The sequence below is a fragment of the Rutidosis leptorrhynchoides genome, chromosome 4, assembly GCF_046630445.1.
Source record: "Rutidosis leptorrhynchoides isolate AG116_Rl617_1_P2 chromosome 4, CSIRO_AGI_Rlap_v1, whole genome shotgun sequence".
NCBI classification, from domain to species: Eukaryota; Viridiplantae; Streptophyta; class Magnoliopsida; order Asterales; family Asteraceae; genus Rutidosis; species Rutidosis leptorrhynchoides.
In genome coordinates, this window is record NC_092336.1 from 450076933 (window position 1) to 450149021 (window position 72089).

Below are 72089 nucleotides of genomic sequence, written 5' to 3' on the forward strand. Positions count from 1 at the left end.
AATGATCTAGCTTCAAAGGATCTTGGATGGCTTGAAAGTTCTTGAAGTAGGATCATTACACAAAAACAAGTTCAAGTAAGATTTTTACTCCAATTAAGATAGTTTATAGTTATAGAAATTGAATCAAAGTTTGAATATGAATATTACCTTGAATAAGAAAGATAACCTACTGTATATAACAAAGGTTTCTTGATCTTAGATGATTACTTGGAATGGATTAGAAAGCTTGGAAGTAAATTAGTAAACTTAAAGGGATTTTTGAAGTGTTCTTGAAGTGTTCTTCCTATGATGATTATAGCTTGATTCTTGAAGTGATTTTTGATGAAGATGATGATTAACTACTGGAAAAATATGTTCATAATAGTGTGTGTGTGTGTGTTGAGAGAGAATTAGAAAGAGAATTGGAAGTGAAATGGAGTGAATGATGAGTGGTAATTGGTGAGTGGTGAGTGGGGTTAAAAGGAGTTCTAGTTAGTTGACTAGCTCATGGTAGAAGTTAAAATTGATTAGTCATAAATGACATAATCAAGAGTGGAATCCCATGCTAGTTCCTATTGGTATATACCCATAGTAAGTACGTTTTGAAGCTGTGTATAATACGGGTAAGAATACGACTAGAATTCTTGATGAAAGAAAAGAATGGGAAAGTAACTGTAATCATTTTCGTTAAGTATGAGTGTTTTGATATATGTCTTGAAGTCTTCCAAAAGTATTTTAATACATCTAAATACACTACATGTATATACATTTTAACTGAGTCGTTAAGTCATCGTTAGTCGTTACATGTAAGTGTTGTTTTGAAACCTTTAAGTTAACGATCTCAATTAATGTTGTTAACCCATTGTTTATTATATCTAATGAGATGTTAAATTATTATATTATCATGATATTATGATATATTAATATATCTTAATATGATATATATACATTTAAATGTCGTTACAACGATAATCGTTACATATATGTCTCGTTTCGAAATCCTTAAGTTAGTAGTCTTGTTTATATGTATATAACTCATTGTTAATATACTTATGGAGATACTTACTTATCATAATCTCATGTTAACCATATGTATATCCATATATATATATCGTCATGTCGTTTTTACAAGTTTTAACGTTCGTGAATCGCCGGTCAACTTGGGTGGTCAATTGTCTATATGAAACATATTTCAATTAATCAAGTCTTAACAAGTTTGATTGCTTAACATGTTGGAAATATTTAATCATGTAAATATCAATCTCAATTAATATATATAAACATGGAAAAGTTTGGGTCACTACAGTTCTACCCGTTAAATAAATTTCGTCCCGAAATTTTAAGCTGTTGAAGGTGTTGACGAATCTTCTGGAAATAGATGCGGGTATTTCTTCTTCATCTGATCTTCACGCTCCCAGGTGAACTCGGGTCCTCTACGAGCATTCCATCGAACCTTAACAATTGGTATCTTGTTTTGCTTAAGTCTTTTAACCTCACGATCCATTATTTCGACGGGTTCTTCGATGAATTGGAGTTTTTCGTTGATTTGGATTTCATCTAACGGAATAGTTAGATCTTCTTTAGCAAAAAATTTCTTCAAATTCGAGACATGGAAAGTGTTATGTGCAGCCGCGAGTTGTTGAGGTAACTCAAGTCGGTAAGCTACTAGTCCGACACGATCAATAATCTTGAATGGTCCAATATACCTTGGATTTAGTTTCCCTCATTTACCAAATCGAACAACGCCCTTCCAAGGTGCAACTTTAAGCATGACCATCTCTCCAATTTCAAATTCTATATCTTTTCTTTTAATGTCAGCGTAGCTCTTTTGTCGACTTTGGGCGGTTTTCAACCGTTTTTGAATTTGGATGATCTTCTCGGTAGTTTCTTGTATAATTTCCGGACCCATAATTTGTCTATCCCCCAATTCACTCCAACAAATCGGAGACCTGCACTTTCTACCATAAAGTGCTTCAAACGGCGCCATCTCAATGCTTGAATGGTAGCTGTTGTTGTAGGAAAATTCTGCTAACGGTAGATGTCAATCCCAACTGTTTCCGAAATCAATAACACATGCTCGTAGCATGTCTTCAAGCGTTTGTATCGTCCTTTCGCTCTGCCCATCAGTTTGTGGATGATAGGCAGTACTCATGTCTAGACGAGTTCCTAATGCTTGCTGTAATGTCTGCCAGAATCTTGAAATAAATCTGCCATCCCTATCAGAGATAATAGAGATTGGTATTCCATGTCTGGAGACGACTTCCTTCAAATACAGTCGTGCTAACTTCTCCATCTTGTCATCTTCTCTTATTGGCAGGAAGTGTGCTGATTTGGTGAGACGATCAACTATTACCCAAATAGTATCAAAACCACTTGCAGTCCTTGGCAATTTAGTGATGAAATCCATGGTAATATTTCCCATTTCCATTCTGGGATTTCGGGTTGTTGAAGTAGACCTGATGGTTTCTGATGCTCAGCTTTGACCTTAGAACACGTCAAACATTCTCCTACGTATTTAGCAACATCGGATTTCATACCCAGCCACCAAAAATATTTCTTGAGATCCTTGTACATCTTCCCCGTTCCAGGATGTATTGAGTATCTGGTTTTATGAGCTTCTCTAAGTACCATTTCTCTCATATCTCCAAATTTTGGTACCCAAATCCTTTCAGCCCTATACCGGGTTCCGTCATCCCGAATATTAAGATGCTGCTCCGATCCTTTGGGTATTTCATTATTTAAATTTCCTTCTTTTAAAACTCCTTGTTGCGCCTCCTTTATTTGAGTAGTAAGGTTATTATGAATCATTATATTCATAGATTTTACTCGAATGGGTTCTCTGTCCTTCCTGCTCAAGGCATCGGCTACCACATTTGCCTTCCCCGGGTGGTAACGAATCTCAAAGTCGTAATCATTCAACAATTCAATCCACCTACGCTGCCTCATATTCAGTTGTTTCTGATTAAATATGTGTTGAAGACTTTTGTGGTCGGTATATATAATACTTTTGACCCCATATAAGTAGTGCCTCCAAGTCTTTAATGCAAAAACAACCGCGCCTAATTCCAAATCATGCGTCGTATAATTTTGCTCGTGAATCTTCAATTGTCTAGACGCATAAGCAATCACCTTCGTTCGTTGCATTAATACACAACTGAGACCTTGCTTTGATGCATCACAATAAATCACAAAATCATCATTCCCTTCAGGCAATGACAATATAGGTGCCGTAGTTAGCTTTTTCTTCAATAACTGAAACGCTTTCTCTTGTTCATCCTTCCATTCAAATTTCTTCCCTTTATGCGTTAATGCAGTCAAGGTTTTTGCTATTCTGGAAAAGTCTTGGATGAACCTTCTGTAGTAACCAGCTAGTCCTAAAAACTGGCGTATGTGTTTCGGAGTTTTCGGGGTTTCCCACTTTTCAACAGTTTCTATCTTTGCCGGATCCACCTTAATACCTTTTTTGTTCACTATGTGACCGAGGAATTGAACTTCTTCTAACCAAAATGCACACTTTGAAAATTTAGCGTACAATTCTTCCTTCCTCAATACTTCTAACACCTTTCTCAAATGTTCACCGTGTTCTTGGTCATTCTTTGAGTAAATAAGTATGTCATCAATGAAAACAATGACAAACTTGTCAAGGTATGGTCCACACACTCGGTTCATAAGGTCCATGAACACAGCTGGTGCATTAGTTAAACCAAATGGCATGACCATAAACTCGTAATCACCGTAACGTGTTCTGAAAGCAGTCTTTGGAATATCATCTTCTTTCACCCGCTTTGATGATACCCGGAACGTAAGTCAATCTTTGAATAAACAGACGAGCCTTGTAGTTGATCAAATAAGTCGTCGATTCTCGGTAGTGGGTAGCGGTTCTTGATGGTAAGTTTGTTCAACTCTCGGTAGTCGATACACAACCTGAATGTACCATCTTTCTTCTTGACAAACAAAACAGGAGCTCCCCACGGTGATGTGCTTGGTCGAATGAAACCATGCTCTAAAAGTTCTTGTAATTGGCTTTGCAGTTCTTTCATCTCGCTGGGTGCGAGTCTGTAAGGAGCACCAGCTATTGGTGCAGCTCCTGGTACAAGATCTATTTGAAATTCAACGGATCGATGTGGGGGTAATCCCGGTAATTCTTTCGGAAATACATCGGGAAATTCTTTTGCGACGAGAACATCATTGATGCTCTTTTCTTCAGTTTGTACTTTCTCGACGTGTGCTAGAATAGCATAGCAACCTTTTCTTATTAGTTTTTGTGCCTTCAAATTACTAATAAGATGTAGCTTCGTGTTGCCCTTTTCTCCGTACACCATTAAGGGTTTTCCTTTTTCTCGTATAATGCGAATTGCATTTTTGTAACAAACGATCTCTGCTTTCACTTCTTTCAACCAGTCCATACCGATTATCACATCAAAACTCCCTAACTCTACTGGTATCAAGTCAATCTTAAATGTTTCGCTAACCAGTTTAATTTCTCGATTCCGACATATATTATCTGCTGAAATTAATTTACCATTTGCTAATTCGAGTAAAAATTTACTATCCAAAGGCGTCAATGGACAACTTAATTTAGCACAAAAATCTCTACTCATATAGCTTCTATCCGCACCCGAATCAAATAAAACGTAAGCAGATTTATTGTCAATAAGAAACGTACCCGTAATAAGCTCCGAGTCTTCCTGTGCCTCTGCCGCATTAATATTGAAAACTCTTCCGCGGCCTTGTCCATTCGTGTTCTCCTGGTTCGGGCAATTTCTAATAATGTGGACCGGTTTTCCACATTTATAACAAACTACATTGGCATAACTTGCTCTGACACTACTTGCTCCGCCATTACTCGTTCCGACATCATTTGTTCCTTTCGTTCTATTAACCCCTGGTCCGTAGACCTCACACTTCGTCATGCTATGACCATTTCTTTTACACTTGTTGCAAAATTTAGTGCAGAACCCCGAGTGATACTTTTCACACCTTTGGTATAGCTGCTTCTGATTGTTGTTGTTGTTGCGGTTATTATTGTTGTTGGGATGATTGTTGTAGTTGCTGTTGTTGTTGTTGTTGTTGTTGTTGTTGTTGTTGTTGTTGTTGTTGTTGCTGTTGGGCCGTTTGTTGTAGTTGCGATTGATGTTGCGATTGTTGGGATAATTGTTGCGATTATTGTTGTAATTGCTGTTGTTGTTGTATTGGTGATTCTTATCACCGTTTTCCTCCCACTTTCTTTTGACTTGCTTCACATTGGCCTCTTCAGCAGTCTGTTCTTTAATTCTTTCTTCAATATGGTTCACTAGTTTGTGAGCCATTCTACATGCCTGTTGTATGGAGGCGGGCTCGTGTGAACTTATATCTTCTTGGATTCTTTCCGGTAATCCTTTCACAAACGCGTCGATCTTCTCTTCCTCATCTTCGAATGCTCCCGGACACAATAGGCACAATTCTGTGAATCATCTTTCGTACGTGGTAATATCAAATCCTTGGGTTCGTAACCCTCTAAGTTCTGTCATGAGCTTATTGACCTCGGTTCTGGGACGGTACTTCTCGTTCATCAAGTGCTTGAATGCTGAACACGGTAGTGCGTACGCATCGTCTTGTCCCACTTGCTCTAGATAGGTATTCCACCATGTTAACGCAGAACCTGTGAAGGTATGCGTAGCGTACTTTACTTTGTCCTCTTCAGTACACTTACTTATGGCAAACACCGATTCGACCTTCTCGGTCCACCGTTTCAATCCGATCGGTCCTTCGGTTCCATCAAATTCCAAAGGTTTGCAGGCAGTGAATTCTTTGTAGGTGCATCCTACACGATTTCCTGTACTACTAGATCCAAGGTTATTGTTGGTATGTAGCGCAGCCTGTACTGCGGCTATGTTTGAAGCTAGAAAAGTACGGAATTCCTCTTCATTCATATTCACGGTGTGTCGAGTAGTCAGTGCCATTTCCTTCAAAATAGTCAAATGGAACAAGTTAATCATACAGAATATTAAGAGTAGTTAATAGTATTTCGTAGCATAATATGAACTCATTTATAAAAGCTTTTTCTTCATATTAGCGTTTTATAAGTTTAAATTCGGGTAGTACCTACCCGTTAAGTTCATACTTAGTAGCTAATATACAATTCAACTACTACAATTCTATATGAAAAACTGATTATAATAATATTTCGCGTTCAAACTTTTATACAATATTTTACAAACTTACAATACCGCTTATTTTACATAAAGCATGAAATATAGCACACAATAACTTTGATACAAGATAGTTGTGAAGATAATTCTAGCTAGTACACAAGTCGTTCAGCAAAGGCAATAAAGACACGTAATTCATACGTCCAGAAACAAGTCATGCATTCTGGTTTTACTAGGACTACTTCCCATCCTTGGTCTTGTGGAACATAACCGTTATGGCCGTTGATAAGACAGCGTGTTGTAACGTCGTCAAAGGGACGAGGGTTACGTAATGTCCAACAGTCCCGTAACAATCTAAAAACCTCATTTCTTACCCCAATTACCGACTCCGTCACTTGTGGGAACGTTTTGTTTAATAGTTGTAGGCCGATGTTCTTGTTCTCACTTTGGTGAGAAGCGAACATTACTAATCCGTAAGCATAACATGCTTCTTTATGTTGCATGTTAGCCGCTTTTTCTAAATCACGAAGTCCAATATTCGGATATATTGAGTCAAAATAATTTCTTAACCCATTGCGTAAAATAGCATTTGGGTTCCCCGTAATATATGCGTCAAAGTAAACACATCGTAACTTATGGATTTCCCAATGTGATATCCCCCATCTTTCGAACGAAAGCCTTTTATAAACCAAGGCATTCTTGGAACGTTCTTCGAATGTCTTACAAACTGATCTCGCCTTAAATAGTTGTGCCGAAGAATTCTGACCGACTCTAGACAAGATTTCATCAATCATGTCTCCGGGTAGGTCTCTTAAAATATTGGGTTGTCTATCCATTTTGTGTTTTTATACTGTAAAATAGACAAGAGTTAGATTCATAAATAAAATACTTATTAATACAAGCAATTTTTACATATATCATAAAGCATAAGCACACTATATTACATATATTACACCACACGAATACAACTATCTTATTCCGACTCGCTTATTTCTTCTTCTTCGGTTTTGGTTCGTTTTGCCAAGTTTCTAGGGATATATGTTGTTCCCCTAATACGAGCCGTCGTTTTCCACATTGGTTTAGAAAAACCTGGTGGTTTAGAGGTTCCCGGGTATTGTTACAACTTAAGGACTTCGGGGGTTGACGATACATATAAAGTTCATCGGGGTTGGAATTAGATTTCTCTATTTTTATGCCCTTTCCCTTATTATTTTATTTTGCCTTTTTAAATTCAGTTGGGGTAATTTCTATAACATCATCGGAATTCTCGTCAGAATCCGATTCATCGGAGAATTGGTAATCCTCCCAATATTTTGCTTCCTTAGCGGAAACACCATTGAACATAATTAACCTTGGTCGGTTGGTTGAGGATTTTCTTTTACTTAACCGTTTTATTATTTCCCCCACCGGTTCTATTTCTTCATCCGGTTCCGATTCTTCTTCCGGTTCCGATTCTTCTTCTAGTTCCGACTCTTCTTCCGGTTCCTCTTCGGGAACTTGTGAATCAGTCCACGAATCATTCCAATTTACATTTAACTCTTCATTATTATTAGGTGAGTCAATGGGACTTGTTCTAGAGGTAGACATCTATCACATAATATCAAACGCGTTAAGAGATTAATATATCACATAATATTCACATGTTAAAAATATATAGTTTCCAACAAAATTTGTTAAGCAATCATTTTTCAAGTAAACACGGTCGAAGTCCAGACTCACTAATGCATCCTAACAAACTCGATAAGACACACGAATGCAAAATTCTGGTTCTCTAAGACCAACGCTCGGATACCAACTGAAATGTCCCGTTCTTATTGATTAAAAATGTTCCATATTAATTAATTTCGTTGCGAGGTTTTGACCTCTATATGAGACGTTTTTCAAAGACTGCATTCATTTTTAAAACAAACCATAACCTTTATTTCATAAATAAAGGTTTAAAAGCTTTACGTAGATTATCAAATAATGATAATCTAAAATATCCTGTTTACACACGACCATTACATAATGGTTTACAATACAAATATGTTACATCGAAATCAGTTTCTTGAATGCAGTTTTTACACAATATCATACAAACATGGACTCCAAATCTTGTCCTTATTTTAGTATGCAACAGCGGAAGCTCTTAATATTCACCTGAGAATAAACATGCTTTAAACGTCAACAAAAATGTTGGTGAGTTATAGGTTTAACCTATATATATCAAATCGTAACAATAGACCACAAGATTTCATATTTCAATACACATCCCATACATAGAGATAAAAATCATTCATATGGTGAACACCTGTTAACCGACATTAACAAGATGCATATTTAAGAATATCCCCATCATTCCGGGACACCCTTCGGATATGATATAAATTTCGAAGTACTAAAGCATCCGGTACTTTGGATGAGGTTTGTTAGGCCCAATAGATCTATCTTTAGGATTCGCGTCAATTAGGGTGTCTGTTCCCTAATTCTTAGATTACCAGACTTAATAAAAAGGGGCATATTCGATTTCGATAATTCAACCATAGAATGTAGTTTCACGTACTTGTGTCTATTTTGTAAATCATTTATAAAACCTGCATGTATTCTCATCCCAAAAATATTAGATTTTAAAAGTGGGACTATAACTCACTTTCACAGATTTTTACTTCGTCGGGTAGTAAGACTTGGCCACTGGTTGATTCACGAACCTATAACAATATATACATATATATCAAAGTATGTTCAAAATATATTTACAACACTTTTAATATATTTTGATGTTTTAAGTTTATTAAGTCAGCTGTCCTCGTTAGTAACCTACAACTAGTTGTCCACAGTTAGATGTACAGAAATAAATCGATAAATATTATCTTGAATCAATCCACGACCCAGTGTATACGTATCTCAGTATTGATCACAACTCAAACTATATATATTTTGGAATCAACCTCAACCCTGTATAGCTAACTCCAACATTCACATATAGAGTGTCTATGGTTGTTCCGAAATATATATAGATGTGTCGACATGATAGGTCGAAACACTGTATACGTGTCTATGGTATCTCAAGATTACATAATATACAATACAAGTTGATTAAGTTATGGTTGGAATAGATTTGTTACCAATTTTCACGTAGCTAAAATGAGAAAAATTATCCAATCTTGTTTTACCCATAACTTCTTCATTTTAAATCCGTTTTGAGTGAATCAAATTGCTATGGTTTCATATTGAACTCTATTTTATGAATCTAAACATAAAAAGTATAGGTTTATAGTCGGAAAAATAAGTTACAAGTCGTTTTTGTAAAGGTAGTCATTTCAGTCGAAAGAACGACGTCTAGATGACCATTTTAGAAAACATACTTCCACTATGAGTTTAACCATAATTTTTGGATATAGTTTCATGTTCATAATAAAAATCATTTTCTCAGAATAACAACTTTTAAATCAAAGTTTATCATAGTTTTTAATTAACTAACCCAAAACAGCCCGCGGTGTTACTACGACGGCGTAAATCCGGTTTTACGGTGTTTTTCGTGTTTCCAGGTTTTAAATCATTAAGTTAGCATATCATATAGATATATAACATGTGTTTAGTTAATTTTAAAAGTCAAGTTAGAAGGATTAACTTTTGTTTGCGAACAAGTTTAGAATTAACTAAACTATGTTCTAGTGATTACGAGTTTAAACCTTCGAATAAGATAGTTTTATATATATGAATCGAATGATGTTATGAACATCATTACTACCTCAAGTTTAGTAGGTAAACCTACTGGAAGTGACAAGAAATAATCTAGCTTCAAAGGATCTTGGATGGCTTGAAAGTTCTTGAAGTAGGATCATGACACAAAAACAAGTTCAAGTAAGATTTTTACTCGAATTAAGATAGTTTATAGTTATAGAAATTGAATCAAAGTTTGAATATGAATATTACCTTGAATAAGAAAGATAACCTACTATATATAATAAAGGCTTCTTGATCTTAGATGATTACTTAGAAGGGATTAGAAAGCTTGGAAGTAAATTAGTAAACTTGAAGGGATTTTTGAAGTGTTCTTGAAGTGTTCTTCCTATGATGATTATAGCTTGATTCTTGAAGTGATTTTTGATGAAGATGATGATTAACTACTGAAAAAATACGTTCATAATAGTGTGTGTGTGTTGAGAGAGAATTAGAAAAAGAATTGGAAGTGAAATGGAGTGAATGATGAGTGGTAATTGGTGAGTGGTGAGTGGGGTTAAAAGGAGTTCTAGTTAGTTGACTAGCTCATGGTAGAAGTTAAAATTGATTAGTCATACATGACATAATCAAGAGTGGAATCTCATGCTAGTTCCTATTGGTATATACCCATAGTAAGTACGTTTTGAAGCTGTGTATAATACGGGTAAGAATACGACTAGAATTCTTGATGAAAGAAAAGAATGGGAAAGTAACTGTAATCATTTTCGTTAAGTATGAGTGTTTTGATATATGTCTTGAAGTCTTCCAAAAGTATTTTAATACATCTAAATACACTACATGTATATACATTTTAACTGAGTCGTTAAGTCATCGTTAGTCGTTACATGTAAGTGTTGTTTTGAAACCTTTAAGTTAACGATCTCAATTAATGTTGTTAACCCATTGTTTATTATATCTAATGAGATGTTAAATTATTATATTATCATGATATTATGATATATTAATATATCTTAATATGATATATATACATTTAAATGTCGTTACAACGATAATCGTTACATATATGTCTCGTTTCGAAATCCTTAAGTTAGTAGTCTTGTTTATATGTATATAACTCATTGTTAATATACTTATGGAGATACTTACTTATCATAATCTCATGTTAACCATATGTATATCCATATATATATCGTAATGTATTTTTTACAAGTTTTAACGTTCGTGAATCGCCGGTCAAATTGGGTGGTCAATTGTCTATATGAAACATATTTCAATTAATCAAGTCTTAACAAGTTTGATTACTTAACATGTTGGAAACATTTAATCATGTAAATATCAATCTCAATTAATATATATAAACATGGAAAAGTTCGGGTCACTACATATTTTACACATGATACTCTCTTCATCACAAATTTATTGTTTCTAGACAAAAAATACATAATTTAAGAAAAAATGACTGTCACATCTACTTTTTATTAATTTTCTTGTTTTACCCATCTTTTTTTCTTACATGCATAAAGTAGAAGTATAAAATGACTTTACAACATTATTCTTATTTATTTTTAGACGTAGATAATTTATTTGAGATATTCAAAAAAATAATTATTGACTATGGATTTTGAACGGATGGAGTACTTAACTATGTTAACATTAAAAGTACATAAGTCGGTGTGTATAAAGTTTTTCTTTAAGGCAAAAAGGATTATATTAATAACTAGGAATCGAGTCTACATTCACTTTCAAGGCAAAAGAGGGCGGATCTTGAATCGTTTAATGTTTATTTTTTGGTTTGGTTTAGGTTGTGTCATGTTTAGGTGGTGGTCTTTTCTTTGTTTTGGTTTGGGTTAAAGACAAAAATAGGCTACAAACTTACAAAAGTGTACCGGTGTCGCCCACAAATTCATTTTCGTCCTACTGTCGCCTACAAACTTTGAAAAATGTGCTAATATCAACATTTTGGCGTTTTGACCTGTTACATACTAATTTTGACCTAATAATTTTTTTTTTTAAGAATTAAGATCTAATCCACGAACGACACGTGTTAATTTTGACCAGTTTAGCCGGTAGCAAGTCATTTTTGTTTACATTGGTACACTTTTTGAAAGTTTTTGTTTACATTGGTACACTTTTTGAAAGTTTGTAGGCGATAGTAGGACGAAAATGGGTTTGTGGGCGACATCGGTACATTTGTGTAAGTTTGTAGCCTATTTTTGGCTTTAACCCTTTTGGTTTTGCCCACAGTTAGGCTCGTTTTTATTTAGCGTTTCGGTTAGGTTGTTTTCTATTTTCGAGCCTTTTCTTGTGGCGTTCCCTTTTGTATCTCGGTTTCCTTGTCTCCTGTAAGGACCCAGAAAATTTCATATTAATAAATTAATTACAGGATTAAATGTTTCCGACACGATAAGTGAACCTATTATGCTGAATCTTAAAACTTTATTTTTATAATGTAAGTTTTTTTTTTAAATTTATTAGAAGAAACGCAAATAAATCAAAGATGTACAAGTAAAACACTATTTGCTACAGTGAAAACGACTTTGCTACAATAAAACACTATTTGCTACAGTGAAAAACGACTTTGCTACAGTGAAACATTATTTGCTACAGTAAAACACTAGTTGCTGCTGTGGATAATATGTCGACAAACTAGCAAACAAAAGGCCAGACTAGCCATGCGATCGTATGGCAGATACACCAAAAGCCCTAAATATTATGTCGATGAACTAGCAAATAAAACAAAATGAGCTGTCCAGCCTAGCCATGCGATCACATGGCAAAAGCACTGAAAACCCATGCGATCGCATGGGGACCAAATTCAGGAAATACGCCTATAAAAGGCAGTTTGCTCGAAGAATTTATATACACATACTTTCTTTTCTTTTACTGTGTTCTATATTTATATTTATAATTATAATTATAATTTTAAATTTAAGTGTAATAATAATAAGGTATATACGAGGGTGTTTTTAATTCGGGTTTCAAACCGTTTTAAACTAAGGAAATATTGGGTATTGTTCGGGGTATTGTTCTTGAATCCAAGGCCAACCATACAGTCGTCTACCATCATTACGTCTACGCAATTTGACTACAATATTGAATCTCAATATTGAACAGTGAGTTTATAGATCCCTTTTTAAATACTTTAAATATTTTTGGGCTGAGAATACATGTAATTTATTTTTAACGCAATGGATACAAGTACATACTTAATTCTACACTGAGTTAAACTGAAAATCCTTTAACTTTGATAACTAGTAGCTACCAGTACATAGGATATGGACTGGTGGGCGCGAATAATTGTATATGGATCCATAGGGCTTGACATCCCCGTCCGAGCTAGAGCGCTAGCCTTTTAACAGACGTATGTTATTTGAGTTTATGACACGTTGGTTTGCATGTATTAAAACGAATAGGGAAATTATCATTATAGCGTTAAGTTTAGTTACCAAGGTGCTCTGTTATGTAGAATCTATTGATAAACTTTTGATGAAATCTTGTAGTCCATCTTTATATATATTTATGACTCGAGCAATTAAACCTATAACTTACCAACATTCGTGTTGACTTTTTAGCATGTTTTATTCTCAGGTCCATAGACTGCTTCCGCTGTGATGTGCTTGTTGCCTGCATGGAGTCTCTCATGCTTTCTATAAAGTTTATTGCATTCGAAACAAAACTACGTTGTGTAATAAATAATTTGACTGTGATGTCAACCTGTAAAATAAAGACTTATGTATTTTGGGGATTTGCTTATACTTAAGCACTCACCCACATGCTTATAACTTTCTATGTTTAGAAAGTCACTTATTTTAATGAATGCAATATTTTATCAAAACGTATCATATAGAGGTCAAAGCCTCAATGTGGAATCAATGATTAACGTGCCGCGTCAATAGCGATTTTGACGGGTCGTTACAGTTGGTATCCGAGCTTGAGGTTATAGGGAACCAGAATTTGCATTAATGTATTTAACTGGTAATTGTTAGGATGCATTAGTGAGTCTGGACTAAGACCATATCTGTTTTTACCAATTTTTGCTTATCATCTTGTCAAAAACACTATATATGATATATTTATATGCTAACGTAATTGTTGTTTCAATTATGTGATAGATGACTTTTTCTAATCCTATCATTTTGTACGACTCGAAATCGGACACTGAATCTATTCTCTCCACAACTAAAAAGGACGTTCCAATACCTATTAAAGAAGAAATTGTGTTAGCTGAGGAATCTCAACTCCAGGTAAACCCAGAGGAGGTCCCAGCTCCACCCATCCCTAGTTTTTCGGAGCCACAGTATCATTTCGATGGTACTGTGATCCCTGAAATAAACGAGGATCGTCCATTTCTAAACGAACATGGACATTGGGCTAGATACACTGCCGACGGGCGGGTTGTACCGATTACGCCTGGCAGATATCGGTTCATGACCACCGGTACATATTATCCTACACATGACTCAGACAGTTCATTAGGTGAGATCAGTGAGGAGGAGGAGGAGGAGGAGGAAGTAAAGGAGATTACTGAAAAAGAAGTTAACAAAGGAAAGGAACATGTAGTCACCAACCCAGAATTGCCGAATCCAAAAATTAATAAAGCAATTGTTGCTCCTAATATTGCTACCCCTAGTCACCCTTCTCTTACCAACTCTATTGAGGTATCAAGTACTTCAGAACCCCAACAAAAATATAAACCTACTGCTCAAAAAAGCGATATTCCAGTACCTGATAACAAGAAGCCTCGCCACTTTTAAAAACCATTTCCGCTACGACATCACTTCACGCAGTGTATAATATTAATTAGTGTGCTTTACTTTATCTTACATATGTTTTATGTAAAATAAACTTATGTGAAATAGTGGTATTGTATTGTTGTACGATAATGCATTGAAGAATAAAGCGTGAAATGAAAATGCATTAGTTTTTCATAATAGAATATTATTTGAACGGTAGTAGTTAATTGTTGTATTAAGCTATTAAGTATGAACTTTAACGGGTAGCTAATACCCTAAGAAATAATTATAAGACGCTAATAAGAAGAAAAGACTTTTATAATAATTGGTTCATATTATTAATATGCCACGATGTACCATGTCTCAAATTATCTTATATGTTTATTGAAGAAACATGTCTCAAATGTCGGATGCTGAGTTTGAGGAACTAGTCGAGAAATGTGTGAATGAAAGAATTTCTGCAGCCGAGGCAGCAAAAGCAGCAACTGAAGCAGCAGCCAAAGCAGCAACCGTGAACAGAAACTCACGAAACGGATGCTCATACAAAACTTTTCAAAGATGCAAACCACAGACGTTTAGTGGGACTGAGGGACCAGTCGGTCTAACCCAATGGTTTGAAAAGATGGAGTCCGTTTTCAAAATCAGTAATTGTGCGGACGGAGACAAGTCAAAGTATGCTTCGTGCACGTTGCAAGACGGTGCACTTACTTGGTGGAACAATTATGCTAAAGCAGAAGGAGTAGATACGGCATATGATATCTCTTGGGAAGAACTGAAAAAGATGCTAATCGAGGAGTACTGTCCTCGAAACGAGATCAAAAAAATGGAATCTGAGTTACGTAATCTGAAGGTTTTCGGCGCGAATCTCAATAACTATGAAAAGCGTTTCATGGAACTAGCCTTGTTGTGTCCCGAATTGGTGCCAAACGAGAAACGAAAGATAGAAATGTATATTGACGGTTTATCAATCAATATCAAAGGAAATGTTACATCGTCCAAACCGAATACGATGCAGGAATCCATGACAATGGCACACCAACTCATGGACCAGATCACAGAGAGTTCGATTAAGGCACTAATTACCGAAGTCAAGACAACTGAAGGAAAGAAGAAATGGGAAGACTATAAGGGCAAAAGTACTCACCTGAAGAAGAGAGAAACTTTTAAAGGTAAACAAGATGGGGCAACTGCTAGTCCAAACTATAAGGGACCCCATCCGTTCTGCAAAAGATGTTACACACATCATGCAGGTTATTGCCAAGTGGTCTGTGATAAGTGCAACAAGAAAGGACATGTGGCGAAAGATTGTTATGCCACCGTTTCTGAAGTAAAGACAAAATCGACCGATGTCAAGAAATGTTTTTGATACGGGAAGCCTGGTCACTTTATAAATCAATGCCCTGATAAGGAGAAGAACAAAGAACCCGCACGTGGGAGGGCATTTAATGTTAGTGCCAGTGAAGCACGTGAGGATCCTGATCTTGTCACGGGTACGTTTACCGTTAATAATCAACTAGCTTCTATTATGATTGATATGGGTGCTGATAGAAGTTATATGTGTAAAGACTTTAGTTCTAAACTAAAATGTGCATCATTGCCTCTAGACGATAAATATACTATTGAATTAGCTAATGGTAAACTGATAAAAGCCGATAAAATTTGCCATGGTTGCGAAATAAATCTCGCTGGTGAAACCTTCAAAATCGATTTAATACTCATAGAATTAGGAAGTTTTGACGTAATCGTTGGCATGGACTGGATGTCCGAAACAAGAGCGGAAATTGTTTGCGCTGAGAAAGCAATCCGCATCCTTCGTAAGGATGAAACGTCATTAATGATTTATGGGGAGAAAAACAACTCGAAGCTAAATCTTATCAGCTGTATGAAGGCCCAGAAACTTATAAGAAAAGGTTGTTATGCTATTCTGGCACACGTAAAGAAGATCGATACTGAAGAAAGAAGCATTGATGACATGCCAGTTGTAAGAGAATATCCCGGAGCATTTCCAGAAGAATTAGCGGGGCTACCTCCACACAGATGTGTAGAATTCCAGATTGATCTCGTACCAGGAGCTGCACCTGTAGCCCGATCCCCATATAGACTTGCACCTTCAGAAATGCAAGAATTACAAAACCAGTTGCAAGAATTATCAGACCGTAGATTTATTCGTCCCAGTTTTTCACCTTGGGGTGCTCCTATTCTGTTCGTCAAGAAGAAGGATGGATCTATGAGAATGTGCATAGATTACCGAGAATTAAACAAATTAACGATCAAGAATCGGTACCCATTACCGAGGATTGATGATTTGTTTGATCAATTGCAAGGATCAAGTGTTTATTCTAAGATTGATCTACGCTCCGGATATCATCAACTGAGAGTGAAGGAAAAAGATGTTCCTAAAATCGCGTTCAGAACCCGTTACAGTCACTATGAGTTTCTAGTCATGCCTTTTGGATTGACTAATGCTCCAGCAGTATTCATGAATCTAATGAATCGCATCTGTAGACCATATTTAGACAAATTTGTCATTGTTTTTATCGACGACATATTGATTTACTCGAAGAACAAGGAAGAACATGAGCAACACTTAAGACTGTTACTAGAGGTACTAAAGAAAGAAGAATTGTACGCAAAATTTTCAAAATGTGATATCTGGTTACAAGAAGTACAGTTTTTGGGCCATGTTGTCAGTAAACATGGAATTAAAGTTGACCCTGCCAAGATCGAAGCCATTAGTAAATGGGAAACACCGAAGACTCCAACACAAATTCGCCAATTCTTAGGTCTTGCTGGTTACTACCGAAGATTCATTCAAGATTTCTCTAAAATCGCCAAACCCTAAACTGCATTGACTCAAAAGGGAAAGAAGTATGATTGGTCCACGGAACAGGAATCCTCATTCCAGTTATTAAAGAAGAAGTTAACGTCTGCACCCATTTTGTCATTACCAGAAGAAAATGATGATTTCGTAATCTATTGTGATGCTTCGCGCCAAGGTTTAGGATGTGTATTAATGCAATGCACAAAAGTTATCGCATATGCCTCACAACAACTAAAAATTCATGAAAAGAACTATACGACGCACGATTTGGAACTTGGAGCAGTAGTTTTTGCACTCAAAATATGGAGACACTATCTATATGGCACCAAGTGTACAGTGTATACCGACCATAAGAGTCTTCAGCATATTTTTGATCAAAAACAACTCAATATGAGGCAACGTCGCTGGGTAGAGTTGTTAAAGGATTACGATTGTGAAATTCGTTACCACCCCGGAAAGGCTAATGTTGTAGCTGATACCCTAAGTCGAAAAGAAAGAGTAAAACCTCTTAGGGTCTGAGCTTTGAACATTACAATTCGTACTGATCTCACAAAGCAAATTCAAGCAGCACAGTTAGAAGCTTTAAAAGAAGAAAATGAAAAAGGCGAAATGAGAAAAGGGTTAGAAAAACAGCTTGAAGTAAAAGCTGATGGAACCCTGTATTTTGCTGGTAGGATATAGGTACCAAAACATGGTAACCTAAGGCAACTAGTACTGGATGAAGCACACAAAACGAGGTACTCAATTCACCCAGGAAACGGGAAAATGTACCACGATCTCAAGAAGTTCTATTGGTGGCCTAATATGAAGACAGAAATTGCTACTTATGTAAGCAAATGTTTGACGTGTGCAAAGGTCAAAGCTGAGCACCAAAAGCCGTCAGGATTACTGCAACAACCAGAAATTCCGCAGTGGAAATGGGAAAGAATAACCATGGATTTCATTACGAAATTGCAAGGACTGCAAGTAGTCATGATACTATTTGGGTGATAGTTGATCGTCTAACTAAATCAGCTCACTTTCTACCAATAAAGGAGATAGACATTATGGAGAAATTAGCACGCCTATATTTGAAGGAAGTAGTTTCCAGGCATGGTGTACCTATCTCCATAATATCTGATCGCGACACCCGATTCACATCACGTTTTTGGCAGTCATTACAAAAGCAATGGGAACTCGATTAGATATGAGCACCGCTTATCATCCACAGACAAATGGTCAAAGTGAAGGAACAATACAAACATTGGAAGACATGTTACGGGCATGCGTGATTGACTTTGGAACCAGTTGGGATCGACACTTACCGTTGGCAGAATTTTCATACAATAACAAGTATCATACGAGCATCAACGCAGCGCCATTTAAAGCACTTTACGGTAGAAAGTGCAGATCTCCTATTTGTTGGAGTGAAGTAGGAGAAAGACAACTTACCGGATCAGAAATTATTCACGAAACCACCGAAAAGATCATTCAAATACGTCAGCGATTGAAAACAGCCATGAGTCGCCAAAAGAGTTATGCTAATGTAAGAAGAAAATCGCTAGAATTTCAAGTGGGCGACAAAGTCATGTTGAAAGTGTAACCCTGGAAAGGCGTTGTACGATTCGGTAAACGAGGAAAGCTAAGTCCTAGGTACGTAGGACCCTTTGAAATCACCGAAAGAATTGGAGCAGTTGCTTATCGATTAAAGCTACCGCAAGAACTTAGTAGTGTTCACGACACATTTCATGTCTCAAATTTAAAGAAATGTTTAGCTGAAGAGGATGTCGTAATTCCTCTAGACGAAATACGAATCAATGATAAACTCCATTTTATCGAAGAACCTGTTGAAATCATGGACCGTGAGGTCAAACAATTAAAACCAAGCAACTGATAGTTAGGGTTCGTTGGAACGCTAGACGAGGACCCGAGTTTACTTGGGAACGTGAAGATCAGATGAAGCAAAAGTATCCACAATTGTTCACTGCTATCACTTATAAAACAGGTACTACTCAAAAATTTCGGGACGAAATTTTCTTTAACGGGGAGGTACTGTAAAGACCCAGAAAATTTCATATTAATAAATTAATTACAGGATTAAATGTTTCCGACACGATAAGTGAACCTATTATGCTGAATCTTAAAATTCTATTTTTATAATGTAAGTTTTTTTCAATTTATAAGAAGAAACGCAAATAAATCAAAGATGTACAAGTAAAACACTATTTGCTATAGTAAAAACGACTTTGCTACAGTAAAACACTATTTACTAAAGTGAAAACGACTTTGATACAGTAAACACTCTTTGCTACAGTGAAAACGGCTTTGCTACAGTAAAATACTATTTGCTACTGTGGACACTATTTGCTACAGTAAACGATTTGCTACAATAAAACACTATTTGCTACAGTGAATAATATGTCGACAAACTAGCAAACAAAAGGCCAGACTAACCATGCGATCGCATGGCAGATACACCAAAAGCCCATGCGATCGCATGGGAACACTATACTAAAAATGAAGTATTGAATATTACTCTATATATCTAAATGATATATGGCAAATGAATAGTAAAATTCATTGCCTTTAAAAATTTACACCAAACTTTTTATTTTTTCACAATTCAACCTCACTCTACATGCTATTTACACTTTTACTTTTTCAAAACTTACCACAAAGCCCACAAATATTTTTTCCAAGGTGTTCTAGACCTTTCATCCTGTCTCAAAACCCAACATTTACTACATTTACTGACAATTGAGGAATCCTGTCTCAAAACCAAACTTTTTATTTTTGCACAATTCAACCTCACTCTACATGCTATTTACACTTTTACTTTTTCAAAACTTACCACAAAGCCCACAAATATTTTTTCCAAGGTGTTCTAGACCTTTCATCCCGTCTCAAAACCCAACATTTACTACATTTACTGACAATTGAGGATTCCAGATCCTTCTAACCCATTATCTTCTCCACCCTGATTTTCCTCCATCGCTATTTCAAATTATCTACAAACTCTATCTCTATTTGATCATCCCTAAAAATATTCACGTCCATATATGCTACCAGATTCTTCCATTCCACTACCTAACTTCCAGTTTCACCTCATTTGTGTCTCACAAATTAGGGTTCACTTGATTTTGTCTAATTTATGTTATCTTTCTTTATAGAATCATGAAAATAACGTGAACCGCTGAATCCCCGACGGCCAAATGAAATCTTCGAAGATCGAACGAAAATCACTATCGAAATATATTCATAGTTCGCCGGATCGTCGGATACTGTGCGGAATCGTCATTGTAATAGAAAAATCAACGATGTTTCGGCTCGCATCCACGGAGTTCCAGATCTGTTGTTTTGTAAGGTTTTTAAATTGTTGATTTTGGCTACAAAGAAAAATTCAGTTACCTACTTTATTTAGTACGATCTGATGGCGACATGCTTGCCCAATTTTTAATTTTTTTTTTTGGAAGGCAAATTTTATTAGAAAGATAAGATATGATAACTTTAGTTTGTTTATAATTATTTAGTTAGTATATATTTGATTGAATCTGTTTGAGGGCTTTTGCAAGTTGCAAGACACAATCACGCGTGCAATTTGATGGTTTGTGTAAATGGTTATGAGTAATGAATATTTGTTTGTAGGCTGTACAACCAAGCGAAGATATATTTTGAATTAACTTCTCACTGTCAGTGAAGATATATTTTAAAAAGTGTTGGCTTACCTTTTTTGGGTGACGTTCCTGTTCTTTCTGGTAAGCTATTTTATCAATTTTGATTTTCATTATGTTTGTCATTCGTCTCCATCTCTTCAGGTAACTCGCGATGTGTTTTTTGTTGACCGATAACTTTCTATGTGTCGTTGGCTTCTTTATTGGTTAGCTAAATTGTTGTATTTTTTATTTGTTTTTACTATTTAGATTTGTTCGTTTTCCCTCAATCGAATGTGAGTTCTTTTTCAGATTTTTGTCGAATAAAATCTCTTTACTATGAAGATCTTTTGTCTCATTGAGTGTAACTCATTTTTTGTTTAATTGTTACAAATTTTTTGCATATGAAAATTGTTTTCTAATTTATTTTGCGTTGTATGTACCTATTATTGGAGGTGTGATTTCTTCCCTGCTTCCTGCTGTTAATAGGTGATTGTTGCATCTCTTTTGATTTATCATATTTCATTTATTTCATCTTCGTTTCGCATGTTGTTGCTGATTGTGGGTTGTGTAATAGTTTATGCATTTGTGATTGTTAATTGTAGGTTACTGTGATAATGACTAATTACTTAAATACTTTTGCATTTTTAGTTTTAAGATTATTTTCTTGACTATATATGATGAGGTTTTTCTAGATTGTATTGAACGTAGATAGCATTATCAAAATAGTTTATGATTGAAACGTTTAACTGACCTATAAACGATTACCTGTTTTGTGTTCATAAGCTTAAATTTAACAAGGCTTTGATACCAAATGCCCAGCACGTTTGGTTTAAATAGTATCTTGAATCTTGATAGTTGTTATAATCTATTTTGAACGGTTCCAGTAATTGATGTCAAATTCAGTGTTGAGAAATGGTTATCTTTCATCTTTCATTAGTCCTTATTGGATATTGATAAAGGGTTTTGAAAAGTCGAACTCAAAGTCAAACAAAGTTGAAAACCTTTGTTATTAGTCAAATGTTGCACCCTTGATTCTTTCTTTTTAGCAAGGTAGGTAGTTGCAATACAAATATGTCAGTACCAAATCCTATTATTTAAGCTACAACACAACGTGATTCAAAAAACAAACTATCAACGATTTAAAACCTGTCGCAACGGAAGGGCCTTCCACTAGTTTAACCTAATATCTACAAATATTTTGATTATTTTTATTGTCATATCTTTTCTAAATCATAATAACTTTATTACGGAGTATTATTTTATTTTACCCATGATACTCTCTTCATCTCAAATTTATTGTTTCTAGACAAAAAATACATAATTTAAGAAAAAATGACTGTTACATGTACTTTTTGTTAATTTTCTTGTTTTACCCATCTTTTTTTCTTACATGCATAAAGTAGATGTATAAAATGACTTTACAACATTATTCTTATTTATTTTTAGACGTAGATAATTAATTTGAGATATTCAGAAAAATAATTATTGACTATGGATTTTGAACAGATGGAGTAATTAACTATGTTAACATTAAAAGTACATAAGTCGGTGTGTATAAAGAAAAACTAAGGCAAAAAGGATTATATTAATAACTAGGAATCAAGTCTACTTTCAATTTCAAGGCAAAAGAGGGCGGATCTTGAATCGTTTAATGTTTATTTTTTGGTTTGGTTTAGGTTGTGTCATGTTTAGGTGGTGGTCTTTTCTTTGTTTTGGTTTGGGTTAAAGCCAAAAATAGGCTACAAACTTACACAAGTGTACCGGTGTCGCCCACAAACTCATTTTCGTCCTACTGTCGCCTACAAACTTTGAAAAATGTGCTAATATCAACATTTTGGTGTTTTGACCTGTTACATACTAATTTTGACCTGATATTTTTTTTTTAAGAATTAAGATCGAATCCACGAACGAAACGTGTTAATTTTGACCAGTTTAGCCGGTAGCAAGTCATTTTTGTTTATATTGGTACACTTTTTGAAAGTTTTTGTTTACATTGGTACACTTTTTGAAAGTTTGTAGGCGACATTAGGACAAAAATGGGTTTGTGGGCGACATCGGTACATTTGTGTAAGTTTGTAGCCTATTTTTGGCTTTAACCCTTTTGGTTTTGCCCACGGTTAGGCTCGTTTTTATATAGCGTTTTGGTTAGGTTGTTTTCTATTTTCGAGCCTTTTCTTGTGGCGTTCCCTTTTGTATCTCGGTTTCCTTGTCTCCTGTAAAGACCTAGAAAATTTCATATTAACAAATTAATTACAGGATTAAATGTTTCCGACACGATAAGTGAACCTATTATGCTGAATCTTAAAACTTTATTTTTATAATGCAAGTTTTTTTTTTAAATTTATAAGAAGAAACGCAAATAAATCAAAGATGTACAAGTAAAACACTATTTGCTACAGTGAAAACGACTTTGCTACAGTAAAACACTATTTGCTACAGTGAATAATATGTCGACAAACTAGCAAACAAAAGGCCAGACTAGCCATGCGATCGCATGGCAGATACACCAAAAGCCCATGCGATCGCATGGGGACCAAAAACACTATTTTCTACAGTGAATATTATGTCGACGAACTAGCAAACAAAACAAAATGAGCTGTCCAGCCTAGCCACTGAAAACCCATGCGATCGCATGGGGATCAAATTCAGGAAATATGCCTATAAAAGGCAGTTTGCTCGACGAATTTATATACACATACTTTCTTTTCTTTTTCTGTGTTCTATATTTATATTTATAATTATAATTATAATTTTAAATTTAAGTGTAATAATAATAAGGTATATACGAGGGTGTTTTTAATTCGGGTTTCAAACCGTTTTAAACTAAGGAAATATTGGGTATTGTTCGGGGTATTGTTCTTGAATTCAAGGTAAACCATACAGTCGTCTACCATCATTACGTCTACGCAATTTGACTACAATATTGAATCTCAATATTGAACAGTGAGTTTATAGATCCCTTTTTAAATACTTTAAATATTTTTGGGCTGAGAATACATGTAATTTATTTTTAACGCAATGAATACAAGTACATACTTAATTCTACACTGAGTTAAACTGAAAATCCTTTAACTTTGGTAGCTAGTAGCTATCTTTAATATTCAAATCCATTAACTATTAATCCATCCCCGTGTCCGGTCAAATGAACAATTACTGGTATTTATAGATATCCCGCCCACCGTACCCGATTAAGCGTATTTGGTTATATATAGATACGTCAAATTGTAACCTTTATATTAAATTAACGAGGTATCGTTTAGTTAATATAAAGCCCATTAATAGCCCATAGTCTAATTTTCACAAGTGTCGTTCTTTTGTCCAAACCCCAATTATGGTCCAAAACCCAATAACCCCATCTTTAATATTTAGCCCAACATCACGATTACTTTGGCTTAAATAAGCATAATAATAATTTAGCTACGAGACATTAAAAAAGGTTGAACATAACTTACAATGAGTATTAATAGCGTAGCGTTACACGGACAGAGTTTCGACTTACAAACTTAAAACATTCGCTAACATAACCTTATTATTATTAAACTTAAATTAAAATTATAATTAAAATATAAATATAAATATATATTTGAGAGATAGAGAGTAGATAGTTGATATGGTGTACATAAACTCATCCGAAATTTGCATTTTATAGAACCTGACCAGCTACAGTACTCCATGTGATCGCATGGAGTTTCTTCTTCATGGCCATGCGATTGCATGGCCGCCTTGGACAACTCACATCTCTTGTTTTCTTGTTTGCTGACGGTTTATAAATAATATAATATAATATATATAATTTTATATAATTATATATATATATATATAGTTATATTATATTCATGTGCTTAGTTGACTTGTAATTTTTGGTCCGTTGCGTCGCGCGCTGATAGTTAGTTCATGTCCCGGTTTCAGATTTTCGAACGTCCTTGCGTATGATTTAATATCTTGTACTTTGCGTTTTGCAGCTTGTACTCTTGTAATTTTGAGACGTTTCTCATCAATAAATTGAACCACTTGGATTGTACTTTGTACTTTTTAGCTTTTTGGTCATTTGCGTCTTCAATTTGTCGAATCTGTCTTTTGTCTTCACCTTTTATTATTTAAACGAATATCACTTGTAAATAGAACAATAGCAACTAAAAGCTTGTCTTTCTTGAAGGATAATGCTATGAAATATATGTTCGTATTTAGCATTATCAAATATTCCCACACTTGAACGTTGCTTGTCCTCAAGCAATATAGAAATTGAATATAACTTTACAATAATCACTTCTTTATTCTTCACACTTTATACATCAGTGATTTTAATATGGCAGTATGAACAATGTTAGTAACGATGTGGTTTACAGTCCCACGTGACTATAAAAATTTAGATCCTTTAGGAAATTGAATCTTTATGAAAACATTTGATCTTTTGAAAATCCAATCTAGCTTTTACCCTAGATAAGTTTTCCGGAATAACCCTTCACCGGTGTTTGCAAATTGTTTTTGTGGGTTTTGTGGGTTTTGTGGGTTTCAGATTTGAAAATTTTAGCTCAAAACTTGCGGTTTTGTGTCACCCATTTGCTAACCTTGTATTGGGAAAGCAACACGTCCAGTTTACTTGCTCTGTATATTACCTTTCGGTAAACTACCGTCCGGTTGTAAAGGAAAGCGTTGAACAAGCAACTGTTGAGGCAATGTCCCGTGACATGCAGACAATTATGGTCTATATCGTGTCGGATGCAATTACTATCCTTTGTAGGAGCAATAGTAAAGATCACCCTATAGTTTTTCGGTCTGGCACAAGGTCCTGTCTTCGACCATGCTATGCAACCACTGTTCTTACGGTTGACACCCAATTTGGTTCAGGTGACCTAATGAATTCCAGGTGAATTCCTAGGATTTTACGTTCAATGGTAATGAACGCATTGAAAATGGGTATTCCGAAAACAAATTGGTTTGTAATTTGATCAAAATATTTTCTCGTTCAAGCTCGAGTTTAGATATCATCGAATTCCATGAGTTTGAATTCTCAATCTTTAAGGTCAATCTCAAGGATTGAGTAATATCAGGCTTAAAAGCTGATTTTTAATCTTTAAGGAGATTATCCTTTCCGGGGATCTGATTCATTAGTCTTATAAGCTAATTTGCATGGTGCCCCCATTGTACGAGTCAGATCCTCTCATGGTTAGGATAAGTCTGACCACTTGACGACCCTGTTTGATGCTGAGGTCCGTGGATTTCCAGCTGATTTTCGAGAAAATTTTTCAAGGTTTTTCGTAGACTCTACAACTGGTCTGGACGATAACTTCCTGACCTAAATCAAGAAGTGCGTGTCTTTTTTCTCGGAAGACTTTACTTCCTTATAAATTCTATTTATATTACAATAAACTGGGTAAAACTGATTAATATCGTCCAAAACAAAAGTATTTTCAATTATTTGTACAAAAATATGTGATATATGTTTTAAATAACTTGGTAAATTTTTTTCACACTTGGCTTTTATTTTTCTTTCTTTGCGTTTTTATTCTCCTCTATTCCATTTTAAATGAATTCAAGCATTTTGGGTTGTTTCTCAATTTATGTCCTTTCCGAGGTAACAATAATTTCGGTGTTAACACCTAGTTTTATTGTTCATAAATATGTATAAACATGATTTTGAATTCATTTATTTGAAATTTTTTAAAATTTTTACTAGAATTGGGTAGTCAGTATATAAGACTATGGTTGTTCTTTATTATCAGAGAGCACTAGATTCTAATACAACTACTGCGTTACTAGTATTTTTAATGGTAACCAAGTGTTTAAATTAAAATTTTAAAACTCGAAAGAATTTAACCCCTTCCCACACTTAAGATCTTGCAATGCCCTCATTTGCAAGAAATCAGTAGCAATTTAAATTATTGAGGATGATTAGCGTAGAAAAATGATTAAATTTTACCAAAGTTTTCAAACATATTGTTGTTTGTGTTGAATGATAAATGGTGCACATCATTTGTTCATTCCGTCTGTTGTTGCTTCACACTTGTTTTTCGTTTTGTCGTCAAAATTAATAGCTTTTGCTGAACTTAATGCCAGTCTTTGAAAATGCGATGTTTTACCCTGTTGTGTACATGAGATAAAATACATACAATACAAATATAAACATGTATGTTAATTTGAAATGAGACTTAATATCCCACTTTCAAATTACAAAAAATGAAATATTAGTACAAAATAATAAAAATATTAAACATTACATTAAAGTATCAAAATGTTAAATGTTTAGCATAAATAGATAAAAATAATAAAAGAGAAGACATCACCAATGGAACACTATTGATTTGGATAGGGGTTCCAGTTTATATCATCGCTCGGGTTCCATGGTTGGTGATAGGTGTTCTGGTATGCTTGATTGGGGTCGTACAGGTCATAGGGTGGTCGCATGTTGGGCTGATGTGGAGGATAAAAAGCAGGTCGAGTCGGGATGTAGTTATTTGGCTCATGATTTGGTGCTGATGAACTTGCCAGCTATCGTGTTGGCATCGCCTGGAAGTCTCATACTCATTCGCGGCTTGCCACTGCTCATACCGACGATGCCTAGCCTCGTTAGTCATTTCTACCTCATCTATACATTGGAAAACGTCAGTAGCACTATCCCTAATGACATCCCTAATGTCATCCGCTTCCTCCATCTCCTCATCCGAAACCCTCTCTACCTGTGGATGGCGGCCCTGATATGGTATTGCCGGATTGCGTCTCCTAGTCAATACCTTTGCACCTTGATATACTTGCAAACCTAAAGTCTCGTCCTGTTCCCTAACCACCATCATAGGACCCCCTTATTCCATATTTACACCTAAATACTCTCCAATGAGAGTAACAAAAATACCTTCTCCTATTATTCCCCCTTCCTGTATACCTTCTACCATTTTGGACAGATAAAAACCAACACAATAGGAGATATTAACAAAGCTTCTAGTGTCTCGAATGCACTTAAGGTAAAATAAATCGTGTAAGGTCATTTTCTCCTTGTTGTTACCTCTTTGTGTAATCGAGTTTGCTAAGAATCTATGTATTATACGAAGCTCGGATTTATTAATATCTAAATAGGAGTGTCTTCCTCCCCGCGTAAAAACATTATAATTTGACATACGCCTCCAGATGGCGTTAACGTCAAAATTTCTATCTACCCTCTCACCATGATAAATCAAATTTGTACAATCAGGTGATAGTAATTCAGCGGGAGTGTAAATCTGTAAAGCCCTGGCCAGCATGGACATCCTGTACATTCTACGGCCAAGTAAAAATCTAAGAAAACTCTTATCGTCTAACCTATCTACATCCTTATTAAAAGCTATAGTACTCATTAGCTCAACACACCACTCTTTATATACAGGCCTACGAGTGGTAAATAAACGTTCTCAATCGGAAAAAGAAGAGCTGCCATACCTTTGAATTAGATGCTGCCTAACTGGGTTAGCTAGGTGGACCCTTTCCAAAGGCTCCCAATCTATTACCCTTGGTACTTCTACATTTTTGGTCCAAAGCTTAAATTTGTTACTTTGGTACGTCGGGTAATCTCTTCAACTTCTATCAAATCTTAAATTGGGATGCAACTGTTCTTCATGAATTGTTGGGTGTTCTATATGGTGAACGGGAAAACTACGTAGGCAATAAAAATTGTGGTTCGGGTTCATAGTATGGCACGTGTTGATCATAATGTTGTTGTTGTTCAGGTTGTTGTTCCGGTTCGTGACATTGCATCTCTGGCTGTGGTTCCGGATCAGGTTGCCTAGACGATGATGCACCGTCTGTATCTGTATTTCTCTGCAAAACACATTAAACACAAAATTTGTGCATCCAAATATGCATTAGTGTTAGCAAAATAACAAATTAAAATAATTACAATAACATGTTTAATCCATATTAAACTTATACTCATTTTCATATTTTTATCAATTCTACACATTTTCAAATAATCATATATGAAAATGTTTACAAAGTTCATAAGCTTTTATCTCAAATAACATGTCAAAAGAATCATTACTAGCAATTAAACAAGTTTCAAATGGTATTTATATCAAAATAATCAAGTTCATGAATTTTAGACTTAAAAAGTCCACTTTAATTCTCAAAAATCATGTTTAAGATCAAAGTTTGGATCATTTAGCAACCTAAATATGTTACACTACTTAATTTAACAATAATTCATAGCAAAAATCGGTCATAACCTGTTTATATCAAAAATCCTCAAATTGCTCAAGAACACAAACCCTAGATTTCTAAAAATTTTGAAGTTTAAGGCTTCAAATCATGACAAATAGTATCAATCTAGGTTATACATGCATAATATACTAACAATTTAACTCTAATTACACTAGAAATTAACAAAATCAAATTAGGTAAAAATTAGCTCAAGAACACTAAAATTTGAAATTAAAGAGTTTTAGGGGTGAAATCTTTACCTTCCTGCCTCCCCATCTGAATATAGGCATGACTGTAACTGATTTTAGTGACAAATTTCATTGAATTTGGTGAAAACTTGATGAAATTTGAGAGGGTTTTGTGTGTGTTTTCGTGTATATGTGTGTGTGGTTGTGAGAGACAGAGAGCAGCTCGACTGCTTTTTTTTCTATCCAGTATTTTAGTGCCATGCGATCGCATGGCTATGTAGTGTAAACCCCATGCGATCGCATGGGGTCTGATCTCTCTCTCTCTTTTTTTTTAATAAAACCATTTAATTGTAAAACAAATAACTAATTTTAAAAATTTTGTTTTCTTTTAGAATGAGAGCGTTTCGGATTGTTGTCCTAGTTCGTCTCTCGACAAAATTTTAAAATTTGTCACTTTTAATCGTTGTTTTAAAAGCAAAGATTTTTGGGTTTTTTTTAATGTTTTTGCATACTTTAGATCAATGAGATTAAAAATAATGATAATAAAATTTCTCGTCCCTCCCTTGGGTAAAGCAATTTCGGTTCCATAACCTAGTCTTCAACTCACGACGAATTTTAGAAATCAATTTTTAACTTAATGAAATAAAGTACATTTTTATTTTTAAATTCACACCGAACTTAAATTTAAAATGCATAATAAAATTTCATACAAATATCATTAATGTTTAAATATATTAGTTTTACAAACTTATATTAAAAATATTAGTTTTTAAGATATTTACAAACTTAAATATATTGGTTTTAAAAATTTACAATAATAATTTAATATTAATATATTAACAAGGTAAAAACTAAAATTAAAAATCTTTTTGGTCTTTTATCCCACTTTAATCAATCAAATATTATCAAAAATATACGCCCCTCTTTTGGGTAAAGTAATTTCGGCTATTTTACCTAGTTTTACTCTTGACGAACTTTTAAAATATTTTGAATTGATTGATTAAAGATATTTATACCTTATGAATAAACGGTAAATTTCGCAGTGATGTAATAAATTTTTGTATGATATCAATAATTTCGGTTTCACATACCTAATTTTATTTAATATCAATTTAATACTTTATAGCGAACGATTCAGCGTTTATTATCAAAAGGTTAAAAGCAATAAAAATAAAATAAAAACTGTACATACTTACCTGTGAGATAGAATTCTCAGAGACCTGCTTTAGCCGACTCATAAGAGAGTCGTGTGATTTGATTTTTCATAGCTACATAAGCGTAACCTCGATTCTTCAATAACTTTTCTTCTAAACATATGAACGGTCCTTCTCTGCATAGAGTAACAAATTCGGTATTTGAATATGTTTGATTGTTCGAACATTTTCCTTCGTGTGACCATTTTCCGCATTTATGACATCTTTCAAGGTGTCGTGCTCTTCTTTTTGTTGCGGATTTTGATTTTCCTTTACTAAAATGTATCTTATTATGATTATTCCTGAGTTCTCTCCTTACTTCGTCCATTTTGCCTCTTATGAAGGATACCAGTTCACTCGGGAAAGTGTTATTATTACGTTTAGTAATCATAGCGTGTAGTAGTAGACCATGGTTCAAATCAAAGGAATTCTTCATCTCGTAAAACCTAAAAGAAATAAAAATTCAAAATGGAGGGAGAAGACTAATTATTTAGGGTTTGCTAGGGAAAGACCATTCAGATTCCATTCTCGAGAACTACACGAAAACAGAAAATCTAACTCTAACAGAAATATATATTATCCTTAAAAAGACTTAATTCTCCCCACACTTAGTTAGCTGAGGTGTCAAAATTGTGATTAACTTCGTTTTCAATTAGACTATCAACAACTTGTATATCTCTGACTTTTGCTTCAAGCCAATTGTTGATTTTCTCGGTAACTTTCACAAATTCAACTAACATTACCTTTTCTTTAGGCGACAAATTGGATACTAATCGGCTACATAACTTAAAGTTCCCCTTAATCCTAGCATCTTGAATCTGTTTATAAAGTTTCTTCGTTGAACTATTAAAAACGGGTTCATCTAATTTCGTATCAATAATGGGGTTCTTTTTATCGGGTTATTATTAGGTGTTTCTTCATCTTCCCTACACTTAGGCGTTTTTATTGGTTCAACAGTTGTGGTTGGTGGAGATCTAAAATTTTGGTTCACAAAGGTAACCGATTTGTCACCATCCCTAAGTGTCATTCTACCTTCTCTTACATCAATGAACGCTTCGGTGGTTGCTAAAAATGGGCGACCTAAAATTAGAGGAATATCAAGGTCTTCCTCCATATTAATAACTATGAAGTTTGCAACAAAGGTCAAACTTCCCACTTTAACAAGTAAATTTTTTGCTATTCTAACCTGATATTTAACGGTTTGGTCAAATAATTGAACACCTATTTTGGTTGGTCTTAATTTACCCACACCTAATCTTTTGTATAAGGAAAGAGGCATAACATTTGCACTTCCTCCTAAATCTGCGAGCCCATTATACATAGCACCATCATTAAGCAAGCAAGAAATGATAAATTCACCTGGGTCTCCTACTTTAGTAAGTAGAGTTGGTTTGTTAACCTTTTCCGGGTGATCTTTTCTTGGTTCTTTCACTTCTACTTGAACTTCTTGTTCACAATTTTCTTCATTTCTTAGAATGGGAGGTTTATATAGAAATTCTTCTTCATCGCTCCAATTTGAAGCTTCCCCGTCTTTCAATTTTGGTTTTTCATATGTTGTTAATAACATATTTATGTTTTCATTCTGAGGGTTTTCTTGGGTGGTGAAATTATGATTGACTTCATTGTCAACTTCCATTGGACCTTGTATGTAATGTTTAACTCTGTGACCATTAACTTTAAATTCAATCCCATTTGAATTTATCAACTCTATTGTTCCGTACGGGAAAACTCTTTTGACTATGAATGGTCCAGACCATCTTGATTTCAATTTTTCAGGAAATAGCTTGAATCTTGAATTGAAAAGAAGAACTTTGTCTCCTTCCTTAAATTCTTTTGAACTTCTGATTCTTTTATCATGCCATTTCTTCGTTCTTTTCTTATAGATTAACGAATTTTCGTATGCTTCATGTCTTAATTCTTCTAATTCGTTTAGTTGACTTAACCATAGACGTCCAGCTTCATGTAAATCAAGATTACATGTCTTCAAAGCCCAAAATACTTTGTGCTCAATTTCTACTAAAAGGTGACATGCTTTTCCGTAAACAATTTTAAAAGGTGTGGTTTCAATTGGAGTTTTGTAGGCTGTTCTAAAATCCCAGAGTGCATCCTCCAATTTCATGGACCATTCCATTGGATTTGATCCTACGGTTTTCTCTAGAATACGTTTTAAAGCTCAGTTGGTATTTTCAACTTGTCCACTTGTTTGTGGATGATAAGCGTTTGAGATTTTATGAGTCACTCCATATCTTTTGAGAACTTTCTCAAGTTGATTATTACAAAAATTAGTACCCCGATCACTTATTAAATCTTTCGGTGTTCCGAACCTAGCAAAAAGACGTTTTAAGAAGTTGACTAAAACTCGTGCATCGTTAGTTGGGAGAGCTTGTGCTTTCGCCCATGTAGATACATAATCAATGGCAACGAGAATGTAGAGGTTATTATGAGATTTTCGAAATGGACCCATAAAGTCAATACCCCAAACGTCAAATACTTCACATACTTGAATGACATTTTGTGGCATTTCATCACGTTGACTTATTTTTCCGGCCCTTTGACATGCATCACATGATTTACAAAGAAAGTGTGCGTCTTTGAAAATTGTAGGCCAATAGAATCCAGCATTGTAAACATTTCTTGCTGTGAGTTGAGGCCCATAATGCCCTCCTGTTGGTCCTGTGTGACAATGGTTTAAGATTTGACTAGCTCCATCCCCGAATACACATCGGCGAATTATTCCATCGGGACAACTTTTAAACAAATGTGGATCTTCCCAAAAATAGTGTTTTACATCACTAAAGAATTTCTTTCGTTTTTGGTATGACAACCCTTTTTCAAGGAATCCACATACTAAGTAGTTTGCATAGTCTGCAAACCATGGAATTTTATTATAATCGATCTTCAAAAGATATTCATCAGGAAAGTTATCTTGTATGGCCGATTCATTTAGAACTTCTAATTCGGAATTTTCAAGACGAGAAAGATGATCAGCGACGAGATTTTCTGCTCCCTTTTTATCTCGGATTTCAATATCGAACTCTTGTAAGAGTAAGATCCAACGGATTAATCGTGGTTTGGCATCTTGTTTTGAAAATAGGTATCTAAGAGCAGAATGGTCGGTATAGACCACCGTTTTTACTAGAACGAGATATGAACGAAATTTGTCAAAAGCAAAGACAATAGCAAGGAGTTCTTTTTCAGTAGTTGTGTAATTCGTTTGTGCTCCTTGTAACGTCTTACTAGCGTAATAAATAGGTTGAAATCGTTTTTCAATCCTTTGTCCTAAAACGGATCTCATTGCAAAATCACTTGCATTGAACATAAGTTCAAATGGTAAATTCTAATTTGGAGTTATCATGATCGGCGCATTAGTGAGTTTTTCTTTAAGAATATTAAAAGATTTGATGCATTCATCCGAAAAGATGAATGGAGCATCCTTTTCTAGGAGTTTATTCATAGGAGTGGCAATTTTAGAAAAATCTTTTATGAAACGTCGGTAAAAAACGGCATGCCCTAGAAAACTCCTAACTCCTCTAACATTGGTGGGATGTGGAAGTTTAGCAATTACATCTACTTTAGCTCTATCCACTTCAATTCCTTCCTTTGAAATTTTATGACCAAGAACGATGCCTTCTTTAACCATGAAATGACATTTCTCCCAATTAAGAACTAGATTTGATTGTTCGCATCTAATAAGCATTCATTCAAGATTAACTAGACATGATTCAAAAGTATCACCGAAGACTGAAAAGTCATCCATGAAAACTTCCATGCATTCTTCTATCATGTCGTGAAAAATCGCCATCATGCCCCTTGGATAATTGCAGGGGCGTTGCAAAGTCCAAATGGCATGCGTTTGTAAGCAAAAGTACCATAAGGGCACGTGAACATGGTTTTATCTTGGTCCTCGGGTGCTATTGGAATTTGAAAATATCCGGAGAAACCGTCAAGAAAACAATAGTAACTGTTTTCGGCTAATCTTTCCAACATTTGATCAATGAAAGGTAAGGGAAAGCGATCTTTTCTGGTGGCGTCATTTAATTTTCTATAATCAATACAAACTCGCCATCCTGTTACAGTTCTTGTGGGAATAAGCTCATCTTTTTCATTTTTGATGACAGTCATGCCACCCTTCTTAGGTACGCATTGAACTGGGCTTACCCATGGACTATCAGAGATTGGATAAATTAAACCTGCATCTAGCAGTTTAATAATTTCTTTCTTAACATCTTGCATATTTAGATTTAGTCTTCGTTGGCATTGCACATAGGTTTTATGGCCTTCTTCCATAAGGATTTTATGTGTGCAATACGAAGGACTTATGCCTTTAATGTCATGAATCTTCCATGCAATAGCTGGTTTATGAGCTTTTAGCACAGAAATGAGTTGAGATTTTTCATTTTTCGTAAGAGAAGACGATATTATTACAGGTAATTCAGATTCACCATGTAAATAAGCGTATTCCAAATGGTTTGGAAGTGGCTTTAACTCTAATATCGGTGGTTCTTCTATCGATGATTTGTATCGATATCTGTCTTCCTCTTTTAGCATTTGAAGTTCTTCTGTTGTTGGTTCGTATTCATTAGCCATGAGTGCGGCTAACATTTCAGCTTCATCAATTGGTTCAGTTCCTTCTCCTAAAGAACATTCTCCTGTTCCTTGTAATTCTGGAAATTCTTCTAACAATTCTGCATGTGAATCTATAGTTTGAATATAATAACATGTATCATCTGCAGATTGCGGTTGTTGCATGGCTCTATCAACAGAAAAGGTAACACTCTCGTCCTCTATACTTAGGGTCAATTTCTTACCGAACACGTCTATTATTGCTTTAGACGTGTTTAAGAATGGTCTTCCTAATATGAGAGGAACTCGAGAATCTTCTTCCATGTCCAGAATAACAAAATCTACTGGAAATACTAAAGTACCAACTTTAACTAGCATGTTCTCCATTATCCCTCTAGAATATTTTACTGATCGATCGGCTAGTTGTATGCTTATTCGTGTTAGTTTCAATTCTTCAAGGTCTAATTTAGTGTATAGTGAATATGACATTAAATTTATACTAGCACCTAAGTCTGCCAATGCTTCTATTGAACTAAGACTACCCAGAAAATATGGAATTGTGAAACTTCCTGGATCAGAGAGTTTTTCTGGTATCTTATTCAACAACACTGCGGAACAATTAGAATTCATAGTAACTGCCGAGAGTTCTTCCATTTTCTTTCTATTTGTGATTAGATCTTTCAAGAATTTGGCATATCTTGACATTCCTGAAATTACATCAATGAAAGGAAGATTGACATTTATTTGTTTAAATATATCCAAGAATTTGGATTGCTCGGCTTCAAGTCTTTCTTTTCTCATTTTACTCGGGCAAGGAAGCGGTGGTTGGTATGGTTTAACATAAGGCTTTGCCTTAACTGTGTTATCTTCATTAACCTTTTCAACTACCGGTTCTTTTTCCTTCTCATGTTCAGGTTGTGGTGCCTGTGTAGTAGGAATAGAGTCATCAGAAATTACAGGCATTTCAGGTGGTTTAATTGTAATACCACTTCTCTTGGTAATGGCTTTAGCTGTTTCATTCCGGGTATCGCTGGGTAGACTCCCTGGTTTTTCTTTCACCTATCAACCTTGCTAGGTTACTCACATCTTGTTCCAAATTTTGAATCGAAGCTTGTTGATTTCTAAATGCTTGAGCATTTTGTTCATTAGTTTGTTTCTGAGTTGTGAAAAACTGCGTTTGAGATTCAACTAGCTTCGACATCATGTCTTCTAAATTTGGCTTTTTATCATCGATTTGTGGTGGTTTATTTTGAAAAATAAGTCTTTGCTGATTGTAAGTATTGTTATACTTGTTGATTGCTAGGACCTTGTTGGTTGTTGTATGGAACATTTCGGTTATAATTCTGATTTTGATTGTAGATTGGTCTTGGCGGTTGATAATTATTTTGATAATTATTTCCAGGCCTTTGGTTCATGTATGAAACATTCTCTCTTTTTTCCATTGTTTGTTCGATACTGAGACAATCTTTTGTCAAATGTGGTCCTCCACACTGCTCACAACTAATTCGTATTGAGTGAATATCTTTAGTCATCTTTTCCATTCGTCTCTCAAAAGCATCTATCTTTGCAGAAATGGAATCAAAAGTCATGGCTAGAATCGGCTCTAGCTGCTTTAGATGATCTAACGATGTCTTTTTCTTGATGCCACTCATGTGAGTGGGAAGCAGTGTTATCAATAATTTTGTAAGCTTCAGTTGCGGTTTTCTTCATAATGGAACCACCAGCTGCTATATCGATGTCTTTGCGTGTAGTAATGTCGCATCCGTGATAGAATATTTGTACTTTTTGATAAGTGTCTAAACCATGTTGAGGACATCCTCTCAACAACTTTCCAAATCTTGTCCATGCCTCATATAGAGTTTCATTTGAGTTTTGTGTGAACGTAACAATTTCTCCTTGATGTCTCACAGCTTTAGATGCCGGAAAGAATTGTTTAAGAAATTTTTCAACTAAAACATCCCATGTATCAATCGCCCCTTCAGGTAACGATTCTAACCAATCTTTGGCTTCTCCCTTTAAAATCCAGGGGAATAACATGAGATATATCTGTTCATCCTAAACTTCTCTGATTTTGAATAGAGTACAGATCCTATTAAAGGTTCGAAGATGTTCGTTTGGATCTTCCTTCGGCGCACCACTAAATTGGCATCGATTAGTTACCATGTGTAGGATTTGTCCTTTGATTTCATAATCTGGCGCATTAATGTCTGGTTGAGTAATTGCATGACCTTGGCCAGTGCGTTTAGCCCTCATTCGGTCTTCCATACTTAGAGGTTCCAGATTTTCCATGATTGAATTTGTTGAATCTGAATCACTAGAGGATTCTGACTTAATGGTTTCTTCCTCGACAATCTCTGGATGAGTAATTTGTGGTTCAGGAGGAATGATTAGTGGTTCAGGATCTCTGAATTGTCCTTGAATATCCTCCGAATTCTCAATTGTGAGGTCGGGTTCAAAAAATGGATTATCAGAAATTTGAATTGGAGTACTTGGTTGACTAGATGACGATTCTAAAGAAAAATCAACGGCGACAATGTTGACTAGATGTCTTGATCGAGTTACAGGTGGTGAACGTATGAAAAGTGGTGAACGTTTTGCTCGGTGCATCCACTGAATATCCTATTAGTTATAAAAGATAAAAATTATATAAGCTATCAAATTAATAGACTTTTCTGATTTTGCCCACGTTTCAAATAGCCAATAGATGCAGCAGGTAGCCAGGACCCTTTAAATCGGAAGCCCACAACTCGCCACTAACAAATTCAACTATTACTACGAACCAGAAAATTTTGGATGTCTATCAATTTAACCACTTAAAATAATTTTTCGTTGAAGTTTTAAAGAAAATAAAGAAAATTCTATGTCCTAAAAACTAGAGCGTCGAAATGAAAAAGAAAAGAAAAAGAGTGCGTCGAAAAACGTCGAAAAATAAAAGGTCGAAAAATAATAAGAAAGTAAAGCGTCGAAACTCAAAAGTCTAAAAACTAAATATTAAAAGTTGTGTCTAAAGGTATTAAAGCTTAAAAGGAATTCTATATCCAAAACAGCAATAACTTAAAAAGCACTAAAATTTATTAAATATTAAGGCGATAAGCGACGTTGTAAAATTCTAAAGCACCTAAATCTTAGTCTAAAGAAAAAGTACTTAAGGGATTTTAGGGCAAAGCCTAAAAATCTAGAAATATAAAACGGCTATGGCAAATACTAAGTTTAAACTAATTACGAACGATAAAAATACAAATTATGAATTAAACGATTAAAAAGATACGAAATATAAAAATAAAAATTTAAAGTTATAAAAATACAATTTTTATAAAAATATTATTTTTATATTAATATTTTATAAAAGTATTAAGTTTATGTATTTAATAAAACTAATTATAACTTAAAAATACAAAGTAAATAAATCTAAAACTAATTATTATTATATAAAATCCTAATTACTAATTAATAATAATAATAATAATAATAATAATAATAATAATAATAATAATAATAATAATAATAATAATAATAATAATAATAATAATAATGCGTAACCCTAATTCGATGGTCAAAGGTTTCGGACCAGTCTTTTCAATCCATGCGATCGCATGGATTGTTTGTAGGATTTTCATGCGGTCGCATGGCTTCGGGTTACGGGCCAGATTGTTTGGGCTGCTACAGTGCCAAGCCCGAATACTTGTTTTTTTTTTTATTTGATTTTTAATTTTACAAAATAATATGTAATACAAAAAAAAAAAAAATTCTTACTTATTAGTTTTAATTTTTAACAAAAGAAAAATAAAATTATAAACTTTTTAATTTTAACTAAACTTAAAAATATAGATATGTATTTTTCTTTTTCTTGTTTTTATATTTTTGCTTTTAATATTTAAAACTTACTATATTTTTACAAAAATAGATTAAAAATAAATATATATTTTTTTTATAGCGTTTCGCTTCAGTGTTAAGTGATTCCCCGGCAGCGGCGCCAAAAATACTTGATGTTATGCGAGGTGTATACGAAATAGTTGTAACACTGATAATGCTAAAAACGAACATATATTTCATAGCATTATTCCTCAAGAAAGACAAGCTTTTAGTTGCAATTGTTCTATTTACAAGAGATATTCGTTTAAATAATAAAAGGTGAAGACAAAAGACAGATTCGACGAATTGAAGACGCAAACGACCAAAAAGCTCAAAAGTACAAAAGACAATCAAAAAGGTTCCAATTATTGATAAGAAACGTCTCGAAATCACAAGAGTACAAGATTCAAAACGCAAAGTACAAGATATTAAATTGTACGCGAGGACGTTCGAAAATCCGGAACCGGGACTAGAGTCAATTCTTAACGCTCGACGCAACGGACTAAAAATTACAAGTTAACTATATATATAAATATAATATAATATATAATTAATTATATTAATTATATATATATTATATATATATATTTAAAACCGTCGGCAGCAGGAAACTCCAAGGGTGTAAACTGTAAATACCTCTCCGCGACTCGCGGAGTTTTAAGGGTATTTGGCCGCGACTCGCGGAGCCCCAAATTTCAAGTCTGGCTATAAATCAACCCGAATTCTGATCAAAATCATCATCATTTTTTCTTCTCATTCATACGAAGTAATATATATTTATATTTATAATTTATATTTTAATTTTAATTATAATTCTAATAATAAGGGTATGTTAGCGAATGTTGTAAGGGTGTAAGTCGAAATTCTGTCCGTGTAACGCTACGCTATTTTTAATCATTGTAAGTTATGTTCAACCTTTTTATATTAATGTCTCGTAGCTAAGTTATTATTATGCTTATTTAAAACGAAGTAATCATGATGTTGGGCTAATTACTAAAATTGGGTAATTGGGCTTTGTACCATAATTGGGGTTTGGATAAAAGAACGACACTTGTGGAAACTAGGCTATGGGCTATTAATGGGCTTTATATTTGTTTAACTAAATGATAGTTTGTTAATGTTAATATAAAGATTTACAATTGGGCGTCCCTATAAATTACCATATAAACTCGATCGGACACGATGGGCGGGGTATTTATATGTACGAATAATCGTTCATTTAACCGGACACGGGAATGGATTAATAGCCACTAGAATAATTAAAACAGGGGTGAAATTACATTCAAGGGTAATTGGTGTAATTGTTAACAAAGTAGTAAAACCTTGGTTTACACGCAGTCGATAACCTGGTGTATTCATTAAACAAAGTATTAAAACCTTGTTACAATTCGAATCCCCAATTAGTTGGAATATTTATCTTCGGGTATAATAATAATTTGACAAGGACACTTGCAATTTATATTTATGACTGATGGACTGTTATGGACAAAAACCAGACGGACATATTGAATAATCCAGGACAAAGGACAATTAACCCATGGGCATAAAACTAAAATCAACACGTCAAATATCATGATTACGGAAGTTTAAATAAGCATAATTCTTTTATTTCATATTTAATTTCCTTTATTTTATATTTAATTGCACTTCTAATTATCGCACTTTTATTTATTGTTATTTTATTTTACTTTTAATTATCGCAATTTAATTTTATCGCATTTTTATTATTCGCAATTTCATTATCGTTATTTACTTTACGCTTTAATTTAAAGTCTTGTATTTATTTTATATTTTACATTAGGTTTAAACTGCGACTAAAGTTTTAAAATCGACAAACCGGTCATTAAACGGTAAAAAAACCCCCCTTTATAATAATAATATCACTTATATATATATTTGTATTTTTATAAAAGTAAACTAATATAGCGTTGAGCTTTGTTTAAAGATTTCCCTGTGGAACGAACCGGACTTACTAAAAACTACACTACTGTACGATTAGGTACACTGCCTATAAGTGTTGTAGCAAGGTTTAAGTATATCCATTCTATAAATAAATAAATATCTTGTGTAAAATTGTATCGTATTTAATAGTATTTTCTGCTAAAAATTAATAGTATTTTATACCCCTCTGCTTTGACACCAAGTATTTTTGGCGCCGCTGCCGGGGACCATCTTAAAAGCCGGAAGCGCAACGCTAATATAAAAAAAAAAAAAAAAACAAGATTTTTAGTTACTTTTATTAAAAATTTGCTTTTGTAGAAATACGTTTTAATTATTCAAAAATATAAAAAACAAAAATATAAGCATTTTTAAGATTTTGTTAAATATTTAAGTTTTATAAGTTTCTTTATTTTTATTTTAGTTTATAAAAATATAAGTTTTAATTTTAATATCTTTTATTTAATAAAAAAAACAGAAAACAAAATAAAAAGAAAAAAAAAATAAAAAGAAAAACGCGTAAAAAGACAAAGCTGTCAACTGAATTCCTGAACCCCGCGACTTGCGGGGTTTTCCTCTTTATTTGCCGCGACTCGCGGAGACCCTCTGACACACGGACAAAAACCCTAATCACGGGTTATTTTTAATTATTATTATTATTAAAACCTAAATATTATTATTATTATTAATTTTAGTTTTATTTTTACTTTTTACTTTATATTTATGTATTTAGTATTAATTAAGTTTTTATTAAATTGTAAAATTAATAGTTTAGTAAAATAAATAATATAAAATAATATTTTTATAAAAATTGTACTTTTTACAACTTTTTGTATATTTTTATATTTTGTACCTTTTTAATCGTTGTAGCGTAACTTTTGTATTTTTAGCTCATATTTAATTTTAAACTTAGTTTTAGCTATAATTATTTTTACTCCTAGATTTTTAGGCTTTGCCGTAGAATTCCTTAAGTGCTTTTTCTTTAGACTAAGATTTAGGTGCTTTAGAATTTTGCGACGCCTTTTTAAGTTTTAGTTTCTTTTTAAGTTATTTCCATTTGGGATTTAGTTTTTCCTGTAAGCTTTAATATTTTTAGACACTTTTCACTATGTATCAATTATCATTCCAATTAGTAATATCAATTTGCGATTATAATTTTAAGTTAGTTGTAGTAATAAGGTTAAATTAGTTAAGTATTTTTAAGTTTTTATAAGTTTCTTTTATTTTTCCGCCACCTTTTATTTTTCAACCATATTTTTTTCTTTTTCGACCTTTTTCGACGAACTCTTTTTCTCTCTTATTTCTCGCTATTCTAGTTTTAGGACTTAGAATTTTTTCTACTTCTTATCTAAATTTCTTAAAATTACGAAAATTTATTTTAAGTGGTTAAATTGATAGACATCAAAATTTTCTGGTTCGTAGTAATAGTTGGATTTGTACGTGGACCGGGTTATTGGAGCCAAACAGTCCTCAATTATATTGAGACCAAACGAATCCTGCCCCTCTGCTGCATCTTTTGGCTATTCGAAACGTGGGCAAAATCAGAAAAGTCTATTAATTGGATAACTTATTATAATTTTTCTTTCCTTTTAAAAACTAATAGGATATTCAGTGAATGCACCGAGCAAGACGTTCATCACCTTTTGTACGTTCACCACCTGTAACTCGATCAAGACATCGTTTAACAAATATAACTGATGTCGAACGAGGTGTATATAAAATAGTTTATAATTTTAGCAGGAAATACTATTAAATACGATACAATTTTACACAAGATATTTATTTATTTATAGAATGGATATACTTAAACCTTGCTACAACACTTATAGGCAGTGTACCTAATCGTACAGTAGTGTAGTTTTTAGTAAGTCCGGTTCGTTCCACAGGGAAATCTTTAAACAAAGCTCAACGCTATATTAGTTAACTTTTATAAAAATACAAATATATATATAGGTAATATTATTATTATAAAGGGGGGTTTTTTACCGTTTAATGACCGGTTTGTCGATTTTAAAACTATAGTCGCAGTTAAAACCTAATGTAAAATAAATACAAGACTTTAAATTAAAGCGTAAAGTAAATAACGATAATGAAATTGCGAATAATAAAAATGCGATAAAAATTAAATTGCGATAATTAAAAAGTACGATAATTAAAAGTGCGATAAAATGAAATAACAATAAATAAAAGTGCGATAATTAGAAGTGCAATTAAATATAAAATAAAGGAAATAAAATATGATATAAAAGAATTATGCTTATTTAAACTTCCGTAATCATGATGTTTGACGTGTTGGTTTTAGTTTTATGCCCATGGGTTAATTGTCCTTTGTCCTGGATTATTCAATATGTCCGTCTGGTTTTTGTCCATAACAGTCCATCAGTCATAAATATAAATTGCAAGTGTCCTTGTCAAATTATTATTATACCCGAAGATAAATATTCCAACTAATTGGGGATTCGAATTGTAACAAGGTTTTAATACTTTGTTTAATGAATACACCAGGTTATCGACTGCGTGTAAACCAAGGTTTTACTACTTTGTTAACAATTACACCAATTACCCTTGAATGTAATTTCACCCCTGTTTTAATTATTCTAGTGGCTATTAATCCATTCCCGTGTCCGGTTAAATGAACGATTATTCGTACATATAGATACCCCGCCCATCGTGTCCGATCGAGTGTATATGGTAATTTATAGGGACGCCCAATTGTAAATCTTTATATTAACATTAACAAACTTTCATTTAGTTAAACAAATATAAAGCCCATTAATAGCCCATAGTCTAGTTTCCACAAGTGTCGTTCTTTTGTCCAAACCCCAATTATGGTACAAAGCCCAATTACCCAATTTTAGTAATTAGCCCAACATCATGATTACTTCGTTTTAAATAAGCATAATAATAACTTAGCTACGAGACATTAATATAAAAAGGTTGAACATAACTTACAATGATTAAAAATAGCGTAGCGTTACACGGACAGAATTTCGACTTACACCCTTACAACATTCGCTAACATACCCTTATTATTAGAATTATAATTAAAATTAAAATATAAATTATAAATATAAATATATTACTTCGTATGAAGAGAAGAAAAAAATGATGATGATTTTGATCAGAATTCGGGTTGATTTATAGCCAGGAATGATTTTTGGGGCTCCGCGACTCGCGGCAAAAAGCCCTTCAAACTCCGCGAGTCGCGGAGAGGTATTTTCAATTTACTCCCTTGGAGTTTCTGGCTGCCGACAGTTTTTAATATATATATATAATATATATATAATTAATATAATTAATTATATATTATATTATATTTATATATATAGTTAACTTGTAATTTTTAGTTCGTTGCGTCGAGCGTTAAGAATTGACTCTAGTCCCGGTTCCGGATTTTCGAACGTCCTTGCGTATAATTTAATATCTTGTACTTTGCGTTTTGAATCTTGTACTCTTGTGATTTCGAGACGTTTCTTATCAATAATTGGAACCTTTTTGATTGTCTTTTGTTCTTTTGAGCTTTCTGGTCGTTTGCGTCTTCAAATCGTCGAATCTGTCTTTTGTCTTCACCTTTTATTATTTAAACGAATATCACTTGTAAATAGAACAATTGCAACTAAAAGCTTGTCTTTCTTGAGGAATAATGCTATGAAATATATGTTCGTTTTTAGCATTATCAAATATTCCCACACTTGAGCGTTGCTTGTCCTCAAGCAATATTGTCTTGAAATACTAGAATCACTTCTTTATTCTTCACACTTTGTACATCAGTGATTTCTATACGGCGGTATAAACAATGGTAGTAACGATATGGTTTACAGTCCCACATGACTATAAAAATTTAGATCCATTAAGGAAATTGGATCTTTATGAAAACATTTGATCTTTTGAAAATTAAATCTAGTTTTTACCCTAGATAAGTTTTCCGGAATAACCCTTTACCGGTGTTTGCAAAAATATTTTTGTGGGTTTGGTGGGTTTCAAATTTGAAAATTTTAGCTCAAAACTTGCGGTTTTGTGTCACCCACTTGCTAACCTTGTATTTGGAAAGCAACACGTCCAGTTTACTTGTTCCGTATATTACCTTTCGGCAAACTACCGTCCGGTTGTAAAGGAAAGCGTTGAACAAGCAACTGTTAAGGCAATGTCCCGTGACATGCTTTTGATTATGGTCTATAACGTGTCGGACGCAATTACTATCCTTGGTAGGAGCAATAGTAAAAGCTCACCCTTATAATTTGTCGGTTTGGCACAAGGTCCTGTCTTTGACCATGCTATGCAACCACCGTTCTTACGGTTGACACCCGATTTAGTTCAGGTGACCTAATGAATTCCAGGTGAATTCCTAGGATTTTACGTTCAATCGTAATGAACGCATTGAAAAATAGGGTTTTCAGAAAACAAATCGGTTTGTATTTTTGATCAAAATATTTTCTCGTTCAAGCTCGAGTTTAGATATCATTGAATTCCATGAGTTTGTAATTCTCAATCTTTAAGGTCAATCTCTAGGATTGAGTAATATCAGTCTTAAAAGCTGATTTTTAATCTTTAAGGAGATTATCCTTTCTGGGGATCTGATTCATCAGTCTTATCCAGCTAATTTGCACGGTGCCTCCCCATTGTACGAGATAAATCCTTCTCATGGTTAGGATAAATCTGACCACTTGACGACCCTGTTTAATGCTGAGGTCCGTGGATTTCCTGCTGATTTTAGTGATGACTTTTCTAGATTTTTCGTCAACCTACAGCTGGTCTGAACGACAACTTCATGACCTAAATCAAGAAGCGCGTGTCTTTTTCGGAAGACTTTACTTCCTTTTAATGATGGAATTGATTCATCGTGTAGATCCATCTCTTCTTTTCTTTCATCGGGTAAAACAGTTTAGTTTAGTTCAAAGCAAAAGTATTTTCAGTTATTGGTTACAGATACATGTGGCATGTGTTAAAAATATCTTGGTAAATTTTCCCACACTTGGCTTTTTATTTTTCTTTTTATCGTCCTCTATTCCATTTTAAATGAATTTTAACATTTTAGTTTGTTTCTCAATTTATGTCCTTTCCGAGGTAACAATAATTTCGGTGTTAAAACCTAGTTTTATCGTTCATAAATATGTATAAACATGATTTTAATTCATTTAATTGAAAATTTCGAAAAATTTTACTAGAATTGGGTAGTCAGTATATAAGACTAGGGCTGTTCTTTTTATCAGAGAGCACTAGATTCTAATACAACTACTGCTTTACTAGTATTTTTAATGGTAACCAAGTGTTTAATATAAAAATTTTAAAATCCGAAAGAATTTAATCCCTTCCCACACTTAAGATCTTGCAATGCCCTCATTTGCAAGAAATCAGTAACAATTTAAATTATTGAGGGTGATTTGTGTGAAAATGATTAAATTTTTACCAAAGTTTCCAAATATATTGGCGTTTGTTTGCTGAATGATAAATGGTGCACATCATTTGTTCATTCCGTCTTGTTGTTATTTCACATACATTTTGCATCATTGTCGTCAAAATTACTTGCTTTTGCTGAACTTAATGCCAGTCTTTGAAAATGCGTTGTTTTACCCTGTTGTGTACATAAGATAAACTGCAAACATATATACATATTTTTGAAGTTTGGTATATTACCCCACATTCAAAAATTATTAAAATCTAAGAATAAAAGTTAGATAATTATAAAAATGATTACAATATTAACAAAAATATTAAATATATCAATAATTACAAATTACAAAATAAAAATAAAAATAAGTAAACTAAGGATGATATTGGTACCAATAGGGGTTCCACGCATAACCATAAGTGCTATAGAATGCCTCGGCAGGGTCATACGTAGGATATGGTGGCTGCATCTCTATCGACCAAGGAGGGAAGACGGGTTTCGGTGTAGGAATATAGTTTCTACCTATATGTTGGCAATGCGCTATGATCTGGTTCTGATGAACTTGCCAATCTTCAAATGCTCTCTGTCTAGCATTTTCGTATTCCTGAGAAGCTATAAACCTATGCATTTCTTGCCCCCCTCCTACATTACCTTGTTCCTGGTTTCTCTCTACCTGTGGATGTCTACCATTATATCGTACTGCGGCGTTATTTCGCCGCTTCAACACTTTCGCACCATGGTACACATTTAAACCTATAGTGTCGCGGGGTTCCGGCTCTTCTACTAATAATCCCCCCCGACTTATATCCACACCGAGATATTCACCAATCAAAGTAATAAAAATACCACCTCCTATTATGCTATGTGGACGCATCCCTCGAACCATAGCTGATAAATAATAACCCACACAATATGGTATACTTACAGCGCTGTGTGGGTCTCGAATACACATATGGTAAAACAAATCTTGTTCATTTACCTTTTCTTTGTTTTTACCCCTTTGTGTAATCGAATTAGCTAAAAATCTATGTATTACTCTTAATTCGGCTCTATCTATATCCAAATAAGAGTAGTTTCCCCCTTTAAAACGGTGGTGGCTTGTCATTTGACTCCACACACCGTGTGTATCAAAATTCTCATCTATTTTCCTACCGTTTAGTATCAATCCTCTACAATCGGCAGACGCTAATTCCTCAGGCGTATATATACGTAAAGCCTGAGCCATGTCTAGTAAAGACATGTGGCGCATCGAACCGCCTAACAAAAATCTAATAAAAGAACGATCGGTTAAACTAGCTACCCAATCATTCAACTCTATACTACATAACAACTCTTCACACCATACTTTATATACAGGTCTGCGTATGGTGAATAAACATATCCAGTCATTAAAAGAAGAATTACCATACCTCTGTACCAGTAATTCCCTAATTGGCCCGGCCAATTCTACAGCTTCCAAGGGTCCCCATTCTATGACCCTCGGTACCTCAACAACCTTAGAGTGAAGAGTATGCAAACCCCGTTGATATTTTGGATAATCTATCCAAAGTCTGTCAAATCGCAGGTTCGGGTGCAACTGTTCCAAGTGCATATCTGAAAAGGTCATGACTGGATGAGGTACATCCTGCTTGTAGTAGTTATCTACCTCCTGTTGTTCCAAGTTCTCAGCAGGAGCATGGCGGGCTTGGGATGAAGATTCACCCCTTTCATTCTGCAAAACACATCAAACACAAATTTTGTGCATCCAAATATGCATTAGTGTCAGCAAAATCATCAATCAAAATAATTACAATGACATTATCAATTTATATCAAACTTAAGCTTATTTCCACATTTTTATCAAATCTACACTTTTTCAAATAAGCATATACGAAAATTTTCACCAAGTTCATAAGCATTCAACTCAAATAACATGTCAAAATAATCATTACTAGCAAATAAACAAGTCGCAAATGGCATTATCTTTCAAAAATCAAGTTCATGAATTTTGGACTTGAAAAAGTCCACTTTAATTCTCAAAATCATGTTTAGGCTCAAAGTTTGGATCATTTAACTACCTAGACATGTTACACTACTCAATTTAGCAACAATTCATGACAAAAATCGGCCATAACCTGTTTATATCAAAAAGCCCCAAATTTGCTCAAGAACACAAACCCTAGATTCTAAAGATTTTGAAGTTTTTGGCTTCAAATTATGTTAACAAGCATCAATCTAGGTTATACATGCATAATATACTAACAATTTAACACTAATTACACTAAAAATTAACAAAATTCAAATTATGAAAATATGCTCAAGAACACACTAAAATTCGGATTTAAAGGTGATTTGGGGTGTAATTGTACCTGTTTTCTTGAGTAGTTCCTAGATATCATCCTTCTCAACATGATTGTAGTGAAAAATTTGAAGATTAACGGTGAAAAATTGAGTTTTTGGGATGATTTTTGTGGGTTTTTTCGGGTTTTTTCGAAGTGCAGTATGTGTGTGTGTGTTATTCTGTTCGTGCAGCTGGTTATATTTTTTTTCTGTAATTTTGTCCCTCCGCGAGTCGCGGAGGTTTGCACTGCAAACTCCGCGAGTCGCGGAGTTTTTTTTTTTTTTTTTTTTTTTTTTTTTTTTTTTTTTTTTTTTATAATCTTTAACTTATAAAACAATTAAGAAATTAATTTTAAAATTTTGTTTCCCTTGTTATTTAGGACGAGGTCGTTTCGGATCGATGTCCTAGTCCGTCCCTCGACAAAATTTTAAAATTTGTCTTTTTGTAGCGATTGTTTTAAAAGCTAAGATTTTTGGGTTTTTTAATGTTTTTGGCATACTTTAAATCAATAAGATTAAAAATAATGATAATAAAAGTTCTCGTCCCTCCCTCGGGTAAAGCAATTTCGGTTCAAAGACCTAGTCTTCAACTTACGACGAATTTTAAAAATCATATTCTTAACTTAATGAGATAAAGTAAATTTTTGTTTTTAAATTCACACAACATAAATATAAAATTCAAAATTAAAATTAAAAATTCACACCAAACTCAAAATTTAAAATGCATAAAATTAAAAATTAATATTTTAAAAATTAAAAATTCACACCAAACTTAATTTAAAAATTTATAAATTCATACCAAACTTATATTAATTTTTCAAATATTTACAATTTTAAAAATATTGTTTTTACAAAGTTTACAATATTAATTTAAGATTTAAATATTAAGATTAAAAACATGGTAAAAATAAATTTAAAAATCTTTTTGTCTTTTTATCCCACTTTAATCAATCAAATATTATCAAAAATATGCGCCCCTCTTTTCGGTAAAGTAATTTCGGTTCCAAGACCTAATTTAACTTATGACGAATTTTTGAAATATTTTGGGTTGATTGTTTAAAGATATTTATACCTTAAGAATAAACGTTAAATTTCGCAGTGATGTAATAAATTTTTGAATGATATCAATAATTTCGGTCGCCAAACCTAATTTTATTTAATACCAATTTAATACTTTTTAGCGAACAAATTAGCGTTTATTATCAAAAGGTTAAAAATTAAAATAAAAATAAAAACTGTACAGACATACCTGTGAAATAGATTTCTTAGTTATATGATCTATTATATTCATAAGATAGTCGGTTTAATTGGTCTTCCATGGCTGCATAGGCGTAACCTCGAGCATTCATTGTCTTTTCTTCTAAACATATGAACGGTCCGTCTCTGCATAAAGTAACAAATTCGGTATTTGAATAGGTTTGATTATTTGAACATTTACCTCCATGTTACCATTTTCCGCATTTGTGACATTTTTCTAGGTGTCGTGCTCTTCTTTTCGTTGCGGATTTTGATTTTCCTTTACCAAATTGTAACTTATTATCTTCGCATCTGGATCCTTTTCTAACTCCGTCCGTTCTTTCTCTGATTACTGATACTATTTCACTCGGTAGTATGTCATTATTTCTTTTAGTGATCAAAGCGTGTAGCATTAGACCATGGTTTAGTTCACAGGCAGTCTTCATTTCGTAAAAACCTAAAAAAAATAAAAATTCAGAATGGGGGGAGAAGACTAGTTCTTTAGGGTCTGCTAGGGAAAGACCATACGTGTTCCATTTTCGAGAACTACACGAAAACAGACAATCTAACTCTAACAGAAATACATATTATCCTTTAAAGACTTGATTCTCCCCACACTTAGTTAGCTGTGGTGTCGAAATTGTGATTAACTTCGTTGTCGACTTCCATCGGACCCTGTATGTAATGTTTAACTCTGTGACCATTAACTTTAAATTCAATCCCATTTGAATTTATCAATTCTATCGTTCCGTATGGGAAAACTCTTTTGACTATGAATGGTCCAGACCATCTTGATTTCAATTTTCCAGGAAATAGCTTGAATCGTGAATTGAAAAGAAGAACTCTATCTCCTTCTTTAAATTCTTTTGAACTTCTGATTCTTTTATCATGCCATTTCTTCGTTCTTTCTTTATAGATTAACGAATTTTCGTATGCTTCATGTCTTAATTCTTCTAATTCGTTTAGTTGACTTAATCGTAGACGTCCGGCTTCTTGTAAATCAAGATTACATGTCTTCAAAGCCCAAAATGCTTTGTGTTCAATTTCTACTGGAAGATGACATGCTTTTCCATACACAAGTCTAAAAGGTGTGGTTCCAATTGGAGTTTTGTAGGCTGTTCTAAAAGCCCAGAGTGCATCCTCCAATTTAATGGACCATTCCTTCGGATTTGTTCCTACGGTTTTCTCTAGAATACGTTTTAAAGCTCGGTTGGTATTTTCAACTTGTCCACTCGTTTGTGGATGATATGCGGTGGAGATTTTATGAGTTACTCCATATCTTTTAAGAACTTTCTCAAGTTGATTATTACAGAAATGAGTACCCCGATCACTTATTAAAGCTTTCGGTGTTCCAAACCTTGCAAAAAGACGTTTTAAAAAGTTGACTACAACTCGTGCATCGTTAGTTGGGAGAGCTTGTGCTTCTGCCCATTTAGATACATAATCAATGGCTACGAGTATATATAGATTATTATGAGATTTTGGAAATGGACCCATAAAGTCAATACCCCAAATGTCAAATACTTCACATACTTGGATGACATTTTGTGGCATTTCATCGCGTTGACTTATTTTTCCGGCCCTTTGACATGCATCACAGGATTTGCAAAGAAGGTGTGAGTCTTTGTAAATTGTAGGCCAATAGAATCCAGCTTCATAAACTTTTCTTGCTGTTAGTTGAGGCCCATAATGCCCTCCTGTTGGTCCTGTGTGACAATGGTTTAAAATTTTACTAGCTTCATCTCCAAATACACATCGGCGTATTATTCCATCGGGACAACTTTTAAACAGATGTGGATCTTCCCAGAAATAGTGTTTTATATCACTGAAGAATTTCTTTCGTCTTTGGTACGATAATCCTTTTTCAAGGAATCCACAAACTAAGTAGTTTGCATAGTCTGCAAACCATGGGATTTCTTTATAATCTATCTTCAATAGATATTCATCAGGAAAGTTGTCTTGTATGGCCGATTCATTCAGAACTTCTAATTCGGGATTTTCAAGACGAGAAAGATGATCAGCGGCGAGATTTTCTGCTCCTTTTTTATCTCGGATTTCAATATCAAACTCTTGTAAGAGTAAGATCCAACGGATTAATCTTGGTTTAGCATCTTGTTTTGAAAATAGGTATCTAAGAGCAGAATGGTCGGTATAGACCACCGTTTTTGCTAGAACGAGATATGATCGAAATTTGTCAAAAGCAAAGACAATAGCAAGGAGTTCTTTTTCAGTAGTTGTATAGTTCGTTTGTGCTCCTTGTAATGTCTTACTAGCATAATATATAGGTTGAAATCGTTTTTCAATCCTCTGTCCTAAAACGGCTCCCATTGCAAAATCACTTGCATCGCACATTAGTTCAAATGGTAGATTCCAATTTGGTGTTATCATGATCGGTGCATTAGTGAGTTTTTCTTTAAGAATATTAAAAGATTTGATACATTCATCTGAAAAGATGAATGGCGCATCCTTTTCTAGGAGTTTATTCATAGGAGTGGCAATTTTAGAAAAATCTTTTATGAAACGTCGGTAAAAACCGGCATGCCCTAGAAAACTCCTAACTCCTCTAACATTTGTGGGATGTGGAAGTTTAGCAATTACATCTACTTTAGCTCTATCCACTTCAATTCCTTCTTTTGAAATTTTATGTCCAAGAACGATGCCTTCTTTAACCATGAAATGGCATTTCTCCCAATTAAGTACTAGATTTGATTTTTCGCATCTAATTAGCATTCGTTCCAGATTAACTAGACATGATTTAAATGTATCACCGAAGACTGAAAAGTCATCCATGAATACTTCCATGCATTCTTCTATCATGTCGTGAAAAATCGCCATCATACACCTTTGAAAGGTTGCAGGGGCGTTACAAAGTCCAAATGGCATGCGTTTGTAAGCAAAAGTACCATAAGGGCACGTGAATGTGGTTTTCTCTTGATCTTCGGGTGCTATTGGAATTTGAAAATATCCGGAAAATCCATCTAGAAAACAATAGTAACTATTTCCGGCTAATCTTTCCAACATTTGATCTATGAAAGGTAAGGGAAAGTGATCTTTTCTGGTGGCGTCATTTAATTTTCTATAATCAATACATACACGCCATCCTGTTACAGTCCTAGTAGGAATAAGCTCATTTTTCTCATTTGTAATGACAGTCATACCACCCTTCTTAGGCACGCATTGAACTGGGCTTACCCATGGACTATCAGAAATTGGATATATCAAACCTGCATCTAGCAGTTTAATAATCTCTTTCTTAACTACATCTTGCATATTAGGATTTAGTCTTCGTTGGCGTTGCACATACGTTTTATGACCTTCTTCCATAAGGATTTTATGTGTGCAATACGAAGGACTTATTCCTTTAATATCATGAATCTTCCATGCAATGGCTGGTTTATGAGCTTTCAACACAGAAATGAGCTGTGATTTCTCATTTTCAGTAAGAGAAGACGATATTATTACAGGTAATTCAGATTCACCATGTAAATAAGCGTATTCCAAATGGTTTGGAAGTGGCTTTAACTCTAATTTCGGAGGTTCTTCTATCGATGATTTATATCGATATCTGTCTTCTTCTTTTAGCATTTGAATTTCTTCTGTTGTTGGTTCATATCCATTAGCTATAAGTGTAGCTAACATTTCGGCTTCATCAATTGGTTCATTTCCTTCTCCTAAAGAACATTCTCCTGTTCCTTGTAATTCTGGAAATTCTTCTAATAATTCTGCATGTGCATCTATAGTTTTAATATAATAACATGTATCATCTGCAGATTGTGGTTGTTGCATGGCTCTATCCACTGAAAAGGTAACACTTTCATCCTCTATACTTAGGGTCAGTTTCTTACCGAACACGTCTATCATTGCTTTAGCCGTGTTTAAGAATGGTCTTCCTAATATGAGAGGAACTTGAGAATCTTCTTCCATGTCCAAAACAACAAAATCTACTGGAAATACTAAAGTACCAACTTTAACTAGCATGTTCTCCATTATCCCTCTAGGATATTTTATTGATCTATCGGCTAGTTGTATGCTTATTCTGGTTGGTTTTAATTCTCCAAGGTCTAATTTAGCGTATAGTGAATACGGCATTAGATTTATACTAGCACCTAAGTCTGCTAATGCTTCTATTGAACTAAGACTACCCAGAAAACATGGAATTGTGAAACTTCCTGGATCAGATAGTTTTTCTGGTATCTTATTCAACAGCACTGCTGAACAATTAGCATTCATAGTAACAGCCGAGAGTTCTTCCATTTTCTTTCTATTCGTGATTAGATCTTTCAAGAATTTAGCATATCTAGGCATTCCTGAAATCACATCAATGAAAGGAAGATTTACATTTATCTGTTTAAACATATCCAAGAATTTGGATTGCTCGGCTTCAAGTTTTTCTTTCTTCATTTTACTCGGATAAGGAAGTGGTGGTTGGTATGGTTTAACATAAGGTTTAGCCTTAACTGTGTTATCTTCATTAACCTTTTCAACTACCGGTTCTTTTTCCTTATCTTGATCAGGTTGTGGTTCTTGTGGAGTAGGAATAGTTTCATCAGAAGTTACAGGTATTTCAGGTGGTTTAAGTGTTGTACCACTTCTTGTGGTAATAGCTTTAGCTGTTTCATTCCGGGGGTTAGCATTTGTATCGCTTGGTAGACTTCCCGGTTTTCTTTCACCTATTAACCTTGCTAGGTTACTCACTTCTTGTTCCAGATTTTGAATAGAAGCTTGTTGATTTCTAAATGCTTGAGCATTTTGTTCATTGGTTTGTTTTTGAGATGTGAAAAACTGCGTTTGAGTTTCAACTAGCTTCGTCATCATATCTTCTAAATTCGGCTTTTTATCATCGGTTTGTTGTGGTGGTTTGTTTTGAAAATTCGGTCTTTGCTGATTGTAAGTATTATTGGATACTTGTTGATTGCTAGGACCTTGTTGGTTATTGTATGGAATATTTCGGTTATAATTCTGATTTTGGTTGTAAATAGGTCTTGGCGGTTGATAATTATTCTGATAATTATTTCCAGGCCTTTGGTTTATGTATGAAATATTCTCTCTTTGTTCCATTGTTAATTCAATACTGAGACAATCTTTTGTCAAATGTGGTCCTCCACACTGCTCACAACTAATTCGTATAGCATGAATATCCTTAGTCATCTTTTCCATTCGTCTCTCGAAAGCATCTATCTTTGCGGAAATAGAATCTAAGTCATGGCTAGAATCGGCTCTAGCTGCTTTAGATGATCTAATGATATCTTTTTCTTGGTGCCACTCATGTGAGTGGGAAGCAGTATTATCAATAATTTTGTAAGCATCAGTTTCGGTTTTCTTCATAATAGAACCACCAGCTGCTATGTCTATGTCTTTTCTTGTAGTGATGTCGCATCCTTGGTAAAATATTTGTACTATTTGACAGGTGTCTAAACCATGTTGCGGACATCCTCTTAACAACTTTCCATATCTTGTCCACGCCTCATATAGAGTTTCATTTGGCTTTTGTGTGAACGTAACAATTTCTGCTTGAAGTCTTACGGCTTTAGATGCAGGAAAGAATTGTTTAAGAAATTTATCAATTAAAACGTCCCATGTATCGATCGCCCCTTCAGGTAACGATTCCAACCAATCTTTGGCTTCTCCCTTTAAAGTCCAGGGAAATAACATGAGATATATCTGTTCATCCTCCACTTCTCGGATTTTAAATAGTGTGCAGATCCTATTAAAGGTACGTAGATGTTCATTTGGATCTTCCTTCGGCGCACCACTAAATTGGCATTGATTAGTCACCATGTGTAGAATTTGTCCTTTGATTTCATAGTCTGGCGCATTAATGTCTGGATGAGTGATTGCGTGACCTTGGCCAGTGCGTTTAGCTCTCATTCGGTCTTCCATACTTAAAGGTTCCAGATTCTCCATAATTGAATTTGTTGAATCGGTATCACTAGATGATTCTGATTTAATAGTTCGTTCCTCAACAATCTCTGTTTGAATGATTGGTGGTTCCGGAGGAAAGTTTAATGGTTCAGGATCTATGAACCGTTCCTGAATATTTTCTGGATTCTCAATTGTGAGGTCGGGTTCAAAAAATGGATTATCGGAAATTTGAACTGAAGTACTTGGTCGACTGGATGACGATTCTAAAGAAAAATCAACGGCGGTTATATTTGTTAAACGATGTCTTGATCGAGTTACAGGTGGTGAACGTACAAAAGGTGGTGAACGTCTTGCTCGGTGCATTCACTGAATATCCTATTAGTTTTAAAAAGGAAAGAAAAATTATAATAAGTTATCCAACCAATAGACTTTTCTGATTTTGCCCACGTTTCGAATAGCCAAAAGATGCAGCAGAGGGGCAGGATTCGTTTGGTCTCAATATAATTGAGGACTGTTTGGCTCCAATAACCCGGTCCACGTACAAATCCAACTATTACTACGAACCAGAAAATTTTGATGTCTATCAATTTAACCACTTAAAATAAATTTTCGTAATTTTTAGAAATTTAGATAAGAAGTAGAAAAAATTCTAAGTCCTAAAACTAGAATAGCGAGAAATAAGAAAGACAAAGAGTTCGTCGCAAAATGTCGAAAAAGAAAAAATGGTTGAAAAATAAAAGGTGACGGAAAAATAAAAGAAACTTAAAAATACTTAACTAATTTAACCTTATTACTACAACTAACTTAAAATTATAATTGCAAATTGATATTACTAATTGAAATGATAATTGGTACATAGTAAAAGGTCTCTAAAAATATTAAAGCTTACAGGAGAAACTAAATCCCAAATGGAAATAACTTAAAAAGAAACTAAAACTTAAAAAGGCGTCGCAAAATTCTAAAGCACCTATATCTTAGTCTAAAGAAAAAGCACTTAAGGAATTCTACGGCAAAGTCTAAAAATCTAGGAGTAAAAATAACTATAGCAAAAACTACGTTTAAAATTAATTATGAGCTAAAAATACAAATATTACGCTACAACGATTAAAAAGGTACAAAATATAAAAATATACAAAAAGTTGTAAAAAGTACAATTTTTATAAAAATATTATTTTTATATTATTTATTTAATTAAAACTACTAATTTTACAATTTTAATAAAACTAATTAAACAAAATACATAAATATAAAGTAAAAAGTAAAAATAAAACTAAAATTAATAATAATAATAATAATTAAGTAATTAATAATAATAATAATAAATTAAAACCCGTGATTAGGGTTTTGTCCGTGTGTCAGAGGTCCTCCGCGAGTTGCGGTGAATAAAGAGGAAAACCCCGCGAGTCGCGGGGTTCAGGAATTCAGTTGACAGGTTTTGTTTTTACGCGTTTTTCTTTATTTTTTTTTTTTTTTTTATTTTGTTTTCTGTTTTTAATTTAAATAAACGATTTTTAATAAAATTTATATTTTTATAAATTAAAATAAAGATAAAGAAACTTATAAAACTTAAATATTTAACAAAATCCTAAAAATACTTATATTTTTGTTTTTTCTTTTTATATTTTTGAATAATTAAAATGTATTTCTACAAAAGCAAATTTTTAATAAAATTAACTAAAAATCTTGTTTTTTTTTTTTTTTATATTAGCGTTGCGCTTCCGGCTTTTAAGATGATTCCCCGGCAGCGGCGCCAAAAATACTTGATGTCGAACGAGGTGTATATAAAATAGTTTATAATTTTAGCAGGAAATACTATTAAATACGATACAATTTTACACAAGATATTTATTTATTTATAGAATGGATATACTTAAACCTTGCTACAACACTTATAGGCAGTGTACCTAATCGTACAGTAGTGTAGTTTTTAGTAAGTCCGGTTCGTTCCACAGGGAAATCTTTAAACAAAGCTCAACGCTATATTAGTTAACTTTTATAAAAATACAAATATATATATAGGTAATATTATTATTATAAAGGGGGGTTTTTTACCGTTTAATGACCGGTTTGTCGATTTTAAAACTATAGTCGCAGTTAAAACCTAATGTAAAATAAATACAAGACTTTAAATTAAAGCGTAAAGTAAATAACGATAATGAAATTGCGAATAATAAAAATGCGATAAAAATTAAATTGCGATAATTAAAAAGTACGATAATTAAAAGTGCGATAAAATGAAATAACAATAAATAAAAGTGCGATAATTAGAAGTGCAATTAAATATAAAATAAAGGAAATAAAATATGATATAAAAGAATTATGCTTATTTAAACTTCCGTAATCATGATGTTTGACGTGTTGGTTTTAGTTTTATGCCCATGGGTTAATTGTCCTTTGTCCTGGATTATTCAATATGTCCGTCTGGTTTTTGTCCATAACAGTCCATCAGTCATAAATATAAATTGCAAGTGTCCTTGTCAAATTATTATTATACCCGAAGATAAATATTCCAACTAATTGGGGATTCGAATTGTAACAAGGTTTTAATACTTTGTTTAATGAATACACCAGGTTATCGACTGCGTGTAAACCAAGGTTTTACTACTTTGTTAACAATTACACCAATTACCCTTGAATGTAATTTCACCCCTGTTTTAATTATTCTAGTGGCTATTAATCCATTCCCGTGTCCGGTTAAATGAACGATTATTCGTACATATAGATACCCCGCCCATCGTGTCCGATCGAGTGTATATGGTAATTTATAGGGACGCCCAATTGTAAATCTTTATATTAACATTAACAAACTTTCATTTAGTTAAACAAATATAAAGCCCATTAATAGCCCATAGTCTAGTTTCCACAAGTGTCGTTCTTTTGTCCAAACCCCAATTATGGTACAAAGCCCAATTACCCAATTTTAGTAATTAGCCCAACATCATGATTACTTCGTTTTAAATAAGCATAATAATAACTTAGCTACGAGACATTAATATAAAAAGGTTGAACATAACTTACAATGATTAAAAATAGCGTAGCGTTACACGGACAGAATTTCGACTTACACCCTTACAACATTCGCTAACATACCCTTATTATTAGAATTATAATTAAAATTAAAATATAAATTATAAATATAAATATATTACTTCGTATGAAGAGAAGAAAAAAATGATGATGATTTTGATCAGAATTCGGGTTGATTTATAGCCAGGAATGATTTTTGGGGCTCCGCGACTCGCGGCAAAAAGCCCTTCAAACTCCGCGAGTCGCGGAGAGGTATTTTCAATTTACTCCCTTGGAGTTTCTGGCTGCCGACAGTTTTTAATATATATATATAATATATATATAATTAATATAATTAATTATATATTATATTATATTTATATATATAGTTAACTTGTAATTTTTAGTTCGTTGCGTCGAGCGTTAAGAATTGACTCTAGTCCCGGTTCCGGATTTTCGAACGTCCTTGCGTATAATTTAATATCTTGTACTTTGCGTTTTGAATCTTGTACTCTTGTGATTTCGAGACGTTTCTTATCAATAATTGGAACCTTTTTGATTGTCTTTTGTTCTTTTGAGCTTTCTGGTCGTTTGCGTCTTCAAATCGTCGAATCTGTCTTTTGTCTTCACCTTTTATTATTTAAACGAATATCACTTGTAAATAGAACAATTGCAACTAAAAGCTTGTCTTTCTTGAGGAATAATGCTATGAAATATATGTTCGTTTTTAGCATTATCAATAACCGCCGTTGATTTTTCTTTAGAATCGTCATCCAGTCGACCAAGTACTTCAGTTCAAATTTCTGATAATCCATTTTTTGAACCCAACCTCACAATTGAGAATCCAGAAAATATTCAGGAACGGTTCATAGATCCTGAACCATTAAACTTTCCTCCGGAACCACCAATCATTCAAACAGAGATTGTTGAGGAACGAACTATTAAATCAGAATCATCTAGTGATACCGATTCAACAAATTCAATTATGGAGAATCTGGAACCTTTAAGTATGGAAGACCGAATGAGAGCTAAACGCACTGGCCAAGGTCACGCAATTACTCATCCAGACATTAATGCGCCAGATTATGAAATCAAAGGACAAATTCTACACATGGTGACTAATCAATGCCAATTTAGTGGTGCGCCGAAGGAAGATCCAAATGAACATCTACGTACCTTTAATAGGATCTGCACACTATTTAAAATCCGAGAAGTGGAGGATGAACAAATATATCTCATGTTATTTCCCTGGACTTTAAAGGGAGAAGCCAAAGATTGGTTGGAATCGTTACCTGAAGGGGCGATCGATACATGGGACGTTTTAATTGATAAATTTCTTAAACAATTCTTTCCTGCATCTAAAGCCGTAAGACTTCAAGCAGAAATTGTTACGTTCACACAAAAGCCAAATGAAACTCTATATGAGGCGTGGACAAGATATGGGAAGTTATTAAGAGGATGTCCGCAACATGGTTTAGACACCTGTCAAATAGTACAAATATTCTACCAAGGATGCGACATCACTACAAGAAAAGACATAGATATAGCAGCTGGTGGTTCTATTATGAAGAAAACCGAAACTGATGCTTACAAAATTATTGATAATACTGCTTCCCACTCACATGAGTGGCACCAAGAAAAAGACATCATTAGATCATCTAAAGCAGCTAGAGCCGATTCTAGCCATGACTTAGATTCCATTTCCGCAAAGATAGATGCTTTCGAGAGACGAATGGAAAAGATGACTAAGGATATTCACTCAATACGAATTAGTTGTGAGCAGTGTGGAGGACCACATTTGACAAAAGATTGTCTCAGTATTGAATTAACAATGGAACAAAGAGAGAATATTTCATACATAAACCAAAGGCCTGGAAATAATTATCAGAATAATTATCAACCGCCAAGACCGATTTACAATCAAAACCAGAATTATAACCGAAATATTCCATACAACAACCAACAAGGTCCTAGCAATCAACAAGTATCCAACAATACTTATAATCAGCAAAGACCGAATTTTCAAAACAAACCACCACAACAAACCGATGATAAAAAGCCGAATTTAGAAGATATGATGACGAAGCTAGTTGAAACTCAAACGCAGTTTTTCACATCTCAAAAACAAACCAATGAACAAAATGCTCAAGCATTTAGAAATCAACAAGCTTCTATTCAAAATCTGGAACAAGAAGTGAGTAACCTAGCAAGGTTAATAGGTGAAAGAAAACCGGGAAGTTTACCTAGCGATACAAATGCTAACCCCCGGAATGAAACAGCTAAAGCTATTACCACAAGAAGTGGTACAACACTTAAACCACCGGAAATACCTGTAACTTCTGATGAAACTATTCCTACTACACAAGAACCACAACCTGATCAAGATAAGGAAAAAGAACCGGTAGTTGAAAAGGTTAATGAAGATAACACAGTTAAGAATAAACCTTATGTTAAACCATACCAACCACCACTTCCTTATCCGAGTAAAATGAAGAAAGAAAAACTTGAAGCCGAGCAATCCAAATTCTTGGATATGTTTAAACAGATAAATGTAAATCTTCCTTTCATTGACGTAATTTCAGGAATGCCAAGGTATGCTAAATTCTTGAAAGATCTAATCACGAATAGAAAGAAAATGGAAGAACTCTCGGCTGTTACTATGAATGCTAATTGTTCAGCAGTGCTGTTGAATAAGATACCAGAAAAACTATCTGATCCAGGAAGTTTCACAATTCCATGTTTTCTGGGTAGTCTTAGTTCAATAGAAGCATTAGCAGACTTAGGTGCTAGTATAAATCTAATGCCGTATTCACTATACGCTAAACTAGACCTTGGAGAATTGAAACCAACCAGAATAAGCATACAACTAGCCGATAGATCAATAAAATATCCTAGAGGGATAATGGAGAACATGCTAGTTAAAGTTGGTACTTTAGTATTTCCAGTAGATTTTGTTGTTTTGGACATGGAAGAAGATTCTCAAGTTCCTCTCATATTAGGAAGACCATTCTTAAACACGGCTAAAGCAATGATAGACGTGTTCGGTAAGAAACTGACCCTAAGTATAGAGGATGAGAGTGTTACCTTTTCAGTTGATAGAGCAATGCAACAACCACAATCTGCAGATGATACATGTTATTATATTCAAACTATAGATGCACATGCAGAATTATTAGAAGAATTTCCAGAATTACAAGGAACAGGAGAATGTTCTTTAGGAGAAGGAAATGAACCAATTGATGAAGCTGAAATGTTAGCTACACTAATAGCTAATGGATATGAACCAACAACAGAAGAAATTCAAATGCTAAAAGAAGAAGACAGATATCGATATAAATCATCGATAGAAGAACCTCCGAAATTAGAGTTAAAGCCACTTCCAAACCATTTGGAATACGCTTATTTACATGGTGAATCTGAATTACCTGTAATAATATCGTCTTCTCTTACTGAAAATGAGAAATCACAACTCATTTCTGTGTTGAAAGCTCATAAACCAGCCATTGCATGGAAGATTCATGATATTAAAGGAATAAGTCCTTCGTATTGCACACATAAAATCCTTATGGAAGAAGGTCATAAAACGTATGTGCAACGCCAACGAAGACTAAATCCTAATATGCAAGATGTAGTTAAGAAAGAGATTATTAAGCTGCTAGATGCAGGTTTGATATATCCAATTTCTGATAGTCCATGGGTAAGCCCAGTTCAATGCGTACCTAAGAAGGGTGGTATGACTGTCATTACAAATGAGAAAAATGAGCTTATTCCTACTAGGACTGTAACAGGATGGCGTGTGTGTATTGATTATAGAAAATTAAATGACGCCACCAGAAAAGATCACTTTGCCTTACCTTTCATAGATCAAATGTTGGAAAGATTAGCCGGAAATAGTTACTATTGTTTTCTAGATGGATTTTCCGGATATTTTCAAATTCCAATAGCACCCGAAGATCAAGAGAAAACCACATTCACGTGCCCTTATGGTACTTTTGCTTACAAACGCATGCCATTTGGACTTTGCAACGCCCCTGCAACCTTTCAAAGGTGTATGATGGCGATTTTTCACGACATGATAGAAGAATGTATGGAAGTATTCATGGATGACTTTTCAGTCTTCGGTGATACATTTAAATCATGTCTAGTTAATCTAGAACGAATGCTAATTAGATGCGAAAAATCAAATCTAGTACTTAATTGGGAGAAATGCCATTTCATGGTTAAAGAAGGCATCGTTCTTGGACACAAAATTTCAAAAGAAGGAATTGAAGTGGATAGAGCTAAAGTAGATGTAATTGCTAAACTTCCACATCCCACCAATGTTAGAGGAGTTAGGAGTTTTCTAGGGCATGCCGGTTTTTACCGACGTTTTATAAAAGATTTTTCTAAAATTGCCACTCCTATGAATAAACTCCTAGAAAAGGATGCTCCATTCATCTTTTCAGATGAATGTATCAAATCTTTTAATATTCTTAAAGAAAAACTCACTAATGCACCGATCATGATAACACCAAACTGGAATCTACCATTTGAACTAATGTGCGATGCAAGTGATTTTGCAATGGGAGCCGTTTTAGGACAAAGGATTGAAAAACGATTTCAACCTATATATTATGCTAGTAAGACATTACAAGGAGCACAAACGAACTATACAACTACTGAAAAAGAACTCCTTGCTATTGTCTTTGCTTTTGACAAATTTCGATCATATCTCGTTCTAGCAAAAACGGTGGTCTATACCGACCATTCTGCTCTTAGATACCTATTTTCAAAACAAGATGCTAAACCAAGATTAATCCGTTGGATCTTACTCTTACAAGAGTTTGATATTGAAATTCGAGATAAAAAAGGAGCAGAAAATCTCGCCGCTGATCATCTTTCTCGTCTTGAAAATCCCGAATTAGAAGTTCTGAATGAATCGGCCATACAAGACAACTTTCCTGATGAATATCTATTGAAGATAGATTATAAAGAAATCCCATGGTTTGCAGACTATGCAAACTACTTAGTTTGTGGATTCCTTGAAAAAGGATTATCATACCAAAGACGAAAGAAATTCTTCAGTGATATAAAACACTATTTTTGGGAAGATCCACATCTGTTTAAAAGTTGTCCCGATGGAATAATACGCCGATGTGTATTTGGAGATGAAGCTAGTAAAATTTTAAACCATTGTCACACAGGACCAACAGGAGGGCATTATGGGCCTCAACTAACAGCAAGAAAAGTTTATGAAGCTGGATTCTATTGGCCTACAATTTACAAAGACGCACACCTTCTTTGCAAATCCTGTGATGCATGTCAAAGGGCCGGAAAAATAAGTCAACGTGATGAAATGCCACAAAATGTCATCCAAGTATGTGAAGTATTTGACATTTGGGGTATTGACTTTATGGGTCCATTTCCAAAATCTCATAATAATCTATATATACTCGTAGCCATTGATTATGTATCTAAATGGGCGGAAGCACAAGCTCTCCCAACTAACGATGCACGAGTTGTAGTCAACTTTTTGAAACGTCTTTTTGCAAGGTTTGGAACACCGAAAGCTTTAATAAGTGATCGGGGAACTCATTTTTGTAATAATCAACTTGAGAAAGTTCTTAAAAGATATGGAGTAACTCATAAAATCTCCACCGCATATCATCCACAAACAAGTGGACAAGTTGAAAATACAAACCGAGCTTTAAAACGTATTCTAGAGAAAACCGTAGGATCAAATTCGAAGGAATGGTCCATTAAATTGGAGGATGCACTCTGGGCTTTTAGAACAGCCTACAAAACTCCAATTGGAACCACACCTTTTAGACTTGTTTATGGAAAAGCATGCCATCTTCCAGTAGAAATTGAACACAAAGCATTTTGGGCTTTGAAGACATGTAATCTTGATTTACATGAAGCTGGACGTCTACGATTAAGTCAACTAAACGAATTAGAAGAATTAAGACATGAAGCATACGAAAATTCGTTAATCTATAAAGAAAGAACGAAGAAATGGCATGATAAAAGAATCAGAAGTTCAAAAGAATTCAAAGAAGGAGACAGAGTTCTTCTTTTCAATTCACGATTCAAGCTATTTCCTGGAAAATTGAAATCAAGATGGTCTGGACCATTCATAGTCAAAAGAGTTTTCCCATACGGAACGATAGAATTAATAAATTCAAATGGGATTGAATTTAAAGTTAATGGTCACAGAGTTAAACATTACATAAATGGTCCGATGGAAGTCGACAACGAAGTTAATCACAATTTCGACACCACAGCTAACTAAGTGTGGGGAGAATCAAGTCTGTAAAGGATAATATGTATTTCTGTTAGAGTTAGATTGTCTGTTTTCGTGTAGTTCTCGAAAATGGAACACGTATGGTCTTTCCCTAGCAGACCCTAAAGAACTAGTCTTCTCCCCCCATTCTGAATTTTTATTTTTTTAGGTTTTTACGAAATGAAGACTGCCTGTGAACTAAACCATGGTCTAATGCTACACGCTTTGATCACTAAACGTAATAATGACATACTACCAAGTGAAATAGTATCAGTAATCAGAGAAAGAATGGACGGAGTTAGAAAAGGATCCAGATGCGAAGATAATAAGTTACAATTCGGTAAAGGAAAATCAAAATCCGCAGCGAAAAGAAGAGCACGACACCTAGAAAAATGTCACAAATGCGGAAAATGGTCACATGGAGGTAAATGTTCAAATAATCAAACCTATTCAAATACCGAATTTGTTACTTTATGCAGAGACGGACCGTTCATATGTTTAGAAGAAAAGACAATGAATGCTAGAGGTTACGCCTATGCAGCCATGGAAGACCAATTAAACCGACTATCTTATGAATATAATAGATCATATAACTAAGAAATCTATTTCACAGGTATGTCTGTACAGTTTTTATTTTTATTTTTATTTTTAACCTTTTGATAATAAACGCTAATTTGTTCGCTAAAAAGTATTAAATTGGTATTAAATAAAATTAGGTTTGGCGACCGAAATTATTGATATCGTTCAAAAATTTATTACATCACTGCGAAATTTAACGTTTATTCCTAAGGTATAAATATCTTTAATCAATCAAACCAAAATATTTCAAAAATTCGTCATGAGTTAAATTAGGTCTTGGAACCGAAATTACTTTACAGAAAAGAGGGGCGCATATTTTTGATAATATTTGATTGATTAAAGTGGGATAAAAAGACAAAAAGATTTTTAAATTTATTTTTTACCATGTTTTTAAAATTAATATTTAAATCTTAAATTAATATTGTAAACTTTGTAAAAACAATATTTTTAAAATTGTAAATATTTGAAAAATTAATATAAGTTTGGTGTGAATTTATAATATGAATTTTTAAATTAAGTTTGGTGTGAATTTTTAATTTTTAAAATATTAATTTTTAATTTTATGCATTTTAAATTTTGAGTTTGGTGTGAATTTTTAATTTTTAATTTTGAATTTTATATTTAAGTTGTGTGAATTTAAAAACAAAAATTTACTTTATCTCATTAAGTTAAGAATATGATTTTTAAAATTCGTCGTAAGTTGAAGACTAGGTCTTTGAACCGAAATTGCTTTACCCGAGGGAGGGACGAGAACTTTTATTATCATTATTTTTAATCTTATTGATTTAAAGTATGCCAAAAACATTAAAAAACCCAAAAATCTTAGCTTTTAAAACAATCGCTACAAAAAGACAAATTTTAAAATTTTGTCGAGGGACGGACTAGGACATCGATCCGAAACGACCTCGTCCTAAATAACAAGGGAAACAAAATTTTAAAATTAATTTCTTAATTGTTTTATAAGTTAAAGATTATAAAAAAAAAAAAAAAAAAAAAAAAAAAAAAAAAAAGGGTAAACTCCGCGACTCGCGGAGTTTGCAGTGAAAAACCTCCGCGACTCGCGGAGGGACAAAATTACAGAAAAAAAAATAAAACTAGCTGCACGATCAGTTCACTCCCACAAACAAAAACACAGCAAAAATACTGCGAAAACCACCGAAAATCACCCCCAAAAATCTCAATTTTTAACCGTTAATCACCAAATTTTTTGCTAAAATCATGTTGAGAAGGATGATATCTAAGAACTACTCAAGAAAAACGGTAAATTTCTACACCTAAACACCATTTAATTCGAATTTTAGTGTTCTTGAGCTATTTTTCCCCAATTTGATTTTGATGCTTTTTAGTGTAATTAGACTTAAATTGTTTATGTATTATGCTTGTATAACCTAGATTGATGCTGTTTAACATGATTAGAAGTCTTAAACTTCAAATTTTGAATAATCTAGGGTTTGTGTTCTTGAGCAATTTGGGGCTTTTTGATATAGACAGGTTATGGCCGATTTTTGTCATGAATTATTGCTAAATTGAGTAGTGTAACATGTCTAGGTAGTTAAATGATCCAAACTTTGAGCCTAAACATGATTTTGAGAATTAAAGTGGACTTTTTCAAGTCCAAAATTCATGAACTTGATTTTTGAAAGATAATGCCATTTGAGACTTGTTTATTTGCTAGTAATGATTATTTTGACATGTTATTTGAGTTGAATGCTTATGAACTTGGCGAAAATTTTCGTATATGCTTATTTGAAAAAGTGTAGATTTGATAAAAATGTGAAAATGAGCTTAAGTTTGATATAAATTGATAATGTCATTGTAATTATTTTGATTGATGATTTTGCTGACACTAATGCATATTTGGATGCACAAAATTTGTGTTTGATGTGTTTTGCAGAATGAAAGGGGTGAATCTTCATCCCAAGCCCGCCATGCTCCTGCTGAGAACTTGGAACAACAGGAGGTAGATAACTACTACAAGCAGGATGTACCTCATCCAGTCATGACCTTTTCAGATATGCACTTGGAACAGTTGCACCCGAACCTGAGATTTGACAGACTTTGGATAGATTATCCAAAATATCAACGGGGTTTGCATACTCTTCATTCCAAGGTTGTTGAGGTACCAAGGGTCATAGAATGGGGACCCTTGGAAGCTGTAGAATTGGCCGGGCCAATTAGGGAATTACTGGTACAGAGGTATGGTAATTCTTCTTTTAATGACTGGATATGTTTATTCACCATACGCAGACCTGTATATAAAGTATGGTGTGAAGAGTTGTTATGTAGTATAGAGTTGAATGATCGGGTAGCTAGTTTAACCGATCGTTCTTTTATTAGATTTTTGTTAGGCGGTTCGATGCGCCACATGTCTTTACTGGACATGGCTCAGGCTTTACGTATATACACGCCTGAGGAATTAGCGTCTGCCGATTGTAGAGGATTGATACTAAACGGTAGGAAAATAGATGAAAATTTTGATACACACGGTGTGTGGAGTCAAATGACAAGCCATCACCGTTTTAAAGGGGGAAACTACTCTTATTTGGATATAGATAGAGCCGAATTAAGAGTAATACATAGGTTTTTAGCTAATTCGATTACACAAAGGGGTAAAAACAAAGAAAAGGTAAATGAACAAGATTTGTTTTACCATATGTGTATTCGAGACCCACACAGCGCTGTAAGTATACCATATTGTGTGGGTTATTATTTATCAGCTATGGTTCGAGGGATGCGTCCACATAGCATAATAGGAGGTGGTATTTTTATTACTTTGATTGGTGAATATCTCGGTGTGGATATAAGTCGGGGGGGATTATTAGTAGAAGAGCCGGAACCCCGCGACACTATAGGTTTAAATGTATACCATGGTGCGAAAGTGTTGAAGCGGCGAAATAACGCCGCAGTACGATACAATGGTAGACATCCACAGGTAGAGAGAAACCAGGAACAAGGTAATGTAGGAGGGGGGAATGAGATGCAAGAAATGCATAGGTTTATAGCTTCTCAGGAATACGAAAATGCTAGACAGAGAGCATTTGAAGATTGGCAAGTTCATCAGAACCAGATCATAGCGCATTGCCAACATATAGGTAGAAACTATATTCCTACTCCGAAACCCGTCTTCCCTCCTTGGTCGATAGAGATGCAGCCACCATATCCTACGTATGACCCTGCCGAAGCATTCTATAGCACTTATGGTTATGCGTGGAACCCCTATTGGTACCAATATCATCCTTAGTTTACTTATTTTGTTTTATTATTTTGTAATTTGTAATTATTGATATATTTAATATTTTTGTTAATATTGTAATCATTTTTATAATTATCTAACTTTTATTCTTAGATTTTAATAATTTTTGAATGTGGGGTAATAAACCAAACTTCAAAAATATGTATATATGTTTGCAGTTTATCTTATGTACACAACAGGGTAAAACAACGCATTTTCAAAGACTGGCATTAAGTTCAGCAAAAGCAACTAATTTTGACGACAATGATGCTAAATATATGTGAAATAACAACAAGACGGAATGAACAAATGATGTGCACCATTTATCATTCAGCAAACAAACGCCAATATATTTGGAAACTTTGGTAAAAATTTAATCATTTTCACACAAATCACCTTCAATAATTTAAATTGTTACTGATTTCTTGCAAATGAGGGCATTGCAAGATCTTAAGTGTGGGAAGGGGTTAAATTCTTTCGGATTTTAAAATTTTTTACTTTATACACTTGGTTACCATTAAAAATACTAGTAAAGCAGTAGTTGTATTAGAATCTAGTGCTCTCTGATAAAAAAGAACAGCCCTAGTCTTATATACTGACTACCCAATTCTAGTAAAAATTTTCAATTAAATAAATTCAAATCATGTTTATACATATTTATGAACGATAAAACTAGGTTTTAACACCGAAATTATTGTTACCTCGGAAAGGACATAAATTGAGAAACAAACTAAAATGTTAAAATTCATTTAAAATGGAATAGAGGACGATAAAAAGAAAAATAAAAAGCCAAGTGTGGGAAAATTTACCAAGTTATTTTTAATCATATGCCACATATATTTGTAACAAATAACTGAAAATACTTTTGCTTTGGACTAAACTAAACTGTTTTACCCGATGAAAGAAAAGAAGAGATGGATCTACACGATGAATCAATTCCATCATTAAAAGGAAGTAAAGTCTTCCGAAAAAGACACGCGCTTCTTGATTTAGGTCATGAAGTTGTCGTCCAGACCAGCTGTAGGTTGACGAAAAATCTAGAAAAGTCATCACTAAAATCAGCAGGAAATCCACGGACCTCAGCATCAAACAGGGTCGCCAAGTGGTCAGATTTATCCTAACCATGAGAAGGATTTATCTCGTACAATGGGGAGGCACCATGCAAATTAGCTGGATAAGACTAATGAATCAGATCCCCAGAAAGGATAATCTCCTTAAAGATTAAAAATCAGCTTTTAAGACTGATATTACTCAATCCTAGAGATTGACCTTAAAGATTGAGAATTCAAACTCATGGAATTCAATGATATCTAAACTCGAGCTTGAACGAGAAAATATTTTGATCAAAAATACAAACCGATTTGTTTTCTGAAAACCCTATTTTCAATGCGTTCATTACCATTGAACGTAAAATCCTAGGAATTCACCTGGAATTCATTAGGTCACCTGAACTAAATCGGGTGTCAACCGTAAGAACGGTGGTTGCATAGCATGGTCAAAGACATGACCTTGTGCCAGACCGACAAATTATAAGGGTGAGCTTTACTATTGCTCCTACCAAGGATAGTAATTGCGTCCGACACGTTATAGACCATAATCAAAAGCATGTCACGGGACATTGCCTTAAACAGTTGCTTGTTCAACGCTTTCCTTTACAACCGGACGGTAGTTTGCCGAAAGGTAATATACGGAACAAGTAAACTGGACGTGTTGCTTTCCAAATACAAGGTTAGCAAGTGGGTGACACAAAACCGCAAGTTTTGAGCTAAAATTTTCAAATCTGAAACCCACCAAACCCACAAAAATATTTTGCAAACACCGGTAAAGGGTTATTCCGGAAAACTTATCTAGGGTAAAAACTAGATTTCAAAAGATCAAATGTTTTCATAAAGATCCAATTTCCTTAATGGATCTAAATTTTTATAGTCATGTGGGACTGTAAACCATATCGTTACTACCATTGTTTATACCGCCGTATAGAAATCACTGATGTACAAAGTGTGAAGAATAAAAAAGTGATTCTAGTATTTCAAGACAATATTGCTTGAGGACAAGCAACGCTCAAGTGTGGGAATATTTGATAATGCTAAAAACGAACATATATTTCATAGCATTATTCCTCAAGAAAGACAAGCTTTTAGTTGCAATTGTTCTATTTACAAGAGATATTCGTTTAAATAATAAAAGGTGAAGACAAAAGACAGATTCGACGAATTGAAGACGCAAACGACCAAAAAGCTCAAAAGTACAAAAGACAATCAAAAAGGTTCCAATTATTGATAAGAAACGTCTCGAAATCACAAGAGTACAAGATTCAAAACGCAAAGTACAAGATATTAAATTGTACGCGAGGACGTTCGAAAATCCGGAACCGGGACTAGAGTCAATTCTTAACGCTCGACGCAACGGACTAAAAATTACAAGTTAACTATATATATAAATATAATATAATATATAATTAATTATATTAATTATATATATATTATATATATATATTTAAAACCGTCGGCAGCAGGAAACTCCAAGGGTGTAAACTGTAAATACCTCTCCGCGACTCGCGGAGTTTTAAGGGTATTTGGCCGCGACTCGCGGAGCCCCAAATTTCAAGTCTGGCTATAAATCAACCCGAATTCTGATCAAAATCATCATCATTTTTTCTTCTCATTCATACGAAGTAATATATATTTATATTTATAATTTATATTTTAATTTTAATTATAATTCTAATAATAAGGGTATGTTAGCGAATGTTGTAAGGGTGTAAGTCGAAATTCTGTCCGTGTAACGCTACGCTATTTTTAATCATTGTAAGTTATGTTCAACCTTTTTATATTAATCTCTCGTAGCTAAGTTATTATTATGCTTATTTAAAACGAAGTAATCATGATGTTGGGCTAATTACTAAAATTGGGTAATTGGGCTTTGTACCATAATTGGGGTTTGGATAAAAGAACGACACTTGTGGAAACTAGGCTATGGGCTATTAATGGGCTTTATATTTGTTTAACTAAATGATAGTTTGTTAATGTTAATATAAAGATTTACAATTGGGCGTCCCTATAAATTACCATATAAACTCGATCGGACACGATGGGCGGGGTATTTATATGTACGAATAATCGTTCATTTAACCGGACACGGGAATGGATTAATAGCCACTAGAATAATTAAAACAGGGGTGAAATTACATTCAAGGGTAATTGGTGTAATTGTTAACAAAGTAGTAAAACCTTGGTTTACACGCAGTCGATAACCTGGTGTATTCATTAAACAAAGTATTAAAACCTTGTTACAATTCGAATCCCCAATTAGTTGGAATATTTATCTTCGGGTATAATAATAATT